Raw genomic sequence first — 66,796 nt, 5'->3', positions numbered from 1 at the left:
CCTCTTTGACCTGTCTGTCTCCTCTCCACCTATCTTCTCCTCTATCCATCTTCTATCCGCCTCCCCCTCTCTCCCTATTTATTTCAGAACCCCCTTCCCCTCCCCCATTTCTGAAGAAGGGTCTAGGCCCGAAACGTCAGCCTTCCTGCTCCTCTGATGCTGCTTGGCCTGCTGTGTTCATCCAGCTCTACACCTTGTTATCTCAGATTCTCCAGCATCTGCAGTTCCTACTATCTCTGAAACAAAATTAAAGCACATGGGATTGGGGTTAGTGTACTGACATAGATAAGGAACCATTTGGCAAATGGGAAACAAGGAGTAGGAATAAGTGTGTTCTTTTCCAACTGGGGTACCCACTAGGATCAGTGCTTGGATCAACATGTTCACAATATATCATTAATAATTTACAGGAGGGAACTAAATGTAGTATCTCAGACTTTGCAGATGACACAAACTGGGTGAAAAGGTGAACTATGAGGAGGATGCAGAGACGCTTCAGTATAATTTGGACAAGTTGAGTGAATGGGCAAATGTATGGTAGATGAAGGTGGATAAATGTGAGGTTATCCAGTTTGGTAGCAAAAACAGGAAGACAGATTAAGATTTGAATGACGATAGATTGTGAAAGGAGGAGGTGCAATGAGATTTGGGTGACTTTGTACACCAGTCACTGAAAGTAAGCATGCAGGTGGTGAAGAAACAAGTGGTATGTTGGCCTTCATTGCGAGAGGATTTGAGTACAGGAATAGGGATGTCTTGCTGGGCTTTGGTGAGACTGCAACTGGAATATTCTCCACAGTTTTGTTCTCCTTACCTGAGGAAAGATGTTCTGGCTATGGGGAGAGTGTATCGAAGGTCTACTAGTCTGATTCCTGGGGTAGTAAGACTGATGTATAAAGAGAAACTGGATCAGTTAGAACTATATTTGCTGGAGTTTCATAGAATGATGGGGGAATCTCGCAGAAACCTATAAAATTCTAAAAGGATAGTACAGAATAAATGCAGGAAGAATGTTACTGATGACCGAGGAGGCCAGAATCAGTGCTCATGGCCTAAGAATGCAGGGTAGGCCATTATGGAATGAGATAAGGAGATACATTTTCACCCAGAGAATGGTGAGCCTGAGGAATTCTCAGCCACAGAGCATTCAAGGAGGAGTTGCAGTTCTAAGACTAAAGGTATCAAAGGGTATGGAGCAGGAACAGGGTACTGGGTTGGATGATCAGGAATGATCATAGTGAATGGCAGTTCTGGCTCGAAGCACTGAATGGTCTACACTTGTCTGTATTTTTTTACCTGTAGAGTAGCCTATTTTTATCCCTATGACTGGCCATGCCACCAGTAATCTGTTATCAAGTCATACAACACAGAAACAGACCCTTCAGTCCAACCATAATCCCAAACTAAACTAGTCCTACCTGCCTGCACTTGGTCCACATCCCTCCAAACATTTTGTTTTATTCATGCACTTACCTGAATGTCTTTCAAATGTTGTAGCTGTACACGCATCCACCACTTCCTCTGGAAGTTCATTCCACACGTGATCCATTGTCTGTGTATTTATAAAAAAAAATGCCTCTTTTTAGTTTAAATCTTTCTCCTCTCATCTTAAAAATATGCCCTCTTGTAGAGTCAGAGTCATACAGCACTGAAATAGACCGTTCGGTCCAACCAGTCCATGCTGAACATAATTCCAAATTAAACTAGTCCCACCTGCCTGCTTCTGGCCCATATCCCTCCAAACCTTTCCTATTCATGCACTTATCCCAATGTCTTTTAAACGTTGTAATTGTACCCACATCCGCCACTTCCTCAGGAAGTTCTTTCCACGCACAAACAACCCTGTGTAAATAATTTGCCTCTTGTGCTTTTTCCAAATCTCTCTTCTCTCCTTAAAAATGTGCCCCCTTATCTTGAAATTTCCCATCCTAGGTAAAAGACAACTACCATTAACTCTAACTATAGTTCTCATTACTTTATAAACTTCTTCCAGGTCACCCCTCAATCTCCTACTCTCCAGTGAAAAAAGTCTCAGCTTATCCAGCCTTTCATTATAACTCAAACCTTCAAAACCCGGCAACATCCTGTTAAATCTCTTCTGAACCCTCTCCAGCTTGATAATATCCTTCCTATAACTGGGTGACCAGAACTGGACATGGTATTCCAGAAGTAGTCTCACCAATATCCTGTGCAACCTCAATATCCTGGCGTATAGGTTACATTATTTGAGGCTAGAGTCCATTCATCTCAACTCCTATACTCAAAGGACTGAGCAACGAAGGCAAGCATGCCAAACACCTTTTTAACCACCTTGTCTATATGTGACACAAACTTCAAAGAATTATGTCCCTGTACCACTAGGTCCCTCTGTTCTACAACACTACCCAAGGCCCTTCCATTAATTGTATAAGCCCTACCCTTGTTTGTTGTACCAAAATACAATACCTCGCACTTATCCAGGTTGAACTCATTCTGCCATTTTTTTTAGCCCATTGACCCATTTGATCAAGATCCCTCAGTAATCTTAGAAAACCTTCTACATTGTCTACAATGCCACCAAATTTGGTGTCGTCCACAAACTTACTAACCATGTCTTCTATATTCTCATCCAAGTCATTTTATATAAAGGTCAAACAAAAGAGAACCCAGAACTGATCCCTGTGGAACACCGCTGGTCGCAGACCTCCAGTCTGACAAACAACCCTCCACCATTACGCTCCGTCTCCTGCCGTTAAACCATTTATGTATCCAATTGGCGAGCTCACCCTGAATCCCATGTGACCTAACTTTACTAATTAGTCTATCAGGTGAAACCTTGTCAAAGGCTTTACTAAAATCCAAATAAACAACGTCTACTGCTCTGCCATCATCAATCTTTTTGGTAACTTCCTCAAAACGCTGCATTAAGTTAGTGAGACACAATTTTCCTCACTCAAAACCATGCTGATTTTTATTTTGATTTAATTGTCATGTGTACCGAAATACAGTGAAAAGCTTTGTTTACAAGCAGTACAGGCAGATCACAGCAAGCAAAGGATGTACAGATCAAAAAGACTTAGCGTCATACAGGTTACATTATTTGAGGCTAGAGTCCATTCATCCATCTGGTAACGGCCAGAGAGAAGCTGTTCCTGGGCCTGCTTGTGCATGTGTTCAGGTTTCTATATCTTCTGCCTGACAGTAGAGGTTGTAGGAGGTCGTCACCAGGGTGTGATGAGTCTTTGATGATATTGGCTGCCTTTCCGTGGCAGGGGGCCATGTAAATAGAGTCCATGGATGGAAGATTGGCTTCAGTGATGGTCTGGGCTGTGCACACCACCTTCTGTAGTTTCCTATGGTCCTGGGCAGAGCAGTTGCCATACCAGGCTTGAAATGTTTACAGACGTCCTTAATCCTAGCACCAGGAAAGCAACAAACCATCCTAAATTTACTCTCACTGCCACAGAAATCCTGTCTATGGCCCTGACAGGACCGTCCCCTATATAATAATTCTATTAAATCTTATAAAATGCTGCCTAACATAATCATTCCAAGTGTCCAATAACTGACTGGCCCTTCTGTTTTCATTAGAGAGACTATCCCCTTCTATAGTTCCATAAACTGAATATCTATTTGATAGAGGAACAACCATCAGAGACTTTTGAACTACCTTCTTATTTTTACTGGCAGTCACCCATCTATCTGACTGATCTTGCTGTGTAATAACTTTTTTAAATCTACTAGCCATATCACTCTGTACCTCCTATTTGCCCTTAATAACATTAAACCTAAAAATAAGTTTCAATTACACATATACAAAATAAACTACCTTTCATTACCTACAAAAAAAATGTTAAATGGAAAAAATTAAAAATATATATATCAAACTTAAATAAAATCAACCACTTAGTTGATTAACTGAATAAACAACAACTCCTCTGCTATAAATTCCTCGAACAAAAATAATTCTTCTCCACAGCCAACCATGTGTACGACTCCCCGAAACAAAAACACAACTTCTTATTTAAAAAAAAAACTGCCTTGAAATCCCCCACCCTAGGGAAAAAGACACCTGCCATTCACCTTATCTACACCCCTCATTATTTTATAAACCTCTATAAGGTCACCTCTCAATCTCCTACACTCAGTGAAAAAAGTCCCAGCCTCTCCCTGCAACTCAAACCTATGACTTCTTTAACCATGTCTTTGTTACCTCTAGGATTTCACCCAGAAAGATTCATCCATATAGTCCTTCTAGTCTAAAAATTTCCAAGAGGCACAATTGCAACTGTTTTCATTTGTGCTCATCATTATAATATGAGAATTAACTGTACTGTAGTCCTAACAAAATCATCTTTATGATATAAGTGACAGGTAAAGAAATCCTTTGTTTAATTTTTCATTTATCCTTTAGTAAGTAGAACAAAGTACTGCTCCCTCCAGTAGAGTATTTACTTCTCTCTGGGTGTTTTGTAAGTCAAGAAATTTAAAGAGTTGTCCATCTCTTAAAATCTAGTTGGAATTTACATTTAGCACGTAACTTTAACCTTAACTTGATTATTTCATGGTGCTGGAAATTGGTAAATAAACTGTGCGGTGGCAGCAGTTGCTCAGTTAATTTGTGATTTGGTTGAGCATTTTACTTGTTCCTCAAGGGCTGCCTCATGTCTTTGAAATCTTTGCAAGTATAAAACCAGAAGGCTTGCACTAAAAAACTAAGCAGCATGAAACTAGCTTGACAGAATACAGCTTCAATAGAGTGTTTAATTTTGGAATTTAGTGAAAGAGAACATTTGGTGCAGAGAAGACATTTTTTACAAATTGAGGAATGGTCAAGGTGGAGCAACAGGCAGCAAAACCTGTGAACTGGGATATTAATTAAGAAAGACTGTAGGAAATAGGTTGGTGACTTTTATGGTTTCTTTGAATCAGGGCAGTAGCTTTCACAAGGTCTAGGAAGAAGTAAACCCTGTGTTAAAGTTATAATTTAACTAGTTAATCTAAATATAACTACAAATAATCTTTAAGTCATAGTTCAAAAATGAACCCCTGATCAGTGAAACAAAATACATTTGAGATGGCAGAGTCTGTGACGTGTTTCAGCTGTAGCATGTGGGAGCTGCTGGACACCACAGTGATGTACAGCTGCAGTTAAGTGTCGACAGCCTGAGAAACTTTAGCTCAGAGTTGAAGAACTACAGTCCAAACATCAAACACTGCAATGAATCAGGGAGGGAACAGTCCTCTGAACACATTATCCCTGGAGGTAGTCAACCTTTCAGGATAAGTACTTTAGTTTTAGTTCAGAAGGTGGCATTAGAACAGGCTCAACCATTGTACTTATCCAACTGATAAAGTTTTTAAATCCTCTGTGAACAGGGAGGATGAGCAAACTGAACACGGCACTATAGACTGGAGGTCATTCAAGTTGGGAGTGAAAATAGAATGTAGTCATTGTGGGAGACCGTATAGTTAGTGAATTTTTCTCTGTAGCAAAAGCATGAGTCTTGGAGCCTATATTGTTTGCTTGATGCTAGTGTTAAGAACATCTTCTCATGACTGGAGAGGAACGTTGAATGGAAGGGGAGGAACCCAGTTGTCTTGATTTACATGGGTACCAGTGACACAGCTAGGACTAAGAACAAGGTTCCGCTAAGGGAGTGTGAGCAGCTTGGGACTAAATTAAAATGCTGAACCACAATGGTAGCAATCTTTGGAATACTACCTGAACCACAAGTAAAATTGGCATAGGGTAATTAAGATGAGAGAGTTAAATACACGCTTCAAATATTTATATGGAGAACTTGGTTTCAGTTCATTGACAGTGCATGAGTATTGGCAAAGAGCAAACACTTCTATTGAACCATGCTCTGACCAGTGTCCTCGCTGAAGGGAGGGCTTTATATTAAATAAATAGGGACAGGCTGGTAGTTGGTGCTGTAAGAGATAGGGGAGATTTTAAGAAAGCAATAATGCATTATCATGATATTGATAATGACAAGCAAAGTGTGACAGAAATGGAAACAGTGTACCACCAAATGAGGCAAGAATTGGGAAAGTTGTTAAAAATTGTTGTTTATCTGAATACTTCTAGCATTCTAAACAAGATCAAAATGATTGTCAGGACAACCAGAAATAAATGGGAAAATATAATTGTGATTACAGAGAGATAGTTGAAAACTGATCAAGGCTAGGAACTGAATATTCAAGGGTATTTGACATCTTAGAAATGGTGGGAAGGGATAGGAAGTAGGGTAGTTCTGTTAGTAAAAAATGAGATCAGAATATTAGTGAGAAAAGATATTGGTAGATCAAAGACCTAGCAGAGAAATGACCTCCTTGGTGGGATTAGTTTATAGGACCCCTATCAAGAGCTACACTGTATCATAGCGTGTACTGAAAAGCAGGAGTCATGGTTTGTTTAAAAAAAAAAGTACTGGGACTAATCTTCATATAAATTATACAGTTCACATTGGCAATGGTGGCCTTGGGAATGAGCTGGAGAGTGTACTTTGAATAGTTTCTTGGAACTGACCACACATCTCCCCCAACCCAATTATGTCCTGACCTCTTTGACTGTTCTGATGTATGGCCACATTCTCCCATCTCTCTCTTGTGCTAATCCATCCTTCCATTAAGTATCTCCTCCCCTACCCTACCCCCAAAACCATCCTACCCATCCACTAACATTGAAGTACTTACTTATTCAGTAACACTAATTAACATTTAAACTTGTACAACAGCTCATGAGAAAAAGGGAAGGTCCTGGCTTCTTTCCTATCCCAACTCTACTCTGTTGCAATGCTGGTCTTCAAGGAACGCTGTGTTCCACGATTCTGGAACAGCTGGGCTCGGCTGAACCAATCTACGCGCTGGAGGCACTTGTAGACAGGGAGATAGTCAATACTTGTGCTTCTAGCTAGTTTTAAACAATTTATTATTCTGTGCAATTAAAGTTGAAGGGAAAATTGGCATTATCCCACTTGCCTATTTCCTGTTACATTCCTGCCAGTTGATCGTTGAGATGTTTACTCTTGCTAGTTACAAGGAACATATATGGAAATAGCCCACAAATGCGGGCCAATTCATGCAGTTACATTGACCCTTTCTGTTTTCCATTTCTGCAGAAAAACTTCATTGGCCAGAATTGGAGCTAGCCAAAAAATCGGTTCTATTGAATCCCTCTGAAAAAAATGACACAAGCCAAGCAGATCTCCAGCAAGTCTCTGTTAGCATTTTAAAGGAAATATTTACAGGAAGCAATGGTTACAATGTCTTACTGCCATCAAAGGGAGAGAAGAAACGGTTATCCTCCAGCCATCACAAAAAGCACCGAAAATCTGCGAAGCCCTCAGCTGTGTTGCGGTACAAGGAACGCCGGACCCCCAACTCCTCTGTGCCAATGGTTGACAAGGAGTGGTGTCTTGGAAGCGGACATACTGCATTACTCATGGGTAACTTGGTTGCGAGCAATTCAAAATTTCCACTTGGCATATCAGTGGTAGGAAGTGGAATCGGTCTGTCCCAAAGACCAAAGAATAAGATAAAAAGGCTTTACTTTTCAAGCCTGCAGAGGTCCAGTTTGCCAGTTGGACAAGGGAGAGACAGTGAAAGCAACACGCGTAGACTCTGTATCCTGACTGCTGTTAAACCATCAAATGTGGAAAAGGAGAAGGTCAAGTTCTTCAAGTCTGAGTTCACCTACAATCCACAGTTTGAATATGCTAATCCTGCTTTGCCCAATGTGTTAGCAAAACACAGTATCGCTTCAGATAAATTTCTTCTACAGGTAGAGTCATGCTGAATTCATCTGGTGATAAAGCTGTATTTGAACAGAAATATCTTTTGCTTTTGCCCCTATTAAATCTGATTTTTACAGAGTTTTAGCATCAAGGACATTTTGCTCTTCAGTGTGTCCTGATCAATGATTGCAAGTCCCTGTAAGTTTTTGGACTGCTACAATGAGTCAGAGCATTTGGTAGCAATGGTTAAAAACTAGGAACAATATTTCATGAAATTCTATCTCGTGCAAGGAAGAGATTTCCTCTTTTGAAGTATAATGTGCTTATTTTTATTGTACTTTTTTATATTGGTCCTAAAAGGGCTTTACAAGCAATTGTACTTATGAAATTTGATCACTGTTGTAATGAAATGAGCATGGCAGCTAATCTGTACACATCCAGAAGTTCAGTTCAGCATTTCATTAGAATAACTGCACTTCCAGTGGTATGGCATACCTTCAGTACTACGCTGGAGTGTCAGCTTAGATGATATGCTCAAATCTCTGGAGTGGAACCTGGACTCCTCAAATATGAAAGTGAAAAATTGTTTCTGTCTTCAGAGTAGAAGGCACGAAAGCTTCTCAATAACAGTTTTAAAAAAAAAACAGGAGGGGCAACAGGGAGAGATGAATTTAAAACAATTATGATTACTAGAAGGAAAAAGTACTAGAAAACTAATGAGACAAAAGATTGATGAGTCCCCTGGACCTGATGCAACCTGGAAAATGTAGCTCATAAGTGGCCCAATGGAGAGGAACACCCCTTGGCATATGCATCCAGGACTTTGGCTAATGCAGAACATAAATACGCCCAGATAGAGAAGGAAAGTTTGGCAGTCATATTTGGAGTCCGGAAGTTCCACCAATACCTTTATGGACATAAATTTATGATAATAATGGACCACAAACCCCTGCTAGGGCTAGTCAAAGAGAACAAGGCTCTGCTGCCCATATTAATCTGGCCCAATTCAGCAGTGGGCTCTAATTCCAAGTGAGTATAATTACAAGTTGGAACATCAGTCAGGAGGCCAAGTAGCAAATGCATTGAGCCACCTCCCACTAGCAGATACACCATCGGTGGAAGAGTCCGTAATGGTGTTAAGTTTTCTCGACACACTTCCAGCTGACAATATCAGACTTTGAATGCAGAAAGATCTGATCCTGGCAAAACTGAAACAGCTGGTGGTGATAGGAGAAATCGAAAGACCATCACAACCAGAATTGAAACCAGAGAGCCAGATCACCGTAGAGGGTGGCATATTATTATGGGGAATAAGAGTGATTGTCCTGAGCAGAGGTCGCTGCCACATACTGGCTGACCTCCTCCAGGGTCATCCAAGGTTTCCAAAATGAAGATGTTGGCGACATGTTATGTCCGGTGGCCAGGATTGGATACAGACATAGCCGCATTTAGGGGCAGTGCCCAGAATGCCAATAAGGACAAAAATGATCATCCGCACCTCCCCCCACATTCGTGGGAATGGCTGGGTGAACCCTGTATTCAATTACATGTCGACTATGCAGGTCCTTTCATAGGCTCAATATTTTTGGTCATTGTGGATGCCCACTCAAAATAGCTGGACATGCGTAAAGTTCATTCGTTAAACATGGGACAATGATAGAAAAACTGTGCATTTTTTATGGTGGGCATTGTCTACGTGGACCTCAGCAAGGCATTCGACAAGGTTCCACATTGTAGACTGGTTAGCAAGGTTAGATCACATGGAATCCAGGGAGAGCTAGCCATTTGGATACAAAATTGCTTGAAGGTAAGAGACAGAGGGTGGTGGTGGAAAGTTGTTTTTCTGACTGGAGGCCTATGACTAGTGGAGTGCTGCAAGGATTGGTGCTGGATTCACTGCCTGTTGTAATTTATATGAATGATTTGGATGCGAATATAGGAGATACAGTTAGTAAGTTTGTAGATGATACTAAAATAGGTGGTATGGTGAACAATGAAGAAAATTATCTCAGATTACAATGGGACCTTGATTAGATGGGCCAATGGGCTGAGGAGTGGCAGATGGAGTTTAATTTAGATTAATGTGAGTTGCTGCATTTTGCTAAGGCAAATCAGGGCAGGACTTATACACTTAATGGTAGGGTCTTGGAGTGTGTTGCCAAACAAAGAGACCTTGGGGTGCAGGTTCACATTTCCTTGTAAGTAGAGTTGCAGGTAGAAAGGGTGGTGAAGAAGGTTTTTGGTATGCTTGCCTTTATTGGTCAGTACATTGAGTATATGAGTTGGGATGTCATGCGGTGGCTGTACAGGACATTGGTTAGGCCACTTTTGGAATACTGTGTTCAATTCTGGTCTCCCTGCTATAGGAAGGATGTTGTTAAACTTGAAAAGATTTAAGTTCAGAAAAGATTTAACAAGGATGTTGCTGGGATTGGAGGGTTTCAGCTACTGGGAGAGGCTGAGTAGGCTGAGGCTATCTTCCCTGGAGCTTCAGAGGCTAAGGCGTGACCTTGTAGACTTTTATAAAATCATGGATAGGGTGAATAGCCAAGGTCTTTTTCCCAGTGTAGGGTGGTGCATGTATGGAATGAACTACTAGAGGAAGTGTTAGATGCAGGTACAGTTACAACATTTTAAAAGACATTTTAGACAGGTACATGAATAAAAAAAGTTTAGAAGGATATGGGCTAAACCTCAGAAAATGGGACTAGTTTAGTTTCCCAAACCTGGTTGGCATAGATGAGTTGGTCCGAAGGGTCTGTTTCCATACCGTATAACTCTGAGTGGCCAAAAATTTAATAGATGCTGTATAGCGTAGGAATGTATAATGTAAGGATGTTCCCTTTAATGGGGAAAATAGAAAAGCAGAATATTTAAACTGTAAGAGAATGGTGCAGTAAAGTGGGATCTTGGTATCTTGCACTTGAATTACAAAGTTAGCATGCAGCTACAGTAAATAATTAGGATGGCAAATGGATGTTGTCCTTTTTATTATGGTATAAATTATGGAAGACTTGGTACATAGTTTAGATCAGACCTCAAATACTGTGTACAATTCTGGTCTCCTTTCTTAAGAATTCCTGGTTTAAAGGGAACTTTGATTTTTAATTTTAACCTGGGGACATGGTATTGACAAATGCCTGAAGAGGGAACATTTGCATGGCTACAGTGAAAAAGCAGGCTATGGAACTATCTGAACTGCCCTTGCAAGGAGCCAACACACACGCAGGGTGATGTACTCTTGGTACTGTATCCATCCCATGACAGATATAGCTTTTAAGGAACATCTTAAGAAGAGGGAGTAGTGAAGAGAACAAGCAAGTGAAATCATATGGAAATGAAACCAGAGAATGAATACATGTTAATGACATTGCAATGAAACTTATGTTAACCAAATTCTCTCTCTCTCTGATTCTGCACCAGACTTGTCACAAAACAAGCATTCCATGAGGTGTTATCTCATTGCACAGTTGTTTTTATAGGAATATCTTCATACATATCGGCAAGAAAAGTGCCGTTTGATGCTGCACCAAACATAGAAGGCTTGAATGGAGGAGTGGTTGCAAAATGGAAATATCACTATGGTACTCCAGAGGACTAGTCCAATGCTCTGGGGACATGGGTTTAAAGCCCACCATGACAGATATTGAATTAAAATTTCACCAAAATCTGGGTTTTAAAGAAAAGGCGAGTCTAACAGTGACCATTAAACAATTGTCAATTGTCAAAAAAAAAAACAACTACATGGTTCACTTAAGTCCTTTAGGGAAGAAAATCTATTGACCTTACCTAGTCTGGCCTATGTGTGAATCCAAATTCACAGAAAAATGGTTGATTCTTAACTATCCTCTGAAATGGTCTTTGCAAGTCACTCAGTTCAAGGGCAATTAAGACTGGACAACAAACAAAGCTCATATCACATGTAAGTTTAAAAAAAAGATTTAGTTATTTGTTAATTTTTCTTCGGCGGTCTCAGGAACCGTTTCCTCTTTAAATGCAAATTAGATTCAGAAAACAACTTATTATAATACAACATTAAATACAGTAATTTCTTAAACTGGAACAGGTGACTAGACCTATTGTTGCCAAAGCTGGATGTGATTTTCCTTGTGTCTTGCTGTGATCTACATGATAGAGACTGATTAATTGCTATGATAAATAAATATTGTTCATCATTGTTGTACACTGACTACCTGGACGGCACATTGCAATAGAGGTTAAGCTTTTTTGCTATCTAGCAATTCATATTTTCCATTGTAGCAAATGTACTGAAACCTGTAATTAGATGTGATCAAGTTCAAAGTGACTGTATTCCTGCTCATCTAATCATCACTAGATGGGGCTGTTGTGATAAATAATATTCAGTTATGCCTCAGTATGGTTGGAAAAGCTCCCATCTAAATTCTAATTCTCAGAACTTCCCCCTCTTGAGCGAAATGCCAAATGTGACTCTTAACTATTGTTCTTAGATATGGAGAGAGCCAGCAGGATTTACTAATTACTTAATTAAAATGTAATGTAACTTGCACAACTGAATATTTTAAGGTTCAAATACGGTCATAGAGTCATACAGCACGGAAACAGACCCCTCGGTCTAACTCATCTGTGCCAACCAGGCGTTCTCAATCTGACCTAGTTCCATTGGCCAGCATTTGACCCATAATCCGACTAAACCCTTCCTATTCATGTACCCATCCAGAAGCCTTTCAAATGCTGTAATTGTACCTGCCTCCACCAATTCCTCTGGCAGCTCGTTCCATACATGCACTACCCTCTGTGAGGAAAAATTGCCCCTCAGGTTCTATTTAAATCTTTTCCCCCTTACTTTAAACCCGTGCCCTCATGTACTGGATTCCCCCTTCCTAGGATAAGAATGTTGGCTATTCACCCTATCAATGCACCTCATGATTTTATAAACCTCTATAAGATCACCCCTCAGCGTCCAATGCTCCGGGGAAAATAGCCCCAGTCTCTCCCTATAGCTCAAACCCTCCAGTCCTGGTAACATCCTTGTAAATCTTTTCTGTACCCTCTCAAGTTTACCAACATCCTTCCTAAAGAAGGGTCATAAAAGTTGTATGCGGTATTCTAAAAGTGGCCTCACTGATGTCCTTCACAGCTACAACATGGTGTCCCAACTCCTATACTCAGTGTTATGACCAATGAAGGCAAGTGTGCCAAATGCTTTCTTCACTACCCTGTCTACCTTCGACTCTACTTTCAAGGAACTATGCACCTGCACCCCTAGATCTCTTTGTCTGGTAATAGTCTCCTGGGCCCATTAACTGTGTAAGTCCTGCCCTGGTTTGCCTTACCAAAATGCCTCACAATTATCTAAATTAAACTCCATCTGCCACCTATTAGTCCATCTGATCAAGGTCCTGTTGTACTCTGAAATAATCTTGTTCTCTGGCCACTACACCACCTCTTTTGGTAGGTCACAGGAATCCTGTGTAGTCCAAACCAAATGTGTCTGGTAGGCTTCCTTCCATTAAAGGGCACTATGGTTATACAATTTTTCGTGATAATTTGATTTCCCTGGTGCCAGAGTACAAAATGCCAGAATTCAGTTGTATAATTTGGAATTTTGGGATTTGAACTAATGACTGCTACTATGTTGCTAGCAGTGATTTAACAACATTACTATCACTTCCTCACTTTGTTAGATATAAATGTTTCTTGAATTTTAATATTTCTCACATTTGACCCCAATCTATAATAAACATCCCTGTTTACTTAGGAGTCACCGCATTGTGAAATAGACACCATCATGGAATCCAGAGACTCCGATTGGAAAGGATTGCTCTGCTTTAACATCTTGTTCTGCTCACAAATCACCTCCTCTTAATTGAGCTGGAGTGACTTACTGTTTCCCTAGGAATAAACAGTAAAATCTTTTGAAGTCTATAAATATTTCTTGTTTTGTGCACCTTTTCTCTGAAGTCGATTTTGTACCTAAATCATTAAATGTCTCTATTCCTCCAAATGTAGTCTCCTGATCACTACCTTGCCCACCGTGAGCAGAACTTCTGGTTTCTGGAGCTCTCTCTCCAAATTTCCCTTGTCTCTTCCTTCTCTCCACATTTTTAAAAAAAAACTCTTCAAGATCCATTTCTGTCCAGGCTTTTGGTCATCTCACTTAACACTGCCCTTCTTGGCTTGTTTCTTAAGTTCTTTGCATCTGTTTTTCTGAAGAAGTTTGGAGTGATCCTTTTACATTGAAGTTGCTGTATCAATGCAAATGATTCCTCTAGTGTGGTGCTGAGAGAAGGATAATGTCATTCAGATCCTGCGAAATAAAATTCCAGCAACTTACCTAAAAGCCATGAAATTGTCTGATATTTGAACGTACATAGCTTTTCAAAGTGACATTGGAGGATACCGAATAGGCCAACCCCTTTCCCTTTTTACACAGAAGAATGAGGGGAGATCTTAGAGAAACATATAAGATTATGAAGGGAATAGATAAGGTGGAGGCAGGGAGGTTGTTTCCGCTAGCAGGTGAAACTAGGACTAGAGGGCATCGCCTCAAAATAAAGGGAAGCAGATGTAGGACTGAGGTCAGGATGAACTTCTTCACCCAAAGGGTTGTGAATCTGTGGAATTCCCTGCCCAGTGAGGCGGTTGAAGCTACCTCACTGAATGTTTTTAAGGCAAGGCTAGATAAATTTTTGAACAGTAAATGAATTAAGGGTTATGGTGAGTGGGCGGGTAAGTGGAGCTGAGTCTCCGAAAGATCAGCCATGATCTTATTGAATGGCGGGGCAGGCTCAAGGGGCCAGATGGCCTACTCCTTCTCCTAGTTCTTATGTTCTTTCATGGTTGGTTTGATAGGAAAGACCAACTCTGGATCATTGCCCTTCCATGTGCCCTGTAAAGTGCGCACAGATGTGGAGCGTGGTCACAAGCTGTCCCATTTACTTTTTTTTTTAAAAAGCACCACAAATTGAAATGAACAGTTCATGCACAATGAGAAAAGAAGGAACATTGCTGACTCCCTGCTCTCTCAAATTGTAATTCAAAACGTTCCTCTTGTTCTTGGCGTTGAACCAAGACCAAAGTCTCACTCCACCTGTATGAATTTGAATGGCTTTGGGTGGAACACTCACTTTACTAATTCCTGTCTTTAACAATGACTCTGTTTTTGATGGTGCTGGTTGAGATAGAAATGTTTAGTAATGGCATTTTTATTTAAGATACAATTTTCACCATGAATGCCTAATTGGAGTCTAATGTACAATGAAAAATTAATATGTAGAGTAAACAATTAGGCTAAATGTATGTAAGTTGCATAAATAGGTATTCACTTTCAAAATCTCATTCTTGACTTAATTCTTTCTCTTCCATCAAGGGTTTTCAAGTTATTTTTGCTTAAGATTCAAATATTTTTCAGAGGTGGCTGACTAATCCAGAGCGTCGTCGTCATCATTACTCCACTAGAAATCAAGCCCCAGTATCCCTTGAGTCATCAAAAAAATCAAAGATTTTATCACAGTACACTGAATTCCCCAATTTACTTGTCTTTTTAGACCCAGGTTAATCGAAATCAGGCTTCAGAAATACCATTAATTACAAATAAATAGAGTCCAGTCACAGGTAAACAACTACGCACTGTGACACATAACTCTAAACCGCTTGTAAATTCCCCTACATAATCTACAGACAGAAATACAAAAATCATTGATGTTATGGTTGGAGGGTAAAGCTAATAAGACAGTTTAATAGTCTCTGTCTGAAATATTCACTGAGATGTTTTTGTCTTGCCAAGACTTGCTGCACCTTAATCTGTCTTTAGGTACTTCCATGTGCTTGCAGGAGGCACAGACTAACTGGTCCACAAGTTGTGAAGTCTCTGACTTATTGGTTAAAAGCAACAGCTTACAGCAACTGGTGAGGGAAAATAAATGGGTTTTCTTCAGGCTTTAGGTATTTTACACTGCAGAACAAATGATACCACCTCCCTTACCACAGGTCCGAAAGCTTCTGCTCACTTTATTCACGCCTGTTCACTTACTTAAGAGCAAGTCACGTGGTTGTTGGCAAGCAGAAAGCCTTTGTCATCAAAAGATTGGTCTGTGGAATAGTGACAATCAGCTACTTGTTGCCAGACAAATCTCCTTTTGTGCACACCACCTGGCGCCAATCCCCCCGAAGTAACCTCATCCCACTGCTTTAGCAAGCAGCAGTGTAAAAAGCGCTTAAAATGAGTGTTGGTAGCCTGCTTTAAAAACACAACGTTTCCTTTCACGATCCTTGGTTTTTGAAACAGTGCTTTTCTTATTTCAACCCACAATCAAAAAGATGGAAAAATAAGATATGGTTTTTACATTATAAGTATCCTGTTTTGGCCGCAAGCAATCCATTAGGGCCCCTTAGCAATTATTATTTGGTGACTTAAAGTGTATAAAATATGAAAAATATGAAATCTCTTTATAACAGAGGAGCTTTCATAAATTTTGCTCTCTTTATATTTCGCAACCTTGGGTTGCCAACTGGTTATTTATCTCATTCCTGTTTGTAGGACCTTGATGAAAACAAGTAGATGTATCAGCTTTGTTTTTGCAGCCTTCAGTCTACTTTGTTATTGCCTAGTTTGGGCATAACATGAGTAATTATTGAGTTTAAAAGACTGAAACTCAGTGAAATGCTTTCTTTATAGCTGTTCATGTTTCATTTAGCAAGTAACTGTGAGACTTTTGACATTTTGTCTCAGAAGTAGGAGAAAACCATTTTCTTGAATATTCTGCACCATTTTAACAAATCTATGTCAAAGAATCTTCTTTCTTCAATAGGCGATAAAAATAATGAAAATGGCGCTGAAGAAATATGGCAGCTATGAGAAGTTTGAACAAGCAACAGGGGGAAACCTGCTCACCAAGAGCCGCATCTGGTTTTATGTGAAGAAATATATGGAAAGGGAAGACTGCCTTGGTGATGTAAGCAACAAGATCAAGGGCTGATATTTTTAGATATAATTATGCAGTGCTAATTTGTCTGTTTTTGTTTGTATAGACTAAAGACTGTAAACTGAAAATAGGGTTGTAGAAGAATGGATTAAGTAAGCAGCAATGGGCATTGTATCTGAATGGCAATGGTATTGACACAGGACTCTATTATAAATATAGAAAATAGATGCAGGAGCAGGCCATTCATTATCATTCATTTTGACCATGGCTAATCCTCTGTCTCAATGCCATATTTCTGCTTGCGCTCTCATACTCCTTGACACCCCTAGCCTCTAGAATTTTTTTATTTCTTAAATATTTTCAGCATCCTGGCCTCCAGTTCCTTTTGTGGTAGAAAATTCCACATGTTCACCACAATCTGAATGAATAAATTTCTCCTCCCAGTCCAAAATGGCCTAAGTGTATCCCGAAATTGTGACCTGTTGTTTTGGATTTTGCAGCCAGGGGAAACAACATCTGGCCCTATAAGAAGTTTGTATGTTTCAATGAGACCCCTCTCACTTCTTCTAAACTCCTAACCTGTTCTCGTACAACAAACCTTCTATCCTAGGAATCAGTCTGGTGAACCTTTGATGCACTCTTTCTATGGAAAACTGCACACCATACTCCAGATGTGGTCTCACCAAGGCTCTGCTTGGCTGTAATAAGACTTCCTTACTCCTGTACCCAAGCGCTCTTGCAATGAACACCGACATGCCATTTGCCTTCCTAACTGCTTCCTGCACCTCCATTTTTGATTTGTTTTATCATTGTCACGTGTACCAAGATAAAGTAAAAAGTATTGTTTTGAGTGTTAAACAGACAAATCATACTTTCATAAGTAAACAAGATGTTAGAACAGAATGCAGAATATAGTTTTAGAGCTACAGAGAAGGTGCAGAAAAAGATCAACTCTAATGTATCAAGGGTCCATTTATAAGTGTGATAACAGTGGGAAAGAAAGCTGTTGTTATATATTTTGAAACTTTTGTATCTTCTACCTGATAGAAGTGGGTGGAAGAGAGTATAACCAGATTTAGAGGGTCTTTGATTATGTTGGCTGCTTTGTCAAGGCAGTGCGGACTGTTGACTGAGTTAATGGAAGGAGGGCTGGTTTTCATGATGGACTGGGCTGCATTCACAACGCTCTGTAATTTCTTGCATTCTTGGGCAGAGCAGTTGCTATTACTAAGCTATGATGCATGTGGCTAAGATGCTTTCTATGGTGCATCTATACAAATTGGTAAGTGCCATTATGAACATAACAAATTTCCTTAGCCTTCTGAGGAAGTGTACAAGGATACCCAGATCCTTTTGTACATCAACACTTCCCAGTCTGTCAGTATTTAAATAATATGCAGTCATTAAAGTGGGCAACTTCATTCTTATCTACATTTTATACTGTTTCTGCTGTGCATTTGCCTACTCATTCAACTTGTCAAAATTGCTTTCAAGGCTCTTTAAATCCTCCCCACCACTCTGTCCTATCCAGTTTTGTGTGGTCAGCATACCTGGAAAATTACATTTGATTCCCTCATCCAAATCATTGATATAAACATATTGTGAGTAGCTAAGGTCCAAGCACTGATCCATGTGGTATCCCACTTGCCATTGCTTATACTAAGGGAAAAAACAACCTGTTCATTCCTTGACTTTGGGTTGACATTTTCTCAAAGTTTGGCTAAGCATTAATTTTGCACAAGTTCATGGAGGGTGTCTCTCCTTGAGCTCTAGTGAATTTTCTAGTGCAATTTTATGTTGCCCACCCGTTATGTATGCACCACACCTCCAAGGGACTGTTTTCCTCTACCCCGCATTCACCAGCGGCCAAAGTACTCACTGTTGCTGGACCTTTGTGTTTCCCGCCAGTGGCACCTTATTTAAATTCCAGTTGTGCACCAGTTCAAACACTGGCTTCCAGGAGGAGCCTTTCCTAGTTGCAATATGTGAAGAATTTCCCCAGAGATGGCCAGTAGCACCTTGCTTTGCTGACAGGGATCTGGATGTCCTGGTAGATGGGTTATTTCACAAGAGGATTGTCTTCTTTTGTCAGAACTGCCTGAGGTTACCACAGCAACAATCTTTGCCATTGCCATGCATGTCAATATGATATCCATGGCCACATGGAATGTACAGCAATGCTGCAAGCAGCTCAGTGACCTTCTGCACTTCACAAAAGCGATCTTCTCCACGACTGTCTTCTGTGACCTCACACCCACTCTAATTCTGTTCCTGCAATATCTCCCATCATGCTCACTATTTCATGCAACATCTTCTCTCAAATGCTCTTACCTACCCCATTCCTCCAAACTACTAACCTTGCATGCCTCTGCACCTCCTGCTCACACACTTGGGACACCTTTCCTGCACCAACATTAACAACTGTGCCAGCCACTCCAGTCTCACTCAATCCCTGTTTTTATCTCACTCCAGGACAGAATGGTCCATAATAAGTCAGAGAGGACCAAGACTGGTGATGAGATGCCCATGTACATTTATTCCCCATGCCTTAGTGGGAGAAGACCACGACCACACATGCAGGAATGCTAAAACCTCCATGTTGCTCCAAATGAGTAAGGTTGATTGTAATGTGATACACTGCTCTCCCATTAAAATTACTGTAAATGCATTTTTAACATGCCTAACCTTCACCCCTATTTCGCAACTCACTGCCTCTCTTGTCTCATTCAGGCATGGTGGCATTGACAGTCTCCAGTATGAAGAGACCAGTCCGTCAGGTTATTATTTTGTCCTCCACCTCTCAGCAAGAAGTCACAGACCTCTGAGGAAGCATTGGCTATAATGTCAAACAATTCAGATACTGACACCCCAATAGGTACTCTGGCTAGATTAGAGTCAGGAATATAGTTGGTGAGCATTTCACTGGCATGTCTACACAGCTGGGCAAGGAAGAAATGTCCCAGGTTGCCAGCACTCCATGGACTGCTCAATCCCAGGCAGAGAGGACCCCATGGTATTAGCTATGTGTTTTGATTTTGCACACTAATGTCTTACTTATGACTTTGTCAAAAACTTTCTGAAAATCCAAATATATCACATCCACTAATTATCCTTGTTAGTAGGAACTGCAGATGCTGCAGAATCTGAGATAACAAGGTGTAGAGCTGGATGAACACAGCAGGCCGAGCAGGAAAGCTGATGTTTCGGATCTAGATCCTTCTTCAGAAATAAGGGTCTAGAAGAAGGGTCTAGACCCGAAACGCCAACTTTCTTGCTCCTCTGATGCTGCTTGGCCTGCTGTGTTCATCCAGCTCTACACCTTGTTATCACTGATTATCCTTATTTATTCTACTAATTACATCCTCAAAAAAACTCCAGTAGGTTTGGCAAACACTATTTCCATTTCATAAATCCATGTTGATTTTGTGCAATCCCATTAGTATTTTCTAAGTGTTCTGTTATTAGATCCTTTGAATTAGTGTCCAGCATTTGGACTATTGACTTTAGGCTAACCGATCTATAATTCCCAGTTTTCTCCTTCCCTCTGTTTTTAAAAAATGGTGTTACGTTTGCCATCTACCAATCTGCAAGGATGGTTCCAGAAATTATATAACTTCGGAAGGTGACCACCAACACATCTGCTATTTCAATGACAACCTCCTTTTGCACCCTGGAATAACAATTTATTAAACCCTGGGGATTTATCAACTTCCAGTCCTATTAATTTCTCCCAACACTTTTTTTATACTGAAATTAATCTAATCTCCTTCAATTCCTTGTGACCAATTGACCCTTGCTTCCCTTGCATTTCTGTGAAGACAACTAAAGTAATTGTTTAATTGTTCTGCCATTTCCTTGTTCTCCATTATCAATTATCCTGTTTCAGATTGTAAGGGGTCTGCATTTGTCTTCACTAATCCTTTTTCTTTTTACATAGCTACAGAAGCTCTTATAGCCTTCTTTAACTTTACTGTTATGCTCTACTTTTCCCCTCTTCAGCAACCCACCTCTGTTGAATTTTTAAACTGCTCTCAGTTCTCATGGTTGTGGCATTTTCTAGTAACTTTGTATGATTCCCCTTTGGTTCTAATACTATTCTTACTCATTTTATTAGCCGTGGTAGGACTGCTTTTCCTCTTGTGTTCTTTCACCCAAATATATATATATTAAAATGTTCCCAATATTAATTATTGTCTATCCACTGCCAGTAAATTCATCCCTTCATACCTTTAATTGGTTCCTTTGTTTAGGTTTAGGATCCTCACTTTATACTGGACTACTTCATTTTCTATCCCAATGAAGAATTTTATCATGTACCGGTCACTTTATTCCCAAAGGACTTCTCAGAAAAGATAGTTAATTAACTCCTCCTTATTTCTCAAAACCAAATCTAAGATAGCCTGTTCCACAATTGGTCCCCAACATACTGGTCTAAAATAATCTTTCAAACAATCTAGGAATTCATCTGCCACAGTATCATTGCTAAAATGGCTTGCCCTGTCTCTTTGTAAATTAAAGTCACCAATGTTTACAGTTGCACCATTGTGTGCATCTCTGATTTCCTGTTTAACACTGTTCCCTACCTTACTGGTGCTGTTTGGAAACCCACAGACTGCTCCCATCAATGCATTCCACCCCTTGTGGTTAGTTCTAACTAGACTAATTTTACATTTAGATTTTCTGCACCAATGTTCTTTCTCATGACGGCACTGAATTTACCTTTCACTAACAATGCAACCCCACCTCCTTTTCTTTTTTAGCCTGTCCTTCCTAAAGATTGAATACTCTTGGGTGTTCGGCTCCCAGCCTTGATCACCCTACTGTCATGACTTTGCATTCACAATCATATTGTACTGATTTACAACTTTGTGTGCTGTTAATTCTTCTACCTTATTGTGAATGATCTGTGCATTTTGATGTAGCACTTTTAGACCTTCTGACATTTTTATGCTTGTGTTTATATTCCAGACCTATTTGCTGCTAGCTCTTGTTTTCTGTCTTCCAGTTTTGTTTTCTACCATTCTATCTTTCATTTCCATCTTTGTTTCCGTCATTCTTGTCTTCCCATTCAGATTCCTGACCTCTGCCACTCTAATTTAACCCCCACTTCCCCCACAGTACTAGTGCATGTCCCTGAAAAGATATCAGTTCCAGTTCCAGGGACACTGCCTGATTTTTCCTTTTGTCTCGCTGCTCATGGGATCTGACATCAATTAATGTACCAGTTGCCAAAGTTAGCTCTCTCGTGTCAGGTGTTGAACCTGGGCACTCTTACCTGCGTTTGAATCATTTCCTCACAAGAAGAAATCTATCGTACCAGTTTCCTTTGCAAATGCTTCTATGAAACTCAAGAATTAATGCTAAGTAAATGAAGTCTATGAGTTCAAGGGTACTTTTCATAGTTCTGTTTCATTAGATTTTATCGAAGGATTTCTGCACATTTTTGCTTAGTTATTGCAAGTTGTTGATGTTCCGTATACCTTCTAAGTACAATTTTTTTTAAACTGTACAGATTGCAGTCCATTTAACAGATGATCTGCTTTCTCGTGCTTCTATGACAATAGTGAATGGACGTCCGACTCTGACCATCAATGTTTCCACTGCTCGAGAGCACTGGCTGGAGGGGATGCTGAGACATGAGATAGGTGTGAGAATCTTCATTGATGTTTCAGAACTGAGACTCAAAATAGGGGAGTTGATGCTGCCTTGAGATGATAACCAGAGCACTTATTCCAACTTTAACATTTATGGCCATTTAGCAAATTGGAAGTTAGTGCACTAAGTTTTCAATACTAAACAAAATCTTGAAATATATTCCCCTCTTAGATCCACCAGTGTAATCTGTAGACATGTATCTAGAAGACAGGGCTGACATAAAGGTATTTGCCACCTTAGGTGAACCTGCAGCCTGCTATTCACATTTTGTGAAGATTATTACTCGTGGTAGTTGTAATCTCTGTTCATTGCTTTTCAGAATCATGACACCCTGGGCTGGTCAGCAGGATTACTGCACCTCTCATCAGACCTGAACATACATCATCATCATCAGCTTTCTAATTGATTTCATAGGAAGAGGATTTAAAGTTTCTCTAACCTAGACACTGATTTTTCATCATTTTGATTCCATTCTACTTTTCTGTCTTCCAATGGATGATGATGTATCCATGCATTGGGCAACCTTTCCTCCTTGGGTGATATCCCCATTTCATTTGAAAGCAGTCGACAATGTCATTAGTCTTGTCCCCTTCGTGCTGACAGGTACAATGTGGTATCTGTCTCGTGTTAATGTAAGAATACTTTGGTAGACATAATATCTATGGAGCATTCACTTTTACTAATTCAATGGACTGCAGGCTGCTGATATCTTGATAAAGCAATGCAGGCAAACCAAGTAGTTTTTTTTTGTGCTGAAATGCTCTTTAAAAGACTGGTTTAAGTATTAAACTTTGAAACAGTTTTTCCTGCATTGTTGACTTTAAAATCAATATGCTTCTACTGTTAGTCTGAGAATATGGTTTGAACACTGTTAAACTCAATCATTTTCTAATTAGATGATAGAAACTGAGTGGGGAAATGATAATTTCCATAAAGAACACTACATCAATTTATTTTCAGGAGCTTTTCCATAGTCATTTCAAATATTTCAATAATAAACCTTTGAATATAGTAGTGCACAAGATGTATCTTGAGGGTAATATTTCATTGAAAGGTTTGCTATAGATACGTATGTAGCACTTCAAAATTACTTTTAATAATTGAGCCAGGCTGAACATGTAATATTAGTGAATGATTTTGGGGGCAAAGTGTTTAACTACAGGCACCACCACCAAAGGTCTGCTCTTGCTGGCAGCAATAAATGGAGACCTCTTCTACGTAATCTCCACGTAACAGCATAAATAATCGTAATCCAATGATAAGAAAAAAAAACACACTGGTTTAATTTAATCAGAAAAAAAATCTATCTGCAATAACATTTGAGGGAAAGCAAAAACTGTATTGTGTCAGCAGTCTTATTTGGGTCTAAGGATTGGTTAAAATATCGAGTATGTTCCTTTTATAGCAAGTCTTATGAAATTAACATTGAGTTCCTTGTACAGGGACACATTATCTTCGAGGCTTAAACAACAATCTACAGCCCTGGTGTAACTGGAATGGTCGTAAAAAATATGGTCTTAAACCAATTAACCCAACTGAAGAGGGACTGGCTAGTATCCACAGTGTGCTGTTCCACAAGGACCCTTTCCTCTGGAGAGCAGCTCTGCTCTACTACACAGTCTACCAAGCCAGCCACATGTCCTTTCGGGAACTCTTCCTAGACATTGGCAAATTTGTGGAAAACCCAAATACTCGGTGGGATTATTGTGTGCGAGCCAAACGTGGTCAAACTGACACATCCCAACCAGGTAGAGAAGCTTATTCTGGTGAAACATGGTCAGCAATCATATCCGTGGAGTAAAAGCTAATGATTTTTGTTTCTGCAACTTTGAATGTTTGTGATCATCTCTAACCAGTTTGCAGCCTTCCTTTTCAGGGAATTCAAAGGTGATCCCCATCGAATGCAAATAATTACACATACATTACAGCACAGAAACAGGTCACAACTGGCCCATGTTGAAGTTTATGCTTCACCTGAGCCCAGTTCCAATTCTGTCAGCATATTCTTCTATCACTTTTTCTCCCTTATGCATCTATTTAGCTTGTGCTTAGCCTTCATTATTTAATAATACACTTATCTCCTAGAGATGTTTTTTCAATGGGTAGCTGGACCATGCAAACCAGGAAAGCCCCAAATTCAATCCTGGTCTGTGCTGATGTTTGCAGGTCCCAGCTATGAAACAGTGATGTCTAATAGGATTAGCAAGTGTCCTTCTGCTGCTGCCCTGGGATTTCTGGCAGACATCTATGAATGTTATAGAGGATAGCATTGGACTCAGCCCTGATGTTATCAGAGATTGAATAGAATGCCACACTTCTGATTGCTTGCCCTGAAACAGGACAATAATCAGGAAGTTGACAGTGCACATGGAACTGGATCCCAGCAAATGATCCATTCCTTCGAATGGAGTGGAGGAAAAAAAGTATCAGGATTATCTGGCATTATGTAGATGATTTCTAACTCCCTGCAGATAGTAAGGCAGTGATGTTTCACCAACTGCTGTCTTAGTATCCATCACATACAGTTTGTGAGTTGATTCACAGTCCATCTTCACTGTACATGTGGTTGTTGACAGTGGGTAGGAAATCCAGGCAAAAACCTAAGCTGAATTCTCAGCAAGAACTCAACAGTGCTGAAGAGCACTCTCCTGGCTAAGATTAACTTTACTCCAACTCCCAACAAATCCACCCAGTTCCAATTTTAATGGAAGTAGCACAGGGAATGTTTCATTATACACTGTCAGGAGGTGGATGGTCAGTTACTGATTTTAATGAGGCTATGTACCTCCATTCTCAAATTATTTTTATTTTTAGAAACCTTCTTGGAGATATGATGGGCAGGATAATGTGGGACTTAAGGAGTGAGATGTTCCTCCTGTACCCAATGCAGCAAGTGTAGCTGCTTCCAGCTTCATGATTTCTGACTCTCTTATGATCTCCCATTACATTAATGTTTTCCCCTCCAGTCTTTCCCCTTGACCTCTGAAAGTAATCTCTTTTCATACCCATCAGGCTGACCAGGATCTGCCCTTGCACATAATCTTTCCTTTTCTCTGCTACATTACCTGCTGTCTGGTCCTTGGCTGTATCCATTTGCTGCAGGCTTTCCTATCAGATGGGCAGCCAGCTTGTCAGTCAGGTGGGAAACTGCAGAAAAGTATAAAGGATGTCCCACTGTTAGTATCTGCAAAGCATTCAGGAAAACTGTACTTTCAGATTTTTCAAGTCAGGATGGTGAGTGACTCGGAGGGGAACTTGCAGGTGGTAATGTTTCCACATATCTGCTGCCTTTGACCTTCTAGATGGAAGTGGTTGTGGGTTTGGGAGGATCTTCTAAGGCTCTTTGGTGAACTTCTGCAGTGTATCTTATAGCTACTACATAAAGCTGCTACTGAGCACCAATGGTGGAGGGAGTGGATGCTTGTGGATGTGGTACCAACCAAGCAGGCTGCTTTGTCCTGCAGGGCGCTTTGTCCCGAATGGTGTCAAGCTTCTTGAGTGTTGTTGGAGCTGCACTCATCCAGGCAAGTGGGGAGTATTCCATCACACTCCTGACTTGTGCCTTGTAGATGGTGGACAGGCTTTGAGGAGTCAGGATGTGAGTTACCCACTGTAATGTGCCCAGCCTCTGACCCACAGTTGAGTTCCTGGTCAATGGTAACCCCAAGTATGTTGATAAAGAGGGATTCAATGGTGATAACATCACTGAATGTTAAGGGGCAGCGGTTAGATTGCTTCTTGTTGTTGATGGTTATTGCTTGGCATTTGTGTGGCGCATGTTACTGCCCAATATTTAATTAGAGCAAATTTTTATTCATCCTAAAATGGGTGTCTGCCAATCAGGGACAGTACCTTGCCAATCAATCAGCACATTCCTCCCATACAGGATAAATGTTGGATTTCGCCTTAAATCTTCAACAAAATGTACCTCTTTTCCCAACTCCTGTTTCCTTATTCTCCTTCCTCCCTACCCTCAGAATAATGAGAATATAACAGAAGTTATTCTTGATCAATGAAAAATGACAAAGGACAAATATTCACTTTTGTCTTATCTAGGCTGTTTCAGCAAAGACCAAGTCTACCTGGATGGCATTCTTAAAATTCTGAGACACAGAGATAACATTGACTTCCAGCTTTTAACAGCATTGGGGAAGGTCAGTTGAATTGATGGACTAATTTACTGCTGCTGTTACAACCTTTTCTGTTCTTGACACCACCATTCATAATACTTTCAGCCAATTCTCAATTATTAAAGATGTCAACTGGTGAGACAGACCTGGACTTTTACCTTGGAGTCCATTGAGCTATAATCTCTTTAGCTCAGACTTTGCTAAACTCAGATTCACAAAGCAACAGCAAGCTCTGGAATATAAAGCAGGACTATAAACAGCTTCCAAATCCATCCTCTCATGATTAGTCTTAAGTTGCCTTGCCTAATTTTCTGATCTTGCTTTTAAAAAAAAACTAGAGATATTAAACTACTAAAGACTAGTGTTATGAGTATACAAACAACAACTTTACATTTTCATCAGACATTGGATATTCATGCATCTATAGTATTTGTGTTCATTCTTTACGGCAAGTGTGGTCCACATGCATGCAATGGAAAACTGCCAGAAGTTGCACCATTCCACAATTCAAACCAGTTGTCTGCCAAATTCCTAAGTATCAAATTTAGCAGTTAGCATTTTAGTTGAATGCTAAACTTAGAACATGATGTCCAAATCGGAAAGGTCTTGAACATGCAACATGTAAAGCTCTTTGTGTAAATGACTGAGTGCCCACCCATATAACCACAATGCAGAATAGTGCATAATTGCTATTCTTGCTTGGAAAGGTGCCAAAATAACTAAATGAATGGACAAAGTTTCATCCTGGTTAGTCAAATGTTGTGATTTGGACTCTGTGCTAAATCCAGAATAAGAAAATTCTTATTAAGGAAAATCTTATTGATAGGAAGGACAGTCATTAATTAGAATGGCAAGTATTAAGGTTTATTGAACAATAAAAATGAAACTTGACTTTTGACAAGTTAAAGCATGGCATTACACAAATGGCTCGTTTTTTGTATTCTCTCCATACCTCCCAAATGCCCTCGAGCAACTGGCATGACACAAATACTACCTCTTGCGGTATCAGTATTTTCAGACGCCTTTTGCAGGTATCCTTTGCAATATTTAGCCCAAGTATGTACACTTATGTTACTTTTTACATATTTGTCAAAAATTTGCAATGAGAAGAGTACTCCAAACTTTCCCACAACATTCTTCCCTTGTATCTGTTTGACCAGCGGTTCTAATCAACTCTAGTCCTCAGGTCATTCTGCTAGCCAGTTCGTATTGCAGTCTTGGGATCTGGATACTGATCGTACCAGACTGATCGGAGCCCAAATGTGCAAGTATACCCTAGCTACAAATGCACATCTTTCTCAAAGTTACATATTCAGCAGTTGGAGATATGCCAACTTAAAAACTTTCTGAACAATTACTAGTACTATGAATTACTAAGATACCTATTCACTTCTTCTTTAAAGTTTCCCACTCAATCCTGCTTTCACTGTGTTTCCAGGCAAAAATAAAAATGTTTTAAAAATAAAACATTGTGTTTGTGTTTCCAGACAAGTCTGGTCCAACACTCTAAGACAGTTAAATATAAGCAGCTTTGACACTCCTTTTTTTTTTAAACTTTGGGCTTGTATATGCAGATTCTGACATTTGTATCAATCTCCCAGGAAATGTTCTGCAAAATTCTTACCTACCTCCTCCAGAGGTTTAGGACACATAAGATTTAAAGGAAAGATTTTTCTGATCAAGAGGGAGTTATAGACGTAGGGAGGGCAGTGCCACAGAAGAATTTGAAAACGAATGAGAATTTTGGAATCGAGTGAATGTAGCTCAGCTAGTATTGTGAAGGGGGCTGGGCGTATTTTAGGATGCAGACATGAGTTTTGGATTACTTCAAATTAATAGAGGGTAGAATTCTGAAAGCAACAAAAAGCATGGATGATGGAGCAGAGGCCAGGATCAGAGCTTCCAGTAGCTCCACAGCCACTGCTGCCTCTAATGCCCAAAAATGCAAGAGGAAAGTGTCTTAGACTGGAAAATCTCTACCACAAAGGAGACTTGGGAAGAACTACCTGTACTGATGGTGGCTTCATAGGCAGCAGCCATAGGGGAGGTTTATCTGCAGTATCGGGGAAAAAAATGGCTTGTAAAATGCACAGTTAATGTTTTACATACTACCTGGTGAGTGATTGTGCTCAGCCTCACTCTGCATACCCTAGCCGTGGAGGAACAGTCAAACAGGGAACTGCTAATAAAAATTTATTCTGTTTTTTGAAGGTGTCTTGCTTGTATCAACAAGGAGAATGAGTATTGCTCATTGTTATAGAAAAATAATCAATTATCAACACGCTGTATTGTGAAGTGCAGCATGCAGTGTTAGTCAACAAACTGCAGACAGCTCAGGTTGGGGTGGAGCTCCTTATGGGCTAGAAGTTGCTCTGATTGTGCAAGACTCTGCTTAAGAGTGGGAATCCCGCCTGGGATTCTCATGGCAACACTCTGGACTACGGGCTGTCACGATCTAGTTATGCTAGTTTTTGTGAGAAAACTGACAGTGTTTCTCCTTATGTTTGGAGAAGACACATGAACGTAATAGGCAAAGGGCCAAGATTTGTGTACGGGTTCCAGACCTACATTTCCTGATCTTGATGGTGAAGGAGGTGGCCAGTGGAACTGGCTCTGTCTCCATGTGGTGATTCAATTACTGATGGTGAAAAGTAAGTTTCATCAAGAATCTGCAGATAATCAGTGCTAAACTATGAACCACCCATGAATTTTCCTTTAGAATCATAGAATCCCTTTAGTGTAAAAGCAGGCCATTCAGCCCATCGAGTTCACACCAACACTCTGAACAGGATCCATCCACACCCATTCCCCTACCCTATCCCTGTAACTCTGCATTTCCCATGGCTAATCCACCTAATCTCTTTCAGCTCATTGCTGCAATGAAAATGCAAGAGGGGCCTGGAACTTGGTTGGGCTGCTAATGCCCCTATTGTCACCTTGCTTTTTGTGGCTCTGCTCTTTAGTTAGACCAGCTCTGTTCCACCTTACATTAGTTGACTGGCCACAGCATGATGACTTTCAGCAGACTGCTAAGTACCGGATGGAAGCAGTACCCACTTCTGGGGCTGCCACCAGGAGCTGCAAATACACATTAAATGCAATCCCTTATTTTTTGGAAGTGGTCATGGAAGAGTCGAGGAGAGGAGTTTAGAACTGTTTCCTATGGAGAAAAGAAATCAGAAATTATCTTGCATTTCAGTATCACCCTCGTAGAATGAACAATTTGGTAGACAAGTACGTAATCTGATGGCTTTTTTCACATTCCAGTCTGGCATTGAATGGCTAGTCCAGTTGTCTGCCACATTTGTTTCAGTACGCAGCTTTTGGATTTAATAAAGTGATAAGGTAAGTACTGTACCACAGTGATCAGTTAAAGTTGAGTGAGAGCAATACGGAAAACAGCATGAAGGATGGAGGTGAGTTTGTGATTGAACAAATTGAAAACAAAAATGTAGTTACCAGGAGGACAAAAGCTAAGTGGTTAGAATTCTGAAAATGTATTCATTAAGTGATTTTAGGCAGTATTTTTGTGGCGTGCAAAGAATGAAGTAGGCTTGGAACATGGAAGGGGGATATGGATGGAGACTGAAAAAATGATCAGAGATGGACTTATCTCTAATTTTTAAGATGGGAACAGCAAGACCATACAATGTGTCAAGATCAAATGAGTAGTTGTGAAGATGGTTTGGATAGTTTATATGAAGGGAAGATTATGGGAGCATAAAAGGATGGTGTTTCAGGACAGACAGCGTAATGAATTGAGATACAAGTTGAAATCACCAAGGCTGAGAGTTGTGGAAATTTGGCATTCCATTCCAATTACCTTGTAATATGCTGCTATCTAATTTTGTATCAGTGTTATTGCTTATTCCTTTGTATTAGTTATCGGTTGAACTAGATTCAAAAAAGACTGACCACACTGATTAGCAATATAACTATGAATGCTATTCTGGAGTATTTATTTGAAACAGCCCCTTGACCACATGCAAGAAAAAACCGAATGCCAGCAACCAATACTAGCGTAAAAGATAAACTGTGTTTCCACTTTATCTTTCCTTCAGGTATCTTATGAAGATGTAGACCGGCTAAAGGTTATTGCCTTATTGCAGAATGCCCAAATACCTTATTTCATGCAAGATCAGAGTCGCTATCTGGAGCAATTGGACAAGATCATGGAAGTGAATGGGTTGACTGACTGTGAACTCCAGATTTTAGTCTGAAAGGAATTGACCCAGTTTGAGATTTCTGAGATATTGCCATATTTATAGGAATAATGTACTAATCATGGAATTGGAAACTTGTTTAGCAGGCAATTTGTATTTGGTTATGTCTAATATTTGTAGCTAATAAATCACTTTTAAGGCAGAAAAAGTAATTTCTCATTGAGGGTTAAAGTATAAGTATAGCAGATTGCATAAATATGTTTTGTTATGTTTATGGTATTGAAATGAAATCTGAAACTTTGTTTTTTAAAAAGCAAATATAAAATCTTGAAAAAGACAAAGCTGGAACAAGCTGCCAGAGGAAGTGGTAATGATTACAACATTTAAAAGACATTGGACAGGTATATGGATAGGAAAGGTTTAGAGGGATATGGGCCAAATGCAGGCAAATGGGACTAGTTCAGTTTAGGAAACCTGGTCGGCATGATGAATTGGGTCAAAGGGCCCGTTTCTGTGCTGTATGTCTCTATGACTTTCTATAATTGCCTGGTAAACACTTTTATTTGTGCAGCTGAGAATAAAAGACTTAAGTGCTACGTGTGACTGGAATATTCTAACTACAGTAATAGACCAAAACGATAATCAGAGCTGTGATCATCAGCATGACATTAAATTTGCCTGAATGTTTACACCCTGTAAAGCATTACTTAACATGCATAGCATTTCACTCTGGCTGTGATGTGATGGATGCATTAACTTACCTCCATAAGGAAGTTATGTTCTAAGGAATGATCTATTGTGTGGTCTGCATTAATTAATTATAAACATCAGTGTTGTACAGAGTTTCTGCTAAAGAAATTAATGACTAGTAATGCAAAAAAGTTTTAAAAATTGTTAAAATTGTCATGTTAATAATCTTTGCATATTGTATCATTTCACATTGTCTACTCCTGTAAGCTCTGGAACTAAAAAATGTAGTTGTCAATTTCCTTCAGTTGTTCTCCAAATTGATGTCTCTTTGTCCTTCAGGAAGACTGCTATCTGGGACATTGAAAACAAGGGATCACTAAAGTTGCCTTCTGTTTACTACTGTATCGAATGTACAGCACAGACACCAGTTATTTGGCCCTGCTTATCCATGACCATGTTGACGCTCCACATGAAACATCTTTCACCATTCCTCATCCAGGCCTACCATATTGTTCTATTATCTTCAACTATGCATTTATCTGGTTGCCCATCAATGCATTTACACTATTTATCTCAACTACTCATTGTAGAAAGGAGTTCTACAATCCAGTTGCCCTGTGGGTAAAGATGTTTGTCCTAAATTGAATTTATTGGTGATCCTTAGTTTTAGTGTCCTTCTGTTTCTCCATATAATAGTTAATGTGCGCAAAATCTACCCTTTAAAGAAGCTGAAGCACACTAGAATGCACCTTTCCAAAAGCAGCAATGATGTGTTTTGGCCCAATTAATGAATTGTTTTTGAGTAGGGTTGGGAGGTAGAGCAGTGGAGGATAGAATATTTGACTACCAAGGGTTCTTGCATTATCTTCTACTGCTAACAATTGATGGTTCATTTTCACACACCATTCTCACTATTTACACCTTAGCACAAATAAATACATGTAAGGAAATTGCAGTTGCTTTTCTGGACTGGACAGTGCATTAAATGAAGGTAATTGAGTGCTATTATATTATTGTAATGAGGAACATTGTGCACTCTGTTCCTTTGGCACTTTATCTTGTCAGCTCAGCACCCTATATGAATAAATCAAACACAACTGGTATCCCAATGGTGTGTGTTCCATATATGGTGAAGATCTAGTCCTGCTATCCTGACCAAAGGATGGTTTCATATTTCATCCCTTTCTGCACATTTGGTAGATGAAGGCTAGTCCATGGAATGTAGCCAATTCAAGGGATACAAGTTATTTATCAACCAACCAAAGTAGGCCAGGACCTTTGCTGTGATTATGATTCTAATGTTATCTTTACCTCTAACGGGGTTGTTTGATGAGATTTCTAATTCATAATCTGACCTACAAGTCAAGTTTTTGCATTGCTAGAGCTCCTAAGATTTAAAAACCTAAAGAACTGTTGATGGAGAAAGACAGAAATTGCTGGAAAAGCTCATCAGATCTGGCAGCATCTGTGGAGAGAAATCAGAATTAACATTTTGGGATGAGTGACCCTTCTACAGAACAAGTTTTCTGATTTTGCTTCTAGGATGTATCCTTTCAACATACAGTGAGAACTTTTTATTTTCCTATCAGTTAAACACAGGTGAGGGATTCATGTTTTTTTTAAAGAATTCTTTCCAAAGAAAAGCATCGCTCTTTATAACTGGTACAAATGGATGGATGGAAGACTCGACTGAATCTTTTCACTCAAATGCAATAGATTCGGTCATAGAATTTTTAGGTGAGTGTGTCACTTCTCACACCATTGCAGCTTTAGGAGAATCAATGAATAGTTTCATCTTTTGTTTTAATTTCAAATTTTCCTTAATCAGTTCCAATCCTTTAGAATACATATTGCTCTCCCGAGGCACTGAAAACCGCCCCCCCCAACCGACTTCCAACTGTGAGTCCTGTAAACCTGAGGAGGGAAAAAAAGGATCTGTACATTTTGGAAGAATTATTTCTTAAAAAAACCATTCTCAATCCAGTTATGTCCTCTTTCTACTTCACCCATCTGTGCTCAGTATTTACATAATTATTTGGTTCAGTTGTGACTAATTTAATGGACAAAATTATCTGGTCTCTGGGGAACATGCCTGGATGTCCATCTCTCTTGCTTTCCCTTATGTTTTTTTGTGTTGAGATCCATTGAAAACTCAATTCAACTTATATTGGCTTTAATTTCCCTAGATCTTTTGTTTCCTTAGCATTGCTGCTTTGAGAACATTTAATTTATTCACTGTTAAAAGTTTTTTCTTATGGGTTACTCAATGCTGGGAAATGTCTTGAACATTACTTTTTGTATCACTTGCTTTTCTTGAATACTACTTTTTACAATGCCTCAGTATAAGTCTTTTGAATGCTCACCTAACTCTGATAATCATCCTTGTGAACTTGGGAACAGGCAGGACTGTTTTTTTTAAAAATCACATTCTGGTGCTAAAAGCATTTTGTTTATGTATGGTTGATTGTGGATTTACAAAATTGTAGATTCACGAAAGCTCCTACTAAATGTATTTCCACACAGGACAGTCTGTAGGAATGAACTCCTCTGGTATTCACAAAAAAATTAGGGTGTTTGTTTTCATTTGTACTGCTACGACATTACAATTCCACAACTGTTAGTGTAAGTATAGATTTGTGTGCTAAACTATATGTTCTCTAATTAGCAGAACCAAATGAATGGAAAATGGGGGACTCCACATGCAATGATGTGTTCCGTACTGGGATTGATATCACATGTTATTCTGGTAGTAGATTCACAAATGATGGTGCATGTGATTGTTTGTTACTGATGTCAGCTTTTTCTCTTTAAGAAGCCACCTCTTTGTGCTTGCAGTTTTGTACACGTGCAGTTGAAGTATTTGCATTCTGATTGTTCCATCAGTTCTAAACCTTTTCAGCCACCATTTTAGTCATGAGTGTATCATTGGAAAAAATAAACAATTATTTAAATATGAAGTCCTGCAAAGTGATCTTGTTTTAGTGAATGATAAGTTTAGTTCATTATGAAACTATTATAGTTTTGGATCTAAATGTATAATAGATTGAATAAAATTAACCTGTTACAGTAACACAATATTAAGACAAGTTAGACTAAAGAACAGAACAAATGTGATGCTCATAGCACAAGTTGACAGTTTAGTTTTAAATACCAGAGCAATAGTTGATCTGCCAACCTGGACAAGAAGTAAAACAAGTAACAAAAAAGTGTCAATAAAAAGTAAAGCACTTTAGCCAAACAAGATGAGGTATTTGGCAGAATCCTTTAATTGTTATGTTTCAATTTGCATAAGTTTTTTTTGATGTAACATACATTAGGTATACTTAGACACACTTTCTTTCAAATGCATTGTAAAAGATTGGTAATGCTACATTTGGAGTGTTGTGTACAGTTCCAGGTCCAAGAAGGATATTATTAAACTGGAAAGGATGCAGAAAAAATTGACAAGGATGTTATTGAGGCTGGAAAGGGTGGGACTTTTATACCTGTAGCATAGGAGGCTGGGGGCTGACCTTAAAAAGAATCACAAGAGGAATAGATAAGGTAAATAGCCAAGGTCTTTTCCTCAGGGCAGGGGAGTTCAAACCTGGAGGGTATTGGTTTAAGGTAAGAGGGGAAATATTTAAAAGGGACCTGACGGGCAACATTTTCACGCACAGCGTGATGATTATATGGAACGAGCTACCAGAGGAAGTGGTAGAGGAAGGTACAATTACAACATTTAAAATACATTTGGACAGGAACATAGCTATGGAAGATTTAGAGGGATATGGGCCAAATGCAGGCAAATGGGATTAGTTCAGTTTAGTAAACCTGGTCAACATAGACAAGTTGAGCCACAGTGCCTGTTTCTGTACAGTATACCTCCATGTCTCTATAATCACTATAACTGCTTGGAATTTTTTTCAAAGCAGGAGTTAATGTTTTTGAAAAGTCATTCCAGGCCCCCTCCCTTGGCTACAGCTTTGCAGATAACAATCACCACTGCACAAATGCTTATGTCTCTCAATCAGTATGCATTTAAGAAACATGCTAATGATATCATCACTGTATGATAGCTTATGAGCTGAGGATATAAAGGTCTCAAAATCCATTTTCCTTGGATCACTTGAAACGTGACACCTCCTGCTAGAAGGGAGCTTACACAGTGGTATTATCACTAGACTATTAATCCAGAGACACAGGTAATGTTCTGGGTACCTTGATTCAAATCCAGTAACGTACATGGTGGAATTTGAATTCAATAAGTATCTGGAATTAAGAGTCTAATGATGACCATGAATTGATTGTCAGGAAAAACCCATCTGGTTCATTAATGCCTTTTAGGGAAGGAAACTGCCATCCTTGCCTGGTCTGGTCTGCATGTGACTCCTGACCCACAACAATGTGGTTGACTCTTAACTTGGGGATGGGCAATAAATGCTGGCCTAGTCAGTGATGCCCTAATCCTGTGAATGAATAAAGAAAAACATATATAATTATATTTCACTGTTTGGTTTCTGAACTGATTGTAATTCATTTCAGTGAACCTGCAGTTCATCAGCACAGATAGTAATATTTGTACCCAATGCCAATTTTGATTCTCACTAATGAAACTATGAATCTCTAAAGCAAATTCCATCTTACATTCACACACACGTGCCAACTCCCATGAAATGCTTACATTGCATTACACAAAAAATGCACAGGCAGAAAGGGGAATAAAAAATATTTATGAAGGTGCTATTGGAACTCACTAATGGGAGATGCTAATCATGATCATGGTTACACATGTACAGATTTATGGGCTAATTAAATGTTTGCATAGTGATGTAGATATTTTTGTAATCAACCTGTTTGGAGTTGTTATTACACACCTCTGGAACAAGTGGGACATGAACCTGGGCCTCCTGACTTGGAGGTTGGGTCGCTGCCACTGCACCACACAAGCCAAAAGTTAGAATATTAAATCCATCAGTTTAGACCTCTTGGCCCATCTACAATGACATAGCTCTGTTTCTTTGCAGACATGAGGGATTTTATGGAGCCTACCAGAGTGTGAAATAGGGTGTGTGTTGAGATGAAGTTAGGCTGTGAAATTTCAATTTTGCAATGACATGTTGAGATACAACGGTTAAGTCAGTGGCATGTTTGTAGAGTGTGAGGCCTCATGCCAGTCTGTGATGGTTGCATACTGTAATAGGTTTGTATGCTATGACTACTCACTGGTGCAAAACTGTTTATAATTAATGAGTGTAACACTCTCAAGGTAAAGTCAGCAGTGCACGAAAATCTTATGCCATCTGCTTCATGCTTGTCTAACTGTGGCGTGCAACATTTGCTTTTGTGTCTAAGGTGAGTGGTAGTCTTTGTTGAACCTATAGAGCAAGATGAAGGGGTGCAGTACATGGGAAGGTTGGGTTTCTAGCACAGAGGTGCGAAGTGGGAAAGGAAACGAACATAAAGGATGGTGATCTGCTTCACTGAGGTGCAGGGGAGAGAAATGGTCACAGCACCTGGGTGTGGTGGTTGTATGGCAACTAGGGTGGAGGGCAGTTCCAGGCATGGAAGGTAAAGCTGATTGAAGGACCTATAGGATTGAGTTGGTGATGTCAACGTTGGGGTTCTGTGTTTCAAACAGAGTGCCGGGTGGCAGAACAAGTAGTCAGTTACCATGGTGAGATTTCATTGGTGGGGCAGTTGCAGTGTCAGACAGTCATATTTCTCATTGGATAAGTCACAGAAGCAAATGTTTTGAGCAAAGAGAGTGGAAACTTCAGAGTGGATCAGAAATATTATATGCATCATTGTTATGATCTTGTGTAAAATGCAGCCTCTCAATGAAATCTTGGTGAAGTGAGAGAATGACTGTCTTGGGTGACTGAATTTTGGGTGCACACAAATCATTGATTATAGAGACCACCTGATTACTAATTCCAAGTATGAGAACCAGGGACAATTATATTCTTTCTGCCCTCTTCTCACAGTGCAATTACTGTGAGAGCTGCAGGTCCCATTTACCCAATATCCCCGCAAATGCAGGAGCAGGAGGAAAGAACACAACAAAAAAGGGCCCTTGACAGCTGACAATAGACAGGAAAAGATAGTGGAGTCTGGTCTAAAAACAACCAGCGAAGGCCTTGTTAAACAAGATACCTCCAGACATCACAGGTAATGCCAGAGATAACCAAGTACATTGCAGGAAATGTAACTGAGATATGTCAGATTGTAAATCATCGCGAATGAATATGATTTGGTAGCCATTACGGAGACATGGTTACAGGATGGTCACGACTGGGAGTTAAATATCCAAGGGTACCAGACTATTCGGAAGGACAGACAGGAAGGTAAGGGAGGTGGTGTAGCTCTGATATTCAAGGACGCCATCAGGGCGGTGCTGAGAGATGATATAGGTTCTATGGAGAATGAGGTTGAATCCATTTGGGTGGAAATTAGAAATCCTAAGAGGAAAAAGTCACTGATAGGTGTAGTCTATAGGCCACCAAATAATAACATCACATTGGGGCGGGCAATAAACAAAGAAATAACTAATGCCTGTAAAAATGGTACGGCAATTATCATGGGGGATTTTAACCTACATGTAGATTGGTCGAACCAGCTCGGTCAGGGTAGCCTTGAGGAGGAGTTCATTGAGTGTATCCGTGATAGTTTTCTTGAACAGTATGTAATGGAACCAACACGGGAGCAAGCTATCCTAGATCTGGTCCTGTGTAATGAGACAGGAATAATTAATGACCTCATAGTTAGGGATCCTCTTGGAAGGAGTGATCACAGTATGGTTGAATTTAGAATACAGATGGAGAGTGTGAAGATAAAATACAATACCAGGGTCCTGTGCTTGAACAAGGGGAACTACAATAGAATGAGGGAGGACTTGGCTAAAGTAAAGTGGAAACAAAGATTTTATGGTGGGACAGTTGACGAGCAGTGGAGGACTTTCAAAGCAATCTTTCAAAGTGCTCAGCAAAAGTATATTCCAATGAAAAGGAAGGACTGTAAAAAAAGGGGTAATCTGCCATGGGTGTCTAAAGAAATAAGGGAGGCTATCAAATTGAAAGAGAAGGCATACAAAGTGGCCAAAAACAGTATGAAACTAGAAGATTGGGAGAACTTTAAAGGTCAACAGAAAGCCACAAAAAGAGCTATAAGGAAAAGTAAGATAGAACATGAGAAAAAACTAGCACAGAATATAAAGACAGATAGGAAAAGTTTCTATAAATATATAAAACGAAAAAGAGTGGCTAAAGTAAACGTTGGCCCTTTAGAGCATGAGAAGGGGATTAGTTATGGGATATGATGAAATGGCCGAGGCATTGAACAGGTATTTTGTATCGGTCTTCACAGTGGAGGACACTAATAACATGCCAGTAATTGACAAAGAGACGAAGGTAGGTGAGGACCTGGAAACAATCATAATTACAGAAGAGGTAGTGTTGGGCAAGCTAATGGAGCTAAGGATTGATAAGTTTCCTGGCCCTGATGGAATGCATCCCAGGGTACTAAAAGAGATGGCGGAAGAAATAGCAGGTGCACTGGCGGTAATTTTCCAAAATTCGCTGGACTCTGGGGCAGTCCCAGCAGATTGGAAAACAGCAAATGTGATGCCACTGTTTAATAAGGGAAGCAGACAAAAGATGGGGAATTATAGACCGCTTAGCTTAACCTCTGTAGTGGGGAAGATGCTTGAGTCTATTATCAAGGAAGAAATAGCAAGGCATCTTGATAGAAATTGTCCAGTTGGGCAGATGCAGCATGGGTTCATGACGGGCAGGTCATGCTTGACAAATCTTTTGGAATTCTATGAAGACATTACGAGCGAGGTGGACAATGAGGACCCAGTGGATGTGGTGTACCTAGACTTCCAAAAGGCCTTTGACAAGGTGCCGCACAAGAGGCTACTGCATAAGATAAGGATGCATGGCATTAAGGCTAAAGTATTAGCATAGATAGAGGATTGGTTGACTAACAGGAAGCAAAGAGTGGGGATAAATGAGTGCTATTCTAGCTGGCAGTCAGTGACTAGTGGTGTGCCTCAGGGATTGGTGTTGGGACCGCAATTATTTACAATTTATATAGATGATTTGGAGTTGGGGACCACGTGTAGGGTGTCAAAGTTTGCAGATGACACTAAGATGAGTGGCAAAGCAAAGTGTGCAGAGGACTGTGAAACTTTGCAGAGGAACATAGATACATTGAATGAGTGGGCAAAGGTCTGGCAGATGGAATACAATGTAAATAAATGTGAAATCATACATTTTGGCAGGAGTAATAGTAAAAAGGATTATTACTTGAATGGTAAAAAGTTGCAGCATGCTGCTATGCAGAGGGACCTGGGTGCCCTTGTGCATGAATCACAGAAGGTAGGTCTGCAGGTACAACAAGTAATTAGGAAGGCAAATGGAATTTTGCCCTTCATTGCTAAAGGGATTGAAATAAAAAGCAGAGAGGTTATGTTGCAGCTGTACAAGGTGCTGGTGAGGCCACACCTGGAGTACTGTGCGCAGTTTTGGTCTCCTTACTTGAGAAAGGATGTACTGGAACTGGAGGGGGTGCAAAGGAGGTTCACTAGGTTGATTCTGGAGTTGAGGGGGTTGGCTTATGAGGAGAGACTGAGTAGATTGGGATTATATTCATTGGAATTCAGAAGATTGAGGGGGGATCTTATAGAAACATATCAAATTATGAAGGGAATAGATAAGATAGAAGTAGAGAGGATGTTTCCACTAGCAGCTGAAGCTAGGACAAGAGGGCATAGCCTCAAGATTAGAGGGAGCAGATTTAGGACTGAACTGAGAAGGAATTTCTTCACCCAGAGGGTTGTTAATCTATGGAATTCCTTGCCCAGTGAAGTAGTTGATGCTACTTCAGTAAATGTTTTTAAAAAAAAGGTAGATTTTTTTTGAACAATAAAGGAATTAAGGGATACGGTGAGAACGCGGGTAAGTGGATCTGAGTCCACGATAGGATCAGCCATGATTTTATTGAATGGCGGAGCAGGCTCGAAGGGCCAGACGGCCAACTCCTGCTCCTAGTTCTTATGTTCTTATGTTCTTATGTAATCTAGATCCCAATGCATGTATATTTGGTGGTCCTCAAGATTACAGGTGCCCAATTTCTATGTCTGCAGTGGCTTCCAGGGCATGATGATTGGCATGTGGCAGCTCAGCAGATCTCCATCACTTTACTGGGAATATAGACCTGGCCTGGCCATTCTCCCTTGCACAGTTAACAGTACACCAATATCATCTATCACCAAGAACAAAATGGGGAGCAGAGCTTTCTCATACAAGCCTCCTTGTGACTGCTGGTGCCAAGGGCATCTTTGGGACATGTGAACGTACATGTTGAAGCTTACCTTGTCCAATTATTATGATCCAGCACCATCTTTGCAATGAGTGCAACTGCACCTGTTTCAGTTATACCCTATGAAAGTAATCTACAGTCAACCTACGCTCGGTTCACAATAAACAACTGCACCTCCCAGTCGTGAACCATTTCAACTCCCCCTCCCATTCCTCAGACGACATGTCCATCCTGGGCCTCCTGCAGTGCCACAACGATGCCACCCGAAGGTTGCAGGAACAGCAACTCATATTCCGCTTGGGAACCCTGCAGCCCAATGGTATCAATGTGGATTTCACAAGTTTCAAAATCTCCCCTCCCCCTACCGCATCCCAAAACCAGTCCAGCTCGTCCCTGCCTCCCTAACCTGTTCTTCCTCCCACCTATCCCCTCCTCCCACCTCAAGCCGCACCTCCATCTCCTACCGACCAACCTCATCCCGCCCCCTTGACCTGTCCGTCCTCCCTGGACTGACCTATCCCCTTCCTAACTCCCTACCTACACTCACCTTTACTGGCTCCATCCCCGCCTCTTCGACCTGTTTGTTTCCTCTCCACCTATCCTCTCCTCTATCCGCCTCCCACTCTCTCCCTATTTATTTCAGAACCCCCTTCCCCTCCCCCTTTTCTGATGAAGGGTCTAGGCCCAAAACGTCAGCCTCTCTGCTCCTATGATGCTGCTTGGCCTGCTGTGTTCATCCAGCCCTGCACCTTGTTGTCTCGGATTCTCCAGCATCTGCAGTTCCTACTATCTCTGATACAGTCAACAGAAGTTGGTGGGGTGGGGGAGACACAGATTGATAGTCATTTTAAGCTATATTCCACAGAATAAAGATTGCATGTAAATGTAACATTCAGTAATACTGTATATCTCTATCTCCTCTGTCAAGATAGGCCAAACATGGGGACTGCAAATGACTACTACTTTCCATACTATGAGAGGCTATCAAAATTTATCAATAATGAATTTTTAAATAACATTACCTTATGCATATATTAACAAGTGCAAAAGATGTCTAATCATCCATGCCACCTTTGTGCTTGTACATTATTAGTCGTAACAGCAAAACAAGAAAACCTAACCGCAACTCTGACATCATCAGCTAATGTGGAGGCAGTCTGCAGATGGTGATGTCCCATTGCCTTGGAAAACCATGGTTGTGTCCTTGAGTTGTGAGGCCTTAAGGGATCCAGTCTATAGGTGTCCTGATTGGGGTAGAGGCACCACTTTGGCCTTGAGTGCTATTAGGATCAATGACAGAGGGGCCCAATTGTCAATTCCTTCTTACTCCTGGTTTGTCCAACCTGTCTGCAATGTATCACCCACCCTACTCACCAGCAATCCTTGGTAGATGTGAAGCTTTCCTACTTCTGTGTATCTCCTTTTCTTTGTGTTGTCCTCTACCACATTTGACCAAGCAGATCCTGTAGTTTCTTGAATAATAGGAACAATGTTTGTGATGAGCAGACACCCATACAGTACAGTGGTAGGCGTAGGGATGGATTTGATTTGACAGCTCACACTACTGGCAACCAGCAATGCGAGACTTGCAAACTCAGCACTATGTCACCTGGTTATACAACACAACAGCAGGGAAGTGATCAAGATTTAGGAACCTCACAGAAGAAACCCTCGTAGCATTCTTCAACAAGAAAGAATACTCTAATGAAGTGGAAAAGCATTTCTGTTAAAAGATGAACTCCAACAGATGAGTTAGCAACAATTTGCAGAAAGAAAATCAATAATTTTAAAGCAGATACAGGCTACACTGTGAGATAGAGATCTGTGGGACTGGTCCTAAGATGGAATGAACAGCAGCGAGTGAACAGATATCAGTGGCTCTGTGAATGAAGTTTAAAATCTCTGGTGGGTCAGAGAGTAATCTGAAGCAATGTAGTGAATCTGGCTGGAAAAATGAATGTTAAAAACTTATTTACAACTCCAATCGAGTATCCCTAGCACTGTGATTGGCACAACAAGGCATGGCTACAAAATTGAAGTAGAGTGCTATGAAAGAAATATTAATCTGAGGTTGCAGATCCAAGGACACTGCAAAGCCAATATTTAAAAAGATAATATAGGGCATATTAAAAAAGCTAAGCTGACATGTTCTAACCAGGAAGCAAGTGGGTGACTTTATTCAGGCTATAGTAAAGATGGGAGACCCTTTATAAGAGTTGCAATAAAAGCAAGAATAATTTATTTACACTGTGAGGAACATGAATCATTCAGTAAAATAGTGATTAAAGAGGAAATTATTTATTAAAGCTGCAGGCAGAGGCCTGTGAAGCCATGAAAATGTTGCAATACTCCATTTTACCCACAAAGAGCAGGAATTCTCAATTTTAGCCATGAAAATCAGGATTCCTTCATTTTTATTGCAAAACATGGTGAACCCCTCCAGAACAGCAGCAAGGAACAACAGAACTGCTATTATAGCAAAATGAAAATATTTTAAGCAAGGAAAAAATATAACCACATTAGCAAAACATAGCATTAGAAAATAATATTTCCAGAAAGATAATTTCAGAGATGAGTCAAATAGAATAGAGAATTGGATAATTTGGAGAAAACAATTTCTGAGATACAGAATAGCTTCCAAATTAGACACTAAATCGGAAGCTAAAATGTAAATAGACTTCTTTACACAAATACTGAAAGCCTTTGACAATTACTTCAACCTCAGAACTAATAAAATTCTTTGAAGAGCAAGATTTAATATAGAATTCAGCTTCCAGGGGATTACATAATTGACTTAATTAATGATTTCTACAATGGAGAAATGTGGCATAGTGACTTAAAAGTCAGAATTTATTAGAGGTCTTTTTTCATCAGTTCAGGGGATATGGGTTTCACTGGCTGGGCGAGCATTTACTGCCCACCCCTAAATGTATTGGAGAAGGTGGTGGTGTGCTTCTGTAGTCCATTCAGTTTAAGTACACCTATGAGGCTGTTAAGGTGGAAGTTCCAAGATTTTGACCCAGTGACAGTGAAGGAATGGAGATACATTCGTAAGCCAGAATGGTGTGCATCTTGGAAAGAAATTTGCAGGTGGTGTTATTTTCATGTTTCTGCCAGCCTTGTCCTTCTAAATGGTAGTGGTTGTGAGTTTGTAAGGTGCTCATTCAGGAGCCTGGATGAATTTCCACAGTGCATCTTGTAAATGGTACACACTACTGCTACATGCAGTTTTTCTGGAGCAGTAAATGTTTGTGGATATGTGCCAATCAAGAATGTTGCTTTGTTCTGCATGCTGTCAAGCTCCCTGGGTGTTTTTGCAGCTCCACTCATCCTGCAAGTGGGGAGTATTCCTTCACGCTCCTGCATTGCAGATGATGGACGGGCTTTGAGGAAATCACAAGGAGATTTCAAAGCAGATACAGGCTACACAGTGAGGTGGAGACCTGTGAGTGGTCCTAAGATGGAATGAACAGCAGCGTTGGAGAGTTACTTGTTGCCGGATCCCTAGCTTTGGACCTGCTCTGTAGCCACAGTATTTACGTGGTTGTTTCAGTTCAGTTTCTGGTCAGTGGTAACCCCAGAATATTGACAGTGGGGGATGCAATGATGGTAATGCCAATCAATGTGAAGGGACACTGCTTAAGTTCTCTTTTGTCGGAGATAGTCATTGCCAGGTACTGATGTGGTGCAAATGTTACTTGCTGCTTATCAGTCACAGTCTTGGATATTTTCCAGGTCTTGCTGCATTTGGAGATGGACTATTTTAGTATCTGAGGAGTCATGAATGGTGCTGAACATGGTGCAATCATCAGCAAACATGCTCACTTTTGACCTTCTGATGGAGGTAATCTCAATGATGAAGCAACTGAAGATAGTTGAGTCCTCGACACCACTACCTGTAGGCCAAGAGTCCCAGGTTCATGTCCTACTTTCTAAAGGTGTGCAACAATATGGAGCAAAAACAAAAGTTGCTGGAAAAGCTCAGAGATAGTAAGAACTGCAGATGCTAGAGTCAGAGATAACACAGTGTGGAGCTGGAGGAGCACAGCAGGCCAGGCAGCATCAGAGGAGCAGGAAAGTTGACGTTTCGGGTCAGGACTCTTCTTCAGAAATCTATAAACTGACATTTTCCCAGCCACCATCAGTTCTGAGGAAGGGTCACTGGACCTGAAATGTTGACTCTGTTTGTTTCCTTCACAGATGCTGCCAGACCTGTTGAGCTTTTCCAGCAACTTTGTTTTTGTTCCTGATTTACAGCATCCGCAGTTCTTTCCGTTTTTACTCTGCGTAACAATATCTCTGAACAGGTTGATCTGAAAATATTGTGACAGTACGATGGCTTTAAGAAGTGTATTTAGTTTTTTTTATGAAGAAAGGTTAGAATATGGGCAGTGAGCAGTCTGCTCCAAAGCTAATAAAATAAACAGTTTGTGTGCCCTTGGGTTTTTTAATAAGTTGGAACAATAGAAGCACAAATGGGTAGGGTCATGCTCCCACAGAACCAGGATTTTTTTATTTTAAGTAGCAGTTGCTGCTGGGTCTTCAAGTTGGATGTGGAAGCTATTTTCCTCTCTCTGTTACATCTAAAAACTGGAGGGGATTCTCTTCCTGCTGCTAGAATTACATGTGAGACAATCTATTTTACTGAATTTGCCTTTGCCAAGGGTGTGTATATGGAATGTTACTGTATTGGAATAGTTATTGTTTGGTAATTAAATAATCTAATATTCTGTTAAATTTTCTAATAGAGTTATAGAGCCACAGAGTAATACAGCATGAAAACAGACCCTTCGGTCCAACCAGTCCATGTCGACCATGTTCCCAAACCAAACTAATTCCACCAGTCTGCACTTGGCCCATATCCCTCCAAACCTTCCCTATTCGTGAACGTACCTAAATGTGTTTTAAACATTGTAACTGTACCTGCACCCACTGCTCTCTCTGGCAGTTCATTCCACACACAAACCAATCTCTGTGTAAAAAAGTTGCACCTCATGTCCTTTTTAAATATTTCTCCTGTCACCTTAAAAAATACCCCCTAGTTTTGAACTCCCCCACCCTCAGGAAAATACCCTTATCATTAACCTTATCTATGCCCCTCATGATTTTATAAACCTCAATAAGGTCATACCTCAACCGCCTAAATTTCAGTGAAGGAAGTCCCAATTTTTCCTGTCAATTTTTGTATCTCAAATCCTCCATTCCCAGCAAAATTCTGATAAATCTTTTCTGAACCCTCTCCAGTTTAATAATATTCTTCCTATAACAGGGCAATCAGAAGTGTACACAGTACTCCAGAAGAGGCCTCGTCAATGTCCTGTACAACCTCAACATGATGTTCCAACTCATAGCCCACATCACCTCAGTCTTGAATTGCTGTTCAAATCTACCCCATTTAGCTCAGTAAATATGCCACACAACATGATAGCAGCTATCCTCAATGTAAAGTTGGGACCTTTTCTCCAAAAGAATGCTGGTGGAATCTGAATTCAACAAATTTTTAAAAAAGTGAAAAATCATGCAATCATGAAACCATTGTCAAATATTGTATTGAGACAACTGGTTCACCAATGTCGTTGAAGAATGTTTGGCAGGTAGATTGGTGAATGAGACGTCCAGTATGCTTTTGCTTCCAGTTGGTATTCACCGTCTGCTACAGACCAATTTTAACAGTTATGACCTATAGCTCAAACAGTAGTGATGCTGCCTAGCCACTATTTTTTGCTAGGCATTGAAGTTCACCATCCAGAGTACATTATGTACCCTTGTCACTCTAAGAGCTTCCTCAAAATCTGTTCAAGGTAGAGGAATATTGAGTCATCAGCTGAGCTTGTAGTAATCAGCGGGAGGTTTCCTTGCCATGTGTGACCTAGTCCATGAGACTTCATGGGATCCAGAGTAAATGTTGAAAAATCCTAGGACAACTCCCACCTGAATCTATACCACTATGCAACCACCTCTGCTGGCTCGAGCCTGATGATGGGACAGGACTTACCAACAGAAGATGTTGTCTGGAAAACTGTGAAAGGTATGATCTAAGTATGACTACAATCGGTTGTTACTTGACAAGTCTGTGAGTCAGCTGTCCCAATTTTGACAATAGGCACACAGGAACAGAGAAGACCATTGTGCTCATAAAGCCTGCTCCACCATTTAATCATGGTTGATCAAACACTTCAGTGCCTGTAAGTGAAATGTATAAAAAAAAATGGTTAGGCCATAACAAGTGTTGTGTGCAGTTCTGGAATTCAAATTAAGGAAAATATGTGATTGCACCGAAGAGGTTGCAATGACGATTTACCAGAATGTTACCTGGGCTGGAGAGTTTTAGTTATGAAGTGAGATTGGATCAACTGTCGTTGTTTTCTTTGGAGCAGAGCAGACTGTGGGGGGGAAGGTGGTGGTTTGAGTCATGATTGAGATGTATAAAATAATGAAGGACATTGACAGGGTAGACAGGAAGAAACTTTTCCCCTTGGTGGAGGGATCAATGACCAGGGGCATAGACTTAAGATTAGGGGTAGGAGGTTTAGAGGGAGAATGAGGGAAAGATTTTTAGGAAAAAGTTAGAGAAAACTAAAAATGACAGAATCACTCTCTTAGAGTGACAGTGAAAGCCTTATCAGAGATGTAATTATTCCTGAAATTGATTCACATATTTAGTTCATGAAAGCATAATGGCTAGCAAGCCACAATTTTATGTGGCCAGATTCAAGAGGGATCAAGAATGTCTCAATATCTGTTGATATAAGATTGAAGGCTGTCTATACCAAAAGCCCAGCTATTGGCACTGAAGATACATTTTCAACATCAACAGTACTTTACAATTGTGGATGACATATTAGCTATGATGTATAGTTGGTCATTCCAGCTTCCCTTCAGGAAGATGACCTAGGACAACTGCACTAGGGACACTTGGGAATCATCAAATGCAGAGCCAGAGCTGGGTCAGCAGTGTGGAGCCATGGGATCTCCAAGATATTGGGGATCTCATCAGTAAATGCAATACGTGTGCCATCCACAGCAACAAAAGCTCATTAATTCTCATCACATTCCCCACCAGATGTGTGGGCACAAATCTATTTGATTTTGATAGAAAGTCTTGCCTCATTGTCCCTGATTATTTCTTCCAATGGATAGAGGTTAAGAAGCTGCAATACCATGACAGAGTTTTGCATGAGATATTTAAATTGCATGATATCCCTGCTATGGGTGTTTTGGACACTAGGCCCACAGTTCATTAATAAATACTTCAGCCAAATTGCAGCCAGTCTGAATTTGAACATGTCACAAACTTGCTGAGATGCCTACAGTTCAATGGGAAAACTGAGCTTGTGGCCAGGTCTGTTCAGTCACTCGGGGAATATCGACTTCTACATGGCATTACAAAAATATAGATCCATCCCATTGCAAGGTAATCTAACACCATCAGAAATGATTGGCAGGCAGTTACGGGCTTAGCTTGGCATCCTACAAAAGGAGTTGAACTCATATTTACTTCCATGGGACTATAAAGTTACATGTAAGGTCCAGTCCTATTGTGCACAACAGGTGTTACTGGGCAACACAGTTCTCACATTTAGGCCAGCATAACAGGTCTAGATCAGGGGTCTGAAGCAAAAAGGTATGGTTATCTAAGGAGCTGCAGACCAACAGAGATTGTACTTTTTTTTTCTTTATTCTTTTTTGAGATGTAGACAATGCTGGCAAACCAATCATTATGCTAAATGTTCTGGAGTCACATATAGGCTAGAACAGGTAGGGTTTGCAGATTACCTTCCTCTGCAGGAAGTGAACCAGATGAGTTTAGTTCCAACATTGATGATAATTTTACAGTTAAGAATACTGAGACTAGCTTTCAATTCCGGATTTTATTTTTATTAATTGAACTGACATCACTGAGAGGCTCTTTTGCGGGAGATATGACAGATCTTGTACACATTGGTACCAACGAAGTAGACAGAACAAGGGATGAGGCCTTGAATCAAGATTTCAGGGAGCTAAGCAGTATTGAAGTTCGTAATCTCGGGATTACTCCCAGTGCCACAGGCTAGCAAGCACAGAAACAGGAAAACAGAACAAATAAATGTGGCTCAAGAGATGGTGCAAGAGGAAGGATTTTAGATTCCTGGATCACTGGGACTGGGGATGGTGGGACCTGTACAAGTGGGACAATCTGCAACTGGACCAGAATGAGACCACATCCTTGTGGGTAGGTTTGCTGGTATTGTTGGGAGGAGTTTAAACTAGTTCAGCAGGGACAGGGGACACAGTGAATGAGTTTAATAGTAACTCAGCATAACTTAGAAGGCAGAGTGAGTCCAAATATGTGCTGTCTCAAGGGATGACATCTACTTTAAAGCCAGGCTTATTACAGTTAGTATAGATAAGTTAAGGTCTAAAGATCTAGGGACATCTTCAGCTCTGAACAGGATAGCTACCAATCATACCGTTATCAGTTTCTTTATTAGCCTTCCCCAAATGCATTACCTCTTACTTTTCTGGTTTGAATTACATTTGCCACTGTTCTGCCCCACCTAACCTGTTGATATCCTCCTACAGTTTATGGCTACTGTCCTACTTACTGCCCTACCAATCGTACCCATTACATTTAAGTCCAAATCACTGCTCTGTCTGGTCACATGAAAACCTAGAGTAGAAACTCATGACCATGAACAGACATAATTACTGAATCCAGAGACAATCAATGATGAAACTAAATCTCTGTTCAATTTTCTCAGGGGGATGTAAACGATGTTGAGACAATATTTTGAAAAAACAGGGACATCCAGTTGTGGCTAATATTTATTCTTTAACCAACATCAAAAAAAGCAATCTGTTCATTATCACATTGCTAATACTGGGGGTTGCGTAGGGGGTGAAGCTTACTATGTGTAAATTGGCTGCTGCTTTTCCTTATTACAACAGTGACTATACTTCTGAGGTAGTTCATTGGCTGTGAAGCCCTTTGGGGAATCATAAAGGTGCTACATATTGCATGCCCATTTACTGTGATAACTGTGTGAACAAGCAAGCAAACACAGACAGTATCTAAATAGTAAGTCTTCATTGCTGAAGGATGACTCATTGCAAGCATAAAGTTGGGCCAATGCCTTGGGTTCCATTTCTTGCACTAAACAAAATGTTCTGCTTCTTGATCCTGAGACCTGCATGTGTTATTGAATAAAAGCCTCTTCCCACCTTTTACTTAGAATAGCCATTTAATATGGCAGCAGAGGAAGGAAGTTATAGTGAAGACTAAAATTATGCTTCTGATACAATATATTAAAAGGGCTGTTGTGGTATAGTGGTATTGTCGCTACCTCTGAGCTCGAAGGCCTGAATACAAGCCCCACTTGCTGCAGAGGTGTCAAAATAGACCTGAACAGGCTAATTAAATATATCTATAAACGTACAACAACATTGTTTCTATATCACATTTAACTTTCCTCCTCACCCGTACCTGTGTCTAATCTGCTCATAACAATTTGGAATTTCCCAGTCTTTACTACAAAGTCTAAATGCCCCCGCACACCAAATTTTCAAAGAACTTCTTTGTCCTCTTTCTTGACCTGTTTTCCAGCCCTTGTTAATGGTAAGATGTCTGTAAATAATTTCAAAACGAGCCTATTTTTGGATACAGTTTACAAGCTACGAAAAAACTCAAACTTAATAGTATGTTTCTTTCAGGTCCCATTTGTAGAATGCAATATTGTTGGACCTCTTAGCACCACTGTGATTCCTTATATCCACTGTGTTAAATAACCTTGAATGCTGCTAGTTAAAGCCATGGTTTGAATGAGTTTAGCTTTGGAACTGGTCATTACTGCGAACTGGCAATCTGTTTGCCATTAGTCATTTTCCTGAAAAAAAATCAATTTCTCCATCACAACCAGGTTTCCATGTTAAATAAATTACTATGTGCTGCTGTTATTGGTTCAACTTCCACAACATACAAAGAAATATTCAGCGTACTTTTGAACAAATCTTTTATTTACAAACACACTTTAAAGAAAGATATCATACCAATAAAGTTGCTAATATTTATATAACTTTGTTTATGTTTATCTCACCGTCAGTTATTGCCCTGCACCCAGGCCACGCGCACATCCCCTCCCCCAGCAACGATACAAACGGATCTCAGGCCCCGCCCCTTTCCCCAGGCACGGCCCCGATGGCGGCGGGAGCGCGCGCATTTGGGCGGGAAGGCAGGACAACGCGCAGGATTTCCTTCCAGGCGGGAAATAGCGGAGCGTCGACGTTAGGAACATGTGGCTGGAAATGTTCATCAGTTTAGCCTGGATCAGTGAGGGTGAGCGAAGGGGATATGGAAGAGGACGGAAAAAAAGAAAGAGCAAGGAAGGGGGGAAAGGATGATAAAGAGCGAAGGAGAGGGAAGAGAAATAGGTGAGGACAGGGGGAGTGGGGAAGAGGAGAGGGGAGAGGTGATGGCGGGGGTGGGGAGAGGGTAGGGGTAAAGGAGGGGGGGGGTGGGGGTGGAGAGGAGAGGGCGGTCAGGAGAGGAGGGCAGTGTAATAGTGCATTCCATACTCTCCCTACTCACTATGTGAAAAAGTTTCACCTTTGCTCCTGAAAAGCACATTGAATCTATGCTTTTTTTTGTCTTTCATGAGTGGGAGCGCTTTCTCCCTTTTGATTCTATGCATTCTGCTCATAATTTTGAAAACTCTGTCAGATCAGTTCTTAGCCTGCTCTGTAAAGAGAACAGTCCCAGTTTCTTCAATCTATCCTCATAATTGAAGTTCCTGACTCCTAGACCATTTATGCAAATCACTTTGGAACTGCCTCTAATGTGTTCTCATCTATATTGTGGCACCCAGAATTAAACACAATGCTCCAGCTGAGATCTAACAAGTTCATCATCACTTCCTTGCTTTTATTCTGTGCCCCGTAAATGATTTTTTTTCTATTCATTTTGTGGGATGTAGGCATTGCTGGCTGGCCGGCCAGCCAGCATTTCTTGCCCATGCCTAGTTGCCCTTGAGAAGGTGGTGGTGAGCTGCCATCTTGAACTGCTGCATTCCTCCTGCTGTGGGTTGACCCACAATGCTATTAGGGAGGGAATTCCAGGATTTTGACCCAGCGACAGTGAAGGAATGGCGATATATTTCCAAATCAGGATGGTGAGTGACTTGGAGGGGAACTTGGAGGTGGTGATGTTCCCATATATCTGCTGCCCTTGTCATTCTAGATGGAAGTGTTGGGTTTGGAAGGTGCTGTCTGAAGATCTTTGGTGAATTTCTGCAGTGCATTTTATAGATAGTACACACTGCTGCTACTGAGCGTCGGTGGTGGAGGGAGTGAATGCTTGTGGATGTAGTGCCAATCAAGCGGGCTGTTTTGTCCTGGATGGTGTCAAGCTTCTTGAGTGTCGTTGGGGCTACGCTCATCCAGGCAAGTGGGGAGTATTCCATCACACTCTTGGCTTGTGCCTTGTAGATGGTGGACAGGCTTTGAGGAGTCAGGAGATGAGTTACTCGCCGCAGTACTCCCAGCTTCTGGCCTTCTGTTGTAGCCACTCTGTTAATGTGGTGAGTCCAGTTGAGTTTCTGGTCGATGGTAACCCCCAGGATGTTGATAGTGGGGGATTCAGTGATGGTAACACCATTGACTGTCAGGGGTGGTGGTTAAATTGTCTCTTATTGGTGATGGTCATAGCCTGGCATTTGTGTGGCGCAAATGTCACTTGTCACTTGTCACTTGCCACTTGCCAGCCCAAGCCTGGATATTGTCCAGATCTTGTTGCATGTGAACATGGACTGCTTCAGTATTTGAGGAGTCAGGAATGGTGCTGAGCATTGTGCAATCATCGGCGAACATCCCCACCTCTGACCTAATGATGGAGGGAAGGTCATTGCTGAAGCAGCTGAAGATAGTTGAGCCTAGGACACTACCCTGAGGATCTCCTGCAGAGATGTCTTGGAGCTGAGATGATTGACCTCTTACAACCACGACCATCTTCCTATGTGTCAAATATGACTGCAATCACTGGAGAGTTTTCCCCCGATACCCATTGAATCCAGTTTTGCTAGAGCTCCTTGATGCCACACTCGGTCGAATGCAGCCTTGATACCAAGGCCTGTCACTCTCACCTCACCTCTGGAATTCAGCTCTTTTGTCCATGTTTGAACCAAGCTGTAATGAGGTCAGGAGCTGAGTGGCCCTAGCGGAACCCAGACTGGGTATCACTGAGCAGGTGCTGCTTGATAGCACTGTTGGTGACACCTTTCATCACTTTACCGATGATTGAGAGGAGACTGATTGGGGCGGTAATTGGCCGGGTTGGATTTGTTCTGCTTTTTATGTACAGGACATACTTGGGCAATTTTTCGCATTGTCGGGTAGATAACAGTGTTGTAACTGTACTGGAACAGCTTGGCTAAGGGAGCAGCAAGTTCTGGAGCACAAGTCTTCAGTACTATTGCCTGAATGTTGTCAGGGCTGGTAGCCTTTGCAGTATCCAGTGTCTCCAACCATTTCTTGATATCATGTGGAGTGAATCGAATTGGCTGAAGACTGGTATCTGTAATGCTGGGGACCATTGGAGGAGGCCGAGATGGATCATCCACTTGGCACTTCTGGCTGAAGATTGCTGCGAATGCTTCAGCCTTATCTTTTGCACTGATGTCCTGGGCTCTTCCATCATTGAGGATGGGATGTTTGTGGAGCCTCCTCCTCCAGTGAGTTGTTTAATTGTCCACCACCATTCATGACTGGATTTGGCAGGACTGCAGAGCTTAGATCTGATCTGTTGGTTGTGGGATCACTTAGCTCTGTCTATCACTTGCTGCTTTCGCTGTTCAGCGTGCAAGTAGTCCTGTTTGGTGGCTTCACCGGGTTGATACCTTATCTTCAGGTATGCCTGGTGCTGCTCCTGATGTGCCCCCCTGCACTCTCCATTGAACCAGGATTGATCCCCTGGCTTGATGGTAATGGTTGAGTGGGGGATATGCCGGGCCATGAGGTTACGGATTGTGTTGGAGTACAATTCTATTGCTCTTTATGGCCCACAGCGTCTCATGGATGCCCAGACTCGAGTTGCTAAATCTGTGCGAAGCCTGTCCTATTTAGCATGGTGATAGTGCCACACAACACAAGAAGGTTGTTCTCAATGTGAAGGCGGACTTTGTCTCCACAAGGACTGTGCGATGGTCACTCTTACCGATACTGTCACGGACAGATGCAACTGCAGCTGGCAGATTAGTGAGGATGAAGTCAAGTATGTTTTTCCTTCCTGTTGGTTCCCTCACCACCTTCCGCAGACCCAGTCTAGCAGCTATGTCCTTTAGGACCTGACCAGCTCGATCAGTAGTACTGCTGCCGAGCCACTCTTGGTGGTGAATATTGAAATACCCCAACCAGAGTACATTTTGTGTCTTCACCATCCTCAGTGCTTCCTCTAAGTGTTGTTCAACATTGAGGAGTACTGATTCATCAGCTGAGGGAGGACGGTATGTGGTAATCAGTGGGAGGTTTCTTTGCCCATGTTTAACTTGAAGCCATGAGACTTCATGGGGTCCGGAGTCGATGTTGAGGAGTCCTAGAGCAACACCCTCCTGACTATGTACCACTGTGCCACCCCCTCTGCTGGGTCTGTCCTGCCGGTGAGACAGGACTTATCCAGGGATGGTGATGGCAGTGTCTGGGACATTGTCTGTAAGGTATGGTTCTGTGAGTAAGACTGTTGCTTGACTAGTCTGTGAGACAGCTCTCCCAATTTTGGCACTAACCCCCAGATGTTAGTGAGGAGGACTTTACATGGTCGACAGGGCTGTTTCTGCCGTTGTCTTTTCCAGTGTCTATGTTGATGCCAGGTGATCCGTCCAGTTTCATTTCTTTGAGTCTTTGTAGCGATTGGTCCAACTGAGTGGCTTGCTAGGCTATTACAGAGGGCAGTTGAGAGTCAACCACATTGCTCTGGGTCTGGAGTCACATGTAGGCCAGACCAAGTAAGAGTGGCAGATTTCCTCCCCTGAACAGCATAAGTGAACCAGATGGGTTTTTCCGACAATCAGCAATGATTTCACGGTGATCAGTAGATTCTTAATTCCAGACTCTCTCTTTTTGAATTCCAACTCCACTATCTGCCATGGTGGGATTCGAACCCGGGTTCCCAGAACATCAGCTGGGTTTCTGGATTAATAGTCTAGCAATTATACCACTAGGCCATCGCCTACCCTATAACATTGCCTACCCACAGCTGAACATCTCCGAATATGAGTTTCTGGTCGGGGCTGTTAATCTGGTCCAATCAAGGAACCCTGGCTGACGAAAAAGTTGAGTTTCAATGACACTGGCTGTCTGGTACCTGACTCTTTATGAGGCAGTAATATAGTCAAGGATTGTTCATGTGTGGATAAAGAGTGACTCGGTAACAGGATAGAGGCTACTGTAGAGTTATTCAGTGGCGATGAGAGTAAAGTACAATCTCAAAGAAAGTTGCTCGCAATAGTTATCTTTGAATTGGGGCAAGCATTTTCTTACGCCATGCCTTGGTTTAGGAAGCTTGACTCGTTTGACCCTGCTGTCGAGGACTGGGCTCAGTATGTGGAAAAAATGCATTGTTTTTAATGGGAAAATGGCATTGTGGCAGACAGGAATCAATGAATAATTCTCCTGACAGCTTATGGAGTTGCAGCCTTTTTGGAGCCTAGCTTTCCCTGAAGTGTCAGAACCAATCAAGATAAACATTACGTTAAACATTCATCCAGCTCTAATGGAAGTCGATTCTGGTGTGGCTTTATCAGTGATCGCAGAACCAGTTTTTAATAAAATTCTTTAATAGAAAGGTCTCCAGCCCTTATATTCGCGCAAGACCTCAGCTAGGCTGAAACCTATACCAAGGACTTTTTACAAATTAAGGGTACAGCTTCGGTTTTGGTCTCTTATGAAAAGCAGCTGGTTCATTTACCGGTAATTGTAGTAAAAGGTTTGGGCCCAAGCTTGATGGGGTGAAATTGGTTGCGAGAGATTCACCTAGATTGGCTCAACATTTTCAATTAGAGGGAAGTCCTAATTAAATATTTGGAAGTCTTCCAGGAAGGTCTAGGGACTGTCAGGGAGACAAGGCCACTTTGCATGTTGACCAGGAAGCAATTCCATGATTCTGCAAGGCCCTCCAAGTTCCATTTGCCAAAAGTACAAGCAGAAATTAGAAGGCTGGAAAGTGAAGGAACCATTAAACCAGTCCAATTCACAGAATGTGCAGCGACAGTCGGACCGATTTTGAAGCCTGATGGGTCAATTTGCCTTTGTGGGGATTTTAAACACATGGTAAACCAGTTTTTGCAACTGGATAAGTACCCAGTCTCTCGTTTAGAGGATTTGTACGCAAAGCTAGCAGGGATGCTGGCCTTCATGAAGCTGCATATGAGCCACGCTTACTTGCAACTGCATGTAGACAAAGATTCCTAGAGGTATGCTGCAATTAATTTAGGGCTTGTACCGATATACAAGTTTGCCACTTAGGGTATCATCAGCCTATTCAGTTTTTCAGCGGACGTTTTACAAGGTCTAACTCATGCAACCATTTACCTCAATGACATCCTGATAACTGGGAAAACTAATAAGGAATGCTTAGACAACTTTGGATATAGTCTTAGGGCAGCTTTCCAAGGCAGGTGTAGGCCTAAGAAAGGAAAAATGTGTGTTCTAGATGACCTTAAAGTGGCCCACTTGGGCTATAGAGTTGACAAGACTGGGTTACACCTGTTGGAAGATAAAGTGAGGGCAATCAAAGATGTCCTGGCTCCCACATCTATTCAGTAGCTTAGGTGGTTTCTTGGTCTGGTAAATTATTATGGAAAATTCATGCATAACTTGCCATCCATCCTGGCACCTTTGCATCAACTGCTTAAAAAGGGTCAGCCTTGGAAATGGTCTTGTAGATGAGCACTAGCTTTCAATGTAGTAAAGAAATAGCTATGATCCCAAGAAAGATTTGGTATTGACATGTGATGTCGCACCATATGGCAATCAAGGTGGTATTAGTTCATAGGTGGCACACTGGAGAGAAACCCCCAATTGCTTATTCTTTCCAGGACTTTGGCTAATGCAGAGCATAAATTTGTCCAGATGGAAAAAGGAGGATGGACGGTTATATTTGGAGTCAGGAATTTCCATCATACCTTTATGGATGAAAATTTGTGATGTTCAAGTACCACAAATCCCGATTTGGTCTGTTTAAAGAGGACAAGTCAGTGCTGTTCATAGCTTCAGGCCAGCGGTGAGCTCTAATGCTAAATGCTTGTAAGTTAGAACACTGTCCAGCAAGCCAAGTAATAAATGTGGATACATTGAGCAGCCTCCCATTAGTAGATACATGACCAGTGGTATCCCCAATAGAAAAGTCTGTGATGATATTTAATTTTCTGGACATGCTCAGTCACAGCTAACAATATTGGACATTGGACAAAAAGATCCTGTCCTTTCAAACTGAAGTAATTGATATCAATGGGAACCAAAGGGCTGTCACAACTGGAATTAAAACCTTTTTGGTCCTGGAGAGACCAGCTCACGTCAGAGGATGGTATATTGTTATGGGAAGCAAGAATTACTCTCAAGGAAAGGTTGCCTTCAAATACTGGCTGAACTGCACCAGGGCTATCCGGGGATCTTGAAAATGAAGATGTTGGTGAGAAGTTATGTCTGGTGGCCAGGCTTGGAAGCAGACATAGGCATGTTGGTGGTGTAGTGCCCCGAGTCATCAAGCCATACAGTATGGAAAGAGGCCCTTTGACCCAACTTGTTCATGCTGGCCAGGTTTTCTAAACTGAACTAGTCAACTATGCAGGTCCTTTCAGTGGATCAAGGTTTTAATCATTGTGGACACCAACTCAAAGTAGTCGGATGTGCATAGAATTCATTTATCAAACACTGGGATGGTGATAGAAAAATTGCACATATCTTTTGCAACACAGAGCCCTAGAAGTGTAGGTCATAGATAATGGGCCTTTGTGTACCAGCAAGGAATATGATCATTTCTTAGAGTCTATTGGGATTCAACATATAAGGACAACTCCATACCACCCATCATCCAATGGTCTGGCAGAAAGAGTGGTCCAAATTTTGAAGGCCGAATTGAAAGATACAGCCTGGCTAGACACCAAGCTGTCACAGTTCTTGTTTGATTATAGGACTATCGCACATGCAACTACAGGATAGCACTGACAGTTGCAAATGGGTAGAAGACTCTGCACCCAGGTTAAGTCTGATCTTCCCAGACCTGGGGTGGGGGAGAGGGGTGAAACAGCATCAGGAACTCCAATGCTGGATCCAAAACTCTGCCAAGCAAGAATGACAGTTTGAGATGGGGATGAAGTTTGGTGTAAGAGTCATGGAAATGGCCCTGCAATGGTAAGAGTCGTGATTGACACAAGGTCAGGATGTATAAAGCTCGGGTGGATGCAACAGTCCTGAATAAATGTGTGGACCATGTGAAAGTAGTGAATTTTCAAATGGTGCGGCAGCAAAACTGTCAAAATCCACGGATTCACCCTCTCCATCAACCATTGTCGAGTCCTGTGAATCAGACATGGACATGACGGACGTAACCACCTCAATGCCTCTGTTGCTGGAAGAAGGGATTGTAAGTCCACTGAAGCACTGGTGGCACAAGAAGTGAGCTTTCATGCGTTACATGCAGCCTGTGTCAGACAACGAGTTGGGAGAACCTGCCTCAGTGCTAAAACACACAGGAGGCTTTCAAAGAAAAGGGACCGACCTTTGCCCATTGACTTAGAGGGGGAGGAATGTAGCGATCGTAATGAGGTCAGCCAGCTGCACTTCTTAGAATATGAGTTCCCTGGTTGGGGCTGTTAATGAGTTCCGATCAGGGAGCACTAGCTGACATGAAAAGGTTGAGTGTCAGGTATATTGACACACTGGTGCCTGACTGTATGAGGCAGGACTATAGTCAAGGACTGTTCAAGTATAAATAAAGGGTGACTTGGTGACAGGATTCTGGCTTCTGTGGAGTTATTTCAGCTCCTATTAATACAGCTGACAATTCTATATGCTTTATTAACGACTGTCTTCACCTGTCCTGCCACCTTCAGCAATCTGCACACAGATACACTCCGATCCCTTTGCTCTTTCTCCCCTTTAGACTTGTATTTCATGTTATCTTTTATTATCTTTCCTACCGAAATGCATCACCTCTCACTCCTCATAGAGTCATAGAGCATGAAAAGAGGTCTTTCTGCTCATCATGAAGCACTGGTCATCCAGTACTTGTCTGCTCTGATCCCATTCTTTCAGCACTTGGCCCATACTTGAAATTCCTCTGCGTCCTCTCCAGTGCAATCATGTTCTTCCTAACGCATTCTCTGCATCACCTCTCTGTCAACTCTACCCCTTTTCTGTATTCTATTGAAGTTCTGCACTGTTAACATGATTTAATTCTTCCAGGTTTCTTGTCATAGACTCATAATCATAAAGGTGTACAGCTCAGAAAAAAAACCCTGCGGCCTATCAAGTCTGCATTGATCAAAAACAATCACCTAACTTATCTAATTGCATTTCCAGCACTTGGCCCATAGCCTTGTATGCCTTGGTATCTCAAATGCACATCTAAATATTTCTTAACTGTTATGAGGGTCTCTGCCTGTTACCACTGTTAATGTCATAGAGATCTATAGCATAGAATAAAAGCTCTTCAGCCAATTGTGCCTGCACCAGTCAGAAACAACCACATAACTATTCTAACTTATGAGGTGTTTTTTGTAGAAGTGTTCCCTAGAAATGCCTGGCTTTAACCTTTAAACAATTCCTCCTAGTACTGACCTCCCAAGTAGCAGAAGTACTCTGTCTCCTTTAATATTTTGAAAACTTCAATCAAATCACCTCTTTACCTTTAATTTCAGGGAATAGAACCATAGTTCGCAATAATATTTCCTTGGAATTTAACCTTTGAAGTCAGGTATCATTCTAGTAAATGTATGCTGCACTACCTATAAAATCTGTGCTGTTCACAGTACACGGGTATTGTGTAGTTGAAGCTTGACTGTTACCCCCTTGTGCTGTTGAATTCTATTCCTCTAGATGTAAAGATTAGCATTGCATTAGACCTTTTATTAATTTCCCCTACCCCATCTATTACATCTTCATGATCTATGTACCTGGGCACAAAGTCTCTCTGAACCTCTACTGTTTCTACCTATTTGCCATTTAGAAAGTACATTTCCATCCTGGTTTGGTCCATAATGGAGGAGCTCACATATGCCTGTGTTGAAGTCAACCTGCCTGTTTAGCCCATTAATTTTGTAATGGGAGATTTCAATGTGCAGATGACCCAACGGTCATGAGCAAGGATTTTTTTTTTTACTCCACTAGCATCAGGTCTTTGCAAACATGAAGGGGAATTAAGGTTAAACTATGAAAAAGAGTATTTGCATAGAATCAAGCCTGTAGTTTACAAGTGGTTGGGGAAACCCTTTATCTGTCTCTCCATTTCTGTATGAAGTCTCTTTCTGAAAAAGACATCCTTTCCCCAATAGAAAGTCCACTCAACTGCTCAAGCTTCTCATTCGGTACCCTCCATACCATTGCCACCTGCTGCTGGTGGCCCCTTTACATTCTTTACTGCTTGAGACTTGCCATCCTGCCTACTACACACCACACAGTGACTGTTTACTCTAACCAGCTGTGTTCAGCAGGTTCTGTTGCACCACGGTAGCTGGAATGTTCAGGTTCGCATTAATGAGCGCATCTCATGCATACCAATTTGGGAAAACTTATTTTAATCAACCTGTTCAGAGATGGAGCAGGTGAGACTTGAAACCAAGTCTCCTAGCCTAGAAGTAGGAACACTTCCACAGCACCACACGAGCCCCCTACCAATCTAGGAATAGCCAATTGCTTGAGAGGACTTTCTCAACCGCTAGCTGTACTAGTAATTTTGTAGAATGAGGGAATAGTTATGGTGCAGAAGGAGATTATCTGGCCCATCATTTCGGCAACTGTTCTCTAGATGTGCAGTATGACTTATGCCATTCTCCTGACTTTTCCCCATATTTTCTCATATGATTACTGTTTCTGCTACCCTCATGAGTGACTTAATTGAAGCTGCCATTTCCACACTTCCAGGCAGTGTGCTTCAGACAATTATGTGCCGTATAAAGAAATTTTTCTCATTTTATTTGTTTCGCAATTTACCTTGTATTTGTGCCCTCCAGTTCTTTATCCTTTTATGAGAGGGAACAGTTTCCCCCAGTCTACTTTGTCTGTCCCCCTCAAAATTTGAAACTTCTATAAAACCACCTCTTAGCCTTTTGTTTTCCAAGGAAAGCAGTACTAACTTTCCCAATTTACCTTCATATGAGAAGTTTCTTGTCCCATCCATTCTTGTAAATCTCTTCTGCATTCTCTCCAATGCATTTACATCCTTTCAAAATTGGTTAACTCAGTTGGCTGGATAGCTGGTTTGTAATCCAGACTGATGCCAACAGCATAGGAAGCATTTTAAACTCTGAGGACAGTATAGAACTTCAAAAGGTCGTTTACAAGTTGGTTGATTGGGCAAATAGATGTCAAATGAAGTTCATTGTGGAGAAATGCATGATGATATGTTTTGATAGGGGGAACGTGGAGACATTATAAATAAATGGCGCTACCCTAAGTGGTGTTCAGGAATGGAAAGACCTGTTGAATAAATGCAAAGTCATTGAAGTTGCAATATCCTTGGCTTTATTACCAGAATAGGGGGTTGCTCAGTTACTTGGATGGTTGGTTTGCAAGTAGAATGGTGCCAACAATGCAGGTTCAATTCCTACACCAGCTGAGGTTGCTATGAAGGACTCTTATTCTCAACCTTTCCCCTTGCTTGGACCAAGGTCACCCTCAGGTTAAAGTACTGGTATTAGTATTAATAGGTTAAAAAGTCAAGTCATCCCAGTGGACCAATGGGCTGCTCTCTGATGAGAAATGACTAGAGTTGTTTGTGTGTCCCCATGTTCTTCCTAACAAAATGTATCATCTGACACTTCTCTGCATTGAACTTCATTGCTATCTGTCTATTCTACCAATTTGTCAATGTAATTTTGAACTTATAAACTCTGAAGAGAGTGTAAAATGTTTCCAAGTTTTGAATCATCAGCAAAGTTGGAAATTGTCCCCTCTGCACCAGAATCTAGATCATTAATATGTACTGGGAAAAACAAGGGTCCCAAAAACTGTATCCTAGGGAACTCCACTACAAACTTGCCTTCAGCCTTAAAAATATGCATTAATCATTCTTTGTTTCCTGTCACTCAGCCAGTGTTATATCCATGTTGCTACAGGCCCATTTATTCCATCAGCTCTAACTTTTTCATAAATCTATTGAATGACACGGTACCAAATGACTTTTTGAAGTTCCCGAACACCACATCAACAGCATACCTTCATCAACTCTCTGTTACCTCAAAAACTCCAGGTTAATTATACGTGATTTTTCGCTAAGAAAATCATGGAATCTAGACTCTGACTGGCCACTCATGTTGAGTTGAGGTTAGTTAGGCCTCCCGGAGTCGTATAATCAATAGCACTTGTTGCTTCAGTTGCCGCTTCCTGGCAGGTCATCTTTGCCCCACCATTTAGGGCTGGAGTAAGCCTCCCCATATTGCATGAACCCTCTAGATTCACAATACAAAGGCTACTCCAGAATTCTTCATCATTCTCCAAATCCATTTGAGCCATCATGCATCAACATTTCAGGCTGTATGTTATTACTGAGTGTGCTGCTAGCCTTCACATCATCCATAAGCATTTTGGCCTCAAGCAACTCCCTTCACTGGACTGTTTTCTGAGGCTGCCCTCCAGCTACTAATTTATCTACTTGGTGTAGTTACCTGTGTCTGGCCACTTAGTGATGCCGTGGGGTTTTGGATCTCAGACATCCTGCATCTTATTCCGCCCTGTGATGCTCCGATTTTGGAGAAATAACCTTGGACTGATAATAAGGTCAGTTCTATCGGCCTTGTAATCTTTCAACAATTTGCTTCTCAGTGCTTTTCTCGTGGACCTCTTGGATGCCATCTTGACTGTCTGGCTGATCCCCATGTAATGTTTGGCTCTCCAATCAGTAACCTGGCTACTTCCATCAGAAGATATGGTGAGCCCAAGGAGATGGTTTGTGGGAAGGATTGGTTCACATTCAAAGAAGAGATAGTGTGGAAATAATAAGTCTGGATGAGTCTGTGTTCGTATAAAAACATAAACTAACTCTAGAAGGTACTCAGGCCTGTTCTGTTTACTCCCCTTACAGGGGGAAAGATGCATGGGTGGCCATGCAGAGTTCAATTGACTTGTTTGCACTATTTATTACTCTGGATTATAAGAGTGATTTGGCTTTTAACATTGACATTGCAAAGCTTCTGTCAGATTTTGCTCACAAAGTTGTGCCCCGTTAACTGAATCTAACAAGGAACGCCAAAAGGGATTAACAAATCATGGTATATCACATCTGTCATTGAGCCTTTTAGCCAGGTGGAAGGGCCTGTGTGAATATGGTGAAGACATCTCTGAGTACAAAAACACGCTTGGTTCCATTACTGCTGGGATGAAGGACCATGAAATCCATTGCGAGGATTTTGGCAACCACAGATTCCATGATGGGAAGACTTGCTTCCCTGATTTGACCACAGTACACCTATCAATTTTCAGAGTAGTCAACACCATCAGCAGCCATCCTGGATAAGTAACACTGCTGTCTGCTCAGTGCAGTTGTCTTTTCTGTCACCTGGTGTCCTGCTTGATGACAAGCTGCTACTTATATTTGACACTTGTGGCTGTCAGAAAGATGAGTTGCTTCACCTCTCCCTTGTTATGACCTGTTGAATAAAGGACTTTATCCATCTTTCTGTTCACTTCTGGCATCTGAATAGCTTGTATCTGTTTAGGTTGCGCAGTTAGTTGGTGCTGGGTTGTTGGATGTTGGGCCTCCCAGTAGTGATGCAGTCTAATGATGTCCATGTCAATCGGCTGAAGCTATTGGAGGTTTTCATTCAAGGTAGATGGCAAAGGTGAAAGAATTTCTGGTTCTGCTGTCTACACCAGGTTTGGATTTCGCTCATAAGTGCATCTTTGACAATTCGCCGAATCTTAGCCTAGGGTCATTGGGAATCATGAATCACCAGTGGCAGAAGAAATAACTATAGGCCAGTTAGCTTGACATCTGTCATGGGGAGGTTTTAGAATTGATCATTAAAGATATGATAGTTGCATTCTCAAAGTAATTGGGAAGAGTTAGCATGGTTGCATTAAAGGGAAATCATGTTTAATCAATTTGTTGGTGTTCTTTGAAGGTGTATCGTGTGCTGTGCATAAAAGGAAACCTGTAGACTTACTATATTTAAATTCCTAGAAGGCATTTGATAAAATGCCATATTAAAGGTTATGAAAAATAAAAGCTCATGGTGTAGGAAGTAACATGTTAACACAGACAGAAAATTGGCTGGGTGGCAGAAAACAAAGTGTGTGTAGATTGTTGTCTGATTAGAAAGATATGATAAATGGAGTCCTGCAGCCTGCGTTTTTTACAAAGTACACCGATTACTTGAATGACATGAACAAAGGCATGGTAGCTAAATTCTCAGATGACACCAAGATAAATAGGAAAGTATGTTGTGACGAAGACATAGGGGAGTTACAGACAGATATAGATAAGTTGAGTGAGGGGGAAATAAATTTGGCAGATGGAATATAATGTGGGAAAATGTCAAGTTGTTCACTTTGCAGGAAGAATGAAAAGGCAGTGTTACATAAATGAAGAATGACTACAGAATTCTGAAATGCAGAGGGATTTAGGTGTTCTAGTACATGAGTCAAAAAAAGTTAGTATGCAGGTTCAGCACATAATCATGAAGGCAAATGGGGTGTTATCATTTAATACAAGAGAAATTGAAAATAAAAGTAAGGATTTTATGATTTGGTTGTATAGGGCATTGTTGAGACCACATCTTGAATATTGTGTGCAGTTTTGGTCTCCTTTTTTAAGAAAAGATGTAAATTCATTAGACGGTTCAGGGGACATGAGGGTTAGGGCTAGATTAGTACCTGGAATGAGCAGGTTATCTTATGAGGTTAAGTTGTACAGCTTGAGCTTGTTTCTGCTGGAATTTAAAGAGTGAGGGGTGACTTGATTGAAGCATTAAGATCCTGAATGGTCTTGACATGGCGGAATTTTGTTATTAGTGAACAAGTCTGATCCCAAAATGAAATCTGGTTTTATAGATCATGTTTTGATTTTAATGAAATGGTCTCTCACCGAAACATAAGATTGCAATATTGTAGGTTCGATTTTAAAAACAAAACTGAAGCTTATTAAGCAAGAGAAATGAAAAGACGGTTAAGAAGGCATTTCACATGCTTGCCTTTGTTGCTCAGATCTTTGATCATTGGAGTTGGGATGTCATGTTGAGGTTGTACAGGACATTACCGAGGCCTCTTCTAGTCTACTGTGTGCAGTTCTGGCCACTGTATATAGGAATTGAGGAGGGTTCAGAGAAGATTTACAAGGTTGTTGCTGGGCATAGAGAATTTGGATTATAAGGAGAAGCTGGATAGGCTGGTACTTTTTTCACAGGACCATAGGAGGTTGAGGGGTGACCCTATAGAGGTTTATAAAATCATGAGGGGCATGGATAAGGTAAATAGCAAAGGTCTTTTCCATAGGGTGGGGGAGTTCAAAACTAGGGGGCATATTTTTAAGATGAGAGGAGAAAGATTTAAAAAAGACATGAGAGTGGTTAGTGTGTAGAATGAACTGCCAGAGGAAATGGTAAATGCAGGTGCAGTTACAATGTTTAAAAGACATTTAGATAATTGCATCAATAGGGAAGGTTTGGAGGGATATGGGGCAAACATAGGCAGGTCGGATGAGTTTAGTTTGGCAACATTGTCAACGTGGGCTAATTGGACCAAAGCACCTGTTTCCGTGCTGTATGACTCTAAGATAAAATAAAATAGACTAAGCTGTTTACACATAATAAGGCTTTAAAGACTTTGAAACACGTGGTGGAAATATAATCCTATTTAATACCAAATCACTCCTTTACAAATCCGAGATTCGTCCCTTGACAGAACACAAAAGCAACTTTTGTACTGTATTAACACTGGAGAAAAATCGCTGTTTCTAACCCCTCAAAGAGCTTAAATTAATTGGAAAATCTGATACCTGTTGCCTGGAACTTTCATACATCTGATTTTAATTGCTCTTGGCTTCAAAAAACTTCTTCAATGTTTTACCCAAATACCATTGGTCTGGAACTGTCACTAAAACTTTTACCCTAAGGTAATCTCATTTTACTGCCTTATTTCCGTCTCAGGAGTACTGCTATATGCATCCACCGAAACGGAAGGATTTGTGCAGAACTGTTGCAAAACTGAAAAAAATTTCAATCTATGGATATTTCCCTTGAGCTTAAAACAATGTCCTGAATTATATAACAGAAACCTTCATGCGCAATTGTTTAACTTGCTTAGTTGTAACCTGTGCCAAAGTAAATAAAATTCCATTAGTTAGAATCATAGAATCCCTACAGTGTGGAAACAGGCCCTTTGGCCCAATGAGTCCACACTGACCCATCCCCCTTTAACCCACCTAATCTACACATCCCTGAACGCTATGCCAATTTAGCATGGCCAATCCACCTAGTCTGTGCATCTTTGGATTGTGGGAGGAAACTGGAGCACCTGGAGGAAACTCACACAGACACAGGGAGAATGTGCAAACTCCACACAGACAGTCACCTGAGGGTAGAATTGAACCCAGGTTCCTGGCACTGTGAGGCTGTAGTGCTAACCACTGTGCCATCCCCAGTTCTGAAACATCTTTCAAGATATTTTAAAATAAATCACCGTGGCAGTAGAAATACGTACAAGTCAATCATCACACTCTTCAGACACAAAAATTCGTATGTCATAAGTTTCAAAATTCAAAAATTCAATCTTTAAATAAACGGTGTTAAAGTATATAAATCACGCAGTATGCATCATAGATAGAAAGGATATTTCCTATTGCAGAGCAGTCCAGTCTATGGGGCAGAGTTTTAAACTTAGAGGTCACCCTTTGAGAATAAAGGTGAGAAATAATTTCTTTGAGTGTTGTGCAACTTTGGAACTCTGCATCAGAAGGAAGTGGAGATAGGGTCATTGAATATTTTTAGGACAGAGGTAGACAGATTCTCATCAGGCAGGGCAAATCAAGGTTTATGCGTAGATGTCTAGTT

The 66,796-nt window shown here is 40.9% G+C and overlaps 2 protein-coding genes across 4 annotated transcripts in view; both read left to right on the top strand.

The window, feature by feature from the left end:
• Window positions 1–7,093: 7,093 nt before the first annotated feature.
• On the top strand, window positions 7,094–30,968 carry kiaa0895 (KIAA0895 ortholog; the record flags this gene model as incomplete). Its single annotated transcript, XM_048608938.1, has 6 exons — window positions 7,094–7,768; window positions 16,514–16,657; window positions 22,140–22,272; window positions 23,725–24,030; window positions 26,339–26,436; window positions 30,474–30,968. Coding segments are annotated over 6 exons (1,515 nt in total), but the record flags the coding sequence as incomplete, so codon positions are not given.
• Window positions 30,969–50,792: 19,824 nt separating this feature from the next.
• The window catches only part of LOC125487247, a 106,470-nt gene continuing 90,466 nt past the window's right edge, over window positions 50,793–66,796 (top strand). For all 3 annotated transcript variants that reach the window (XM_048617932.1, XM_048617936.1, XM_048617926.1), the window contains exon 1: window positions 50,793–50,880. In XM_048617932.1, the coding sequence (XP_048473889.1) occupies window positions 50,838–50,880 (43 nt within the window). In that variant the 5' untranslated portion in view covers window positions 50,793–50,837. The remainder of the gene's footprint in view (window positions 50,881–66,796) is intronic.

This window comes from Rhincodon typus, chromosome 2, assembly GCF_021869965.1.
Source record: "Rhincodon typus isolate 14 chromosome 2, sRhiTyp1.1, whole genome shotgun sequence".
NCBI lineage: Eukaryota > Metazoa > Chordata > Chondrichthyes > Orectolobiformes > Rhincodontidae > Rhincodon > Rhincodon typus.
The sequence above is the reverse complement of the archived record's forward strand: the minus strand, read 5'-3'. Positions and strand labels throughout refer to the sequence as shown.